The sequence below is a fragment of the Lottia gigantea genome, assembly GCF_000327385.1.
Source record: "Lottia gigantea unplaced genomic scaffold LOTGIsca_147, whole genome shotgun sequence".
In the NCBI taxonomy this organism is placed as follows: domain Eukaryota; kingdom Metazoa; phylum Mollusca; class Gastropoda; family Lottiidae; genus Lottia; species Lottia gigantea.
The window spans coordinates 238,420-305,405 of NW_008707746.1; the positions used below are offsets into that span (position 1 = coordinate 238,420).

The following is a 66,986-nucleotide window of genomic DNA, read 5'->3' on the forward strand; positions in this document are numbered from 1 at the left end:
TTGATTTTTTCCTGAACAACTATTACAGCTTCTTGCCTGTCAATCAGCTTCAAGCTTATTAATATTCATGAGAACGGATTCATTGAGACAATAGTTTTATACCAGTTGTGGAACCAGTACACTGATTTGCGGTGACTTCAATGAGATACACTCATTACACTGACCCCACAACTGGTATAAAAACCTTTGATCTGTTAGAGACTGTAGCAATGAGTGACAATGGCGACAGTCCATCTGAACACTGTCATGCCCGCTCGTAATCTTACATTGAAGCGGACGGGGGTTGTTTGGTATCTGTCGATTTGTACCCACAATTCGCGGGGAACTAGCCAAAATCTTCCTGGGTATTCATTTACACTTGTAAATTCTAGTTTACTTAACAGTGAGTTACTGACTCCTTTTATAATCTTTAGTAATTAACCGGGTAACAAAAGGTTATTGCCGACGATTACCCGGTTAGTAAAATTCACTAACCGTTTCAACACTAGTACTAATGCTAGTCTATATATTCATCTTTGTGAGATAGAGTGGCTCTATTCTGTGTTTATGGTGGTGCTTTACCACAAAGTTATCCAAATGCTTACAAATTTTTTTTTGATTCTTTTAGTTTCCAGTATGGCTAGCTATTAGCTGTGTTCCAATTTGGACTGTATTGACATGTTTAAGTCGGCTGTATCTTGGTGTCCACACAATACTAGTGAGTATTATTTTTATACACCCACACATAAGTATGGGCGTATATTGTAGTTGCCCCTGTCGGACAGTTCGTCGGTCCGTCCGTCCACATTTACCTCGTACTCACTCTACAGGCTACATTTCTCTATGGATTCTTTTGATTGTTTGTATGTGTGTCAATATCATTATAAAGATGTGCACTATTGAATTTGGTGATGATCTGATAATTTTCTTGAGAGATATCGTATAAAACTCTGATATCGCGTTCATTTTTTTTTCACTTTTTGGCTCGTGCTCTTGAGAGATATCGGATAAAACTCTGATATTACGTTCGTTTTTTTTCACCTTTTGGCTCGTGCTCACTCTACGGGCTACGATATAGAGTTTGTTTTACAGTTCACATTTAGCTCTTTTTTAAGCTGCTGGTGGGCGTATTCGCTTGCGAGACTTGCCTCAAGCCTATGTGATACATGAATACGGTATGGTAAATGTTCATAAAAACTTCATGTTCTGACCCCACAAGTATGTCAAAATAATTGTATCCATCTTAGTTTATGTTGTCTTGAGTTATTATGAGATTATGAGTGGTTATAAAATGTGTCCCTTGATTCAGTAGACTGTCATTTATCTCATTTAATTGAGGAGCTAGTTCTCTGCTTAAAGATGGGTTCCCTTATTTTCATTTATATAAATGAATATGCTAATACTTATATGAATAGAAAGTAGAGGTGTTCTAATGACTTGGAAAAATACCAGTTTGTCTCACATGTCCATAATTAATTCATAATTAGCTAAATTAGAAGGGAATTACCAGCAGAATTCCAATGAGTGACCGATAAAGAAAGATCAAAAAGTCTTTTTTTGTTTATCCAGACTGTTCATACATGGACATTTACGATTGGCTAAAACTCTTAATTTTATGCAATAAGAACATAATGATATGATTAAGAATACATGATAATTCATTAGAAACACCCATTAATTAAATAGTTTGCTTAATTTGATACTCAAAAATAAGGAAACCCATCTTTAAGGTTGCAAACTTAAGAATATTAGTAAAAATTAGTAAATTTACTAACCAAACATGTTTGTGAGTAAAAGATGCCAATTTTAAGCATGAAATATAATTTTGGTAGAATCTATTACGTCTAGAATTCAAACAGGGTGCTTTTATTGTACTAAAATCATTTTTTTTTTATGTATTTTTTCAACAGATATAAAAAATGATGTCTTTAATCAACATTAAAGCTAAGATTCCATATACGTGTCATGCGGACATAAATGGCCCTTGCGGATCCGTCATGCGAAAAATTGTTAACTAGCAGTACAAGCTAGTTATTAGAATGAACCTTAAACATTTTGTCACTTGTCACAGCTTGTATCATTGACAATAGCTTGACAAGTTCAATATAGTGTACTGATGTGTAACAAACATTTATTATACTGTGTAAATCATTTATTTTCATTAAAGATGGCTTCCCTTATTTTCATTTATGAAAATGAAAATGCTAATACTTATATGAATAGAAAGTAGAGTTGTTCTAATGACTTAGAAAAATACCAGTTTGTCTCACATGTCCATAATTAATTCATAATTAGCTAAATTAGAAGTTGCTTGCAGAATTCCAATGAGTGACCGATCAAGAAAGGTCAAAAGGCCTTTTTTTGTTTATCCAGACTTGGAAAAATACCAGTTTGTTTTACATGTCCATAATTAATTCATAATTGGCTAAATTAGAAGAGAATTACTAACAGAATTCCAATGACTGACCGATCAAGAAAGGTCAAAACGTCTTTTTTTGTTTATCCAGACTGTACATACATGGACATTTATGATTGGTTAAAACTAAAATTATATGCAATATAAAAATATAATGATGATTAAGAATACATGATAATTCATTAGAAACACCAATTAATCTAATAGTTTGCTTTCCATTCATATAAGTATTAGCATTTTCATTTTCGTAAATGAAAATAAAGGAACCCATCTTTAAAGGGATACTATGTCTTAGAATAAACATGAAATTTAAAAATTTTAAACTTGGCCAATAAGAGTATATATTCATCAGTAGATATACCTGGTGTTATGAATAACATAACAAGATCCTTATATAATCTGATAAATCCAAAAAACTTAGTAATTATCCATAAACATGCAATTAACTATTGAAAAACGCTTAATATTATGATTTTGAAAGCGTTTTTCAATAATTACTTAGTTTTATGAATTTTCCAGATTTTACAGGGATTCTGTTGTAACTTTATGACACCAGGTAAGTTCACTGATGAATATATACTCATATTGACCATTCTTGAGAATTAAATTTTATGTTCATTCTAAGACATAGTATCACTTTAAGAGTAAAAATCAATTTTATTTTATTTATTTTATTTTTCAGGATGTGTTATGTGGTATTGTGTATGCTTTGGTAATCATGGCAGTCACAATGCCTTATTTAAGTGAGGTAGATATTTTTTTCCAGTCTCATCCTTTATCACCATTCGTAGTCTGGATTATCTGTTTAGCTGCTGTCACTGTGTGCTATCCTGCTCAAGGTAAAGATGTTGCGAAAGGCTCAGGTGTTCGTATTGTCGCTATTTATATGGGATTTTCTACTGGAATGTGGATGAATTATCAGTTTGGATTATCGACCATACCCGAAACATCACTACCATACCACATTATGACCCCTTCTTTAAACTGGGTCATTTATAGTCTGCTTCGTTTTGTTTTCGGTGCTGTACTATTAGCTGTTGTTAAACTTGTCCTGCAAAAATTAACAGTACGTTACTTTTCTTATTTGGCAAATTTAGAAACGCCAAACAAGCTTCATCCATCAGTGGAAACAAGTTATATAATTTCTACATATTCTGTTGTTGGCTTTTGCCTTACATCTGTGATTCCTTATATGTTCCAATATATTGGAATTTCCCGATCAGCGCAGTCTGAGATTTTTTAGTGAAAAAATTCTGTATTTAAAGTGATACTACGTCTTAACATTAACATAAAATTGAAGAATTTTAAACTTGGCGAATAAGAGCCAGTAGATATACCTGGTGTCATAAATAACATAACAGGATCCTTATATAATCCGATAAATCCAAAAAACTTAGTAATTATCCATAAATATTCAATTAACTATTGAAAAACACTTAATATCATGATTAAGCGTTTTTCAATAATTACTTAGTTTTATGAATTTTCCAATTTTCCAGATTTTACAGGGATTCTGTTGTAACTTTATGACACCAGGTAAGTTCACTGATGAATATATACTCATATTGACCATTTGGAGAACTTAAATTTTATGTTCATTCTAAAACGTAGTATCCCTTTAAGTTTGATCCAAGCTATTTAAAAAAGATATAGTCATCTACATATTTGCTTTACTAGATGATAGAGCTCAATTTGAGCTGTCTCTGTAACAGTTTTCAGAATTTCACTTTCCAGTTGACCCAGCTGTAAATGGGTTTGAATGATATGGGAAGATCAATTCCACCAGGTTTGGTCACAGATTAGTTTGTAGCCTGGATCCTTCTGATCCGAAGTTTATGTTCTTGTAAGAAATGGTTGTAGATTTTATGGAATCGCAAGAGAACTGGTTGTCTGATTTATATCCTGAAAAGGGATAAGGACAGCACAGCTTTTTTATTTGTTGAAGCAACTTATATCTATTAAAAATATCTTTGCTCCATAAGGGTGAAAATTATGTCATGTGCAGTGTCTTGCAATATTTCTTGTCTTGGATGAACTTTGACCTCTCATCAGGCATTGCCAAATATGAAGTGTGAAAAACAAAAGAAAATATTTTATTTTCTATACCTTAGCTCTCATTAATTGTACAGAGCTTCATTATTTTGATTATTTTTGTACTCTTTGCCTTTATAACTTACCAAAAAAACTTTTGCCAAATGATAACCCCTCCTTTTTTGGCATCCACTTGACTTTTGACTCCTTTTCTTACTGCAGCATCTTGCTCAAACTTTCAGGAACCAATCAACAAATTCCTATATTTTTTAATAACACTGATTTTTGTTATCTTCATTTGATAAGCTTATATTTATCTTCAATGTGAAAAGTGCTACTTGCAATTTTTTGAGCTAAAGATTTCATATTAGGGACAATTCTAGGCTTACTTAGAGATTCAAAAATTACTTGTCAGACCTCCAGTCTAGTTAGCAAGCATCATAACTGGTTGAGCAACTCTCATTGTGTGAATTTAAGCTAACAGTGGATATAATAAGTCCTTGCCTTAAAGATGGGTTTCCTTATTTTTTAGTATCAAATTAAGCAAACTATCTGATTAATTGGTACTTCTAATGAATTACACTGTATTCTTAATCATATCATTATTTTTTTTATATTGTATGTAATTAAGAGTTTTAAACAATCATAAATGTCCATGTATGTACAGTCTGGATAAACAAAAAAGACTTTTTGACCTTTCTTGATATGGTCACTCATTGGAATTCTGCTTCTAATTTAGCTAATTATGAATTAATTTTGGACATGCGAGACAAACTGGTATTTTTCCAAGTCATTAGAACACCTCTACTTTCTATTCATATAAGTATTAGCATTTATATTTTCACTAATGAAAATAAGTGAACCAATCTTTAAGGTTGTAGTAACCTAGTTTCTTTTGTATAAGCTTAAAGTAGTCAGTAAGGATCCAAATTATTTTGAAGATTTGCCTAAGGGAGTTCACATACTCTCCACTTTGATTTGGCTTCAAGGTATTATAACAGTACAATGCAAAGTAATATTATTTAACAATGTGAACTCTCTAAAAGATAAAGACAACCCATAGGGAAGTGTGGTTTCAATTTCTATAGTTAAGCATTCTTTTTCTTGCTGGCGATATCTTTTTCTTGCCATGCATGCATGATCAAAATGGAAGGTTCAAGAAGTTTGGTCTAGGTCTTCATTGGCAGGTGTTGCATGCAAGTTTGGGAATGCTCAAATTCCACTCTTTGTCAATGTTTCTTCCTTTCAGAGAGTCCACTTAGCTGAAATTGTTTATTTGGCCTTAATAATTAATTCAATATGTAGCAGTACCCTGAGAGACTGTCCACTCTTCTCTTCCAAGAATTATTAACCTCTCTGATACAGTTATGACTGATATTGTGATGCCATCAACTGCACTGGAGAAGGTTTTGCCTGAAAGTGACCATTAAGGTAATTGAGAAATTGGAAGTTTGTTTTTGTTTTCAAGGCCTACATAATTTGATAACATTATAGATAACATGATAATTATTGAATCAGATCTGAACTTTAACCCTTTGCTGTCAAATTATCGTTGGATTTTAAGGTTATCAGTTAAGATGTTATCTCATCTGCACTATCCTATCCAGAAATGTCCTATTTCATTTAGTCTTGCCCTATATCAGCACCCATAGCTGCTAAGAAGTCCAGGCAGGGATTTCTACTTTAGCACTTTTTTGCGTCTTATTTTGATTGGTTTGAAAGTTAGCAATTATGAGACTATCTCATATTAACTTGTTATTTCATCAACTAAATTGTTACCTTGTTACGTATGTCACATCTCTTAAAGGGATACTACGTCTTAGAATAAACATAAAATTTAAAAAATTTAAACTTGGCCAATAAGAGTATATATTCATCAGTAGATATACCTGGTGTCATAAATAACATAACAGGATCCTTATATAATCCGATAAATCCAAAAAACTTAATAAAAATGCAATTACCTTTTGAAAAACGCTTAATATTATGATTAAGCGTTTTTTCAATAATTGCTTTGTTTTATGAATTTTCTAGATTTTACAGGGATTCTGTTGAAACTTTATGACACCAGGTAAGTTCACTGATGAATATATACTCATATTGACCATTTCGAGAACTTAAATTTTATGTTCATTCTAAGACGTAGTATCACTTTAACCAATAGCAGAATTTTTATTGGCTCAATATGTCCTTTAACTCATTAACCTGTGGCCTTATTCTCGAAAACTTCATTCCGTCATCTGATTGGTCAATCACTAAAAATGAATTTAAATTTAGTTTTATTGTCCAATCAGATTATTGCTTTTAAAAAATCTTAATTTTATTCAAGATAATAGTAGTTTTTTTTTTAGAATAAGGCCCAAGGATGTCTAACATATGTCAAGATTTATAACCTTGCTTCTTTATTTTTGAAAAACGTAAGACTAACCCTGTGTTTAAACATGGGACAGAGACCTGCTTAGATTTGAACATACCCTTTGCTAAAACCCTTCACACAAAAAAGACCTGCTGAGATTTCAACATACCCTATGCTTACACTATGGGGACCTAAAGTGTCTTAAATTGAGTCTCTGCTTAAGACCTTTTAGAAAAACCCTCTGCTGAGACAATGTGCTTAAGACTGGTTAGACTGGCTCTTTAGGGCAGCCAAAGCTTTGATATTTGTGTAATTTTGTAATCGCTTAGACCTAGTCATCTCTGCTTGCACTCTCTCCTTCAAACAACTCTGCTTAGAAGAGTCTTTACTTAGAAAGACCATTGCTAAGACCGAATCTCTCCTCAGAAAGACCCCTAGAATACCTGCTCTGCTTGAAGATGGGTTTCCTTGTTTTTTAGTGTCAAATTAAGCAAACTATTTAATTAATTGATGTTTCTAATGAATTATCATGTATTCTTAATCATATCATTATGTTCTTATTGCATATAATATAAGTTTTAACCAATCATAAATGTTCATGTTTGTACAGTCTGGATAAACAAAAAAGACTTTTTGACCTTTCTTGATCGGTCACTCATTGGAATTCTGTTAGTAATTCTCTTCTAATGTAGCTAATAATGAATAATTTTTGACATGTGAGACAAACTGGTATTTTTTCAAGTCATTAGAACACCTCTATTTTCTATTCATATAAGTATTAGCATTTTTATTTAGATAAATGAAAATAAGGGAACCCATCTTTAAAATCTTCTTTCATTTTAACAAGAATATTTTGCTGAAAATTTACAGTGGGAAAACAAAAGTTTAAAATATGTGTTATTTTGTAATTAGAAAGTAGATTTTTATATGAGTTAAATTATCCTCATTAAAAGGCTACTCGTTCAGGTGTACTGTGATGCCATTACGTGGTCTGGTAAACCGATCTTGTAGCCTCTATGATCCAGTGATATGACAAGTATTGTGTCGTCCCAGATTTGATACTTTGATCACATGGACTCTATCATCACCCAGTCATAATAATGTATAATATTCTATATTTTATATGTATATCGTGCAATCTTTTAGCGACATCTCAAGATTTCTCATTTGGTGTGTGCACCTTGCAATGACATATTTTCCTCTTGTGTCAAATAAAAGCTGCTTAATTCAACAGAGAGCCTGCATAAACAAAGAATTGTATATCATTCAGGAGAAGTTCAATTGCTGTCAGCGATATGTGTCCTGTAGAGAGAGGATCTGTTATTGCTTTAGGACACGCTTATTGAGAAAGGAAAATTGATTTGATAAAATTTTTTAGGTTTACTACTGAAGCACATGTATACTAAAGTGCTGACCTTAATGTCTTATGACGTTCTTCGAGTGTTAGGGCGCTTAGCGCTTATCTATTGGGCAGTGTGCTTTAGCCCCTCTCTCAACCCAGGAGAGCATTGACAAGTCTGTCATACTTGAAGAACTGAAGGACTGAAATTGAATAAATTTGCTAGTTGAGAGATGTCGCTATTGGGGAATATTATTTATGGTGCCTTTTTATTGGTAGGGCCAAACGACATTTGTAGTGCGTTTATGTCTGGGGTAAAACCCACCACGCAGGCAGCTGGTTGTTCTGAATGTCATAAGCAACTATAAGCGTTGGTTGACCTTAACATTATATTATATTCTAAGATGTATTTTGTATTCTTATTTTATTTAATATGTTAAATCAACTTTTATTGTCAATTCAGAAATTTTTTTTCTTTTCCATATCTTGTTAATAAATTAGTGTTGTTAGTGTTGTCTTGATTTATCTCATGGAGCCGCGGTGGCTCAGTGAGTTGGACGCTTGCTCGCTAACCTGAAGGTCTATGGTTCAATCCCGGCATAGGTCGAGATACTACCTTCGGATTTTTCAACCCGGTTCCCCCTGTCAGTGATGCAGGTAAGAGGGGCTGACATGGAAAAAGCGTCTAGTCGTTCAGATGGGACAATAAACCGAGGCCCCGTGTGCTACAGGCTGTTCACGTTAAAGATCCCTCGACAGTTTGAAATCGAAAAAGAGCAGGCTAATGCCGCTGTCCTGGCAAAATTTCCTTCATTGCTCCCTGCATGGCGTTGCCCGTCTTCATTAGCCCACACGGTGTAGGACGTGAGACTCCTTTCAATTCATTTCATTCCTAGCGGTGTACAAAGAATTAGGCTACTCTTGATATAGTTACAATCCCTACATTATTCTGTCCTATTAAAAGCCCATCGCATGGTTGAGTCAATCTATTTACTAAGATTTATTTACTATGTTGGTGGGCCTACCATTTGAGTACTATATGTAAACCTTTATAAGACGTTGCTAAGTTTATTTTGTATATGTATATGGGCATCACTCAGTTTATGGACACCTCACAGATCAGTTTCGTACCTGTGGCGTTTCAGGGGTTCAAAGCCTGGCCTTCCCAGTTGCAAATATTATCAATGACTTTAAATGCTTGGTGCTGTCGGTGACCCCCTATTGACACTTCAGTGTACCGTAAACTTTTGTGAATCCAGTTTGGATAAATTGAGGTGACTACAAAATACTGACTCATTCTGGCTCATCAATTTACTATTGGGCGAGGAAATGATGCAAGTTGGACATAAACAGCATCCACCTTCAGGTCAAAGTTTAAATTTCAACATTCTGATCATAAACAATTGAGTCATCTCAACTGAAATCCGGGTCATACATGACAAAAACTTGTGAATAAATAAAAGAGGTGTAATATTTAGGCGTAAAAACAATCAAATGGATTTCTTCTTGAATAAAAGAGAACCTAGTTGTTCTTTTTGGGGCTAGGGCCCTGCGCAATTTTGATCGAAGTAGTAAGACTTAGAGATGTGAACTCCAAGGCACCAGTATACACCTTGAAGGGACACGGTTTCTAAATAGTTTGATAAAGCTCTCATTCAACTATCAGTTTACTTATAGCATTTAACTCCTTAAATTTCCTAAATCATATTCATGTGGGCGTATAAAAATCGGCCGACAGTGATAATAAACACCGAAACAGAAATTTAACATATCCTGGTATTAAGCCTAGCCTACTTGTTAAAGTGATACTACATCTTAGAATGAACATATCTCGAAATGGTGAATATGAGTATATATTCATCAGTGAATTAAGTGTCATAAAGTTACAACAGAATCCCTGGAAAATTCATAAAACTAAGTAATTATTGAAAAACGCTAAATCTTGATATTAAGCGTTTTTCAATAGTTAATTGCATATTTATGGATAATTACTAAGTTTTTTGGATTTATCGGATTATATAAGGATCCTGTTATGTTATTTATGACACCAGGTATATATACTGACTCTTATTCGCCAAGTTTAAAATTCTTAAATTTCATGTTAATTCTAAGACGTAGTATCACTTTAAAGCGAAACCCGGATACACCCATGAAGATTAAGTCGAAAAACGTGACGAGCTCCGATATTATAATACCGCTAAAAAAAAGAGGAACTCCCAATTCTGAATATTAAGAGATTAAACCATTTACAATTTAAAAGACACCCGACATTGCGGGATTAATGGTTATATTCCAACTGTACCATTTTCTACTTTGGCAAAATACACATTTTTTCAAAACTAGGATCACTGTTAAAATGATACTACGTCTTGGAATGAACATATCTCGAAATGGTGACTATGAGTATATATTCATCAGTGAACTTACCTGGTGTCATAAAGTTACAACAGAATCCCTTGTAAAATCTGGAAAATTCATAAAACTAAGTAATTATTGAAAAACGCTTAACCTTGATATTAAGTGTTTTTCAATCGTTAATTGCATATTTATGGATAATTACTAAGTTTTTTGGATTTATCGGATTATATAAGGATCCTGTTATGTTATTTATGACACCAGGTATATCTACTGATGAATATATGCTCTTATTGGTGAAGTTTAAAGTTTTTAAATTTTATTCTAAGTCGTAGTATCCCTTTAAGGCTCTGGCCCCTTTTTCAAAAACTGTAAGGGATAACTCGAACCATTCATAATTAGATTCGAAACAATGTTAAAGACAACTCAGGCTACTTTTTCGTAACACTCAGATCAACTTTCAAAGACAATTTAATTTATTTTTTTGTAGAGAATACTGATTACTGGACCACTGTTGGAAAACAACTCCGAAGACTTGTGACTGAAACCACTTCAGTGAAACTTTGGTAAGGTCTATAATGGGGATGGCCCTAAAAAGGGCCGTTTCTTTGGATATTTTGTTATTCAATTGTAGACGAAGGATCTTCGTAACTCTAAACTCTGGACTATATTCCAGAGAGTGGTCCACTGTTGGTTGGTTGGTAGATGACAAGTTAACGATCGCTTCCTCTGTCCACTGTTCTTCTGATGTCTATTTATAGAAACACCAGACATCACCTTGAGTTGAATTCAAGAGGGTGATCCTCGGTTGTGTGCCTGTGCGTTGTTTTTAGGAAAATAAATGTTGATATAGGTCGATTTTCTTGTTGTGATTTTGAAATATTACACTTTCATATCATGATACTATTAGTAGTTTTTAAAACAAAAATCAAACACAAAATTCTCCATATTTCAACAATATATGAAAAGATAGCTTGCCAGGCAAGGTAACATACGCCCACTGACAGCTGTCAGAAATGATAAAACAGTATTTAGTGACTAAAGTATGAATTTTCTCTTATTAAAGAAATTTTACTAGTTTGAATTTAATGATATATATATTTACTACCAGTTATTTATGCTGAGAAATTCCACCAAATTTTTAAAAATCAATATCAATAACCCAAATAGATCAAATTATCGCCTCAATATATATGATCACACCATGTTTCATTAAAATCAGTTGAAAACTGAAGTCTCTATTGTGTTCACAACAAATGTTGACGGTCCGACAGACAGGGGCGACCGCAATATACGTCCAAATTTCCATGTGGGGTTATAAAAATAACCCTTCTCTAAAATAAATGCACAATAATCATTATTTACATACACAATTAAATGCAGAAAAATTACAGTCATGGATAAAAATTCAATAAATTGAGCATTTTCTCAGAATTAAAACATGTAGAATGCGGAGTATTTTAAAAATCTAAATATGAAAAAAAAACAAGCTTTTTAAGCTAAGTGGGGAATAGAATCCGAATTGGCAAATTGAACTAATAAATATACATTACTAAGTATGTGTTAACTTAAAGATGGGTTCCCTTATTTTCATTTATGAAAATGCTAATACTTATATGAATAGAAAGTAGAGGTGTTCTAATAATGACTTGGAAAAATACCAGTTTGTTTTACATGTCCATAATTAATTCATAATTGGCTAAATTAGAAGAGAATTACTAACAGAATTCCAATGACTGACCGATCAAGAAAGGTCAAAACGTCTTTTTTTGTTTATCCAGACTGTACATACATGGACATTTAAGATTGGTTAAAACTCTTAATTATATGCAATAAGAACATAATGATATGATTAAGAATACATGATAATTCACCAGAAACACCAATTAATCAAATAGTTTGCATAATTTGACACTAAAAAATATGGAAAGCCATCTTTAAGTGAATTTTTGTTACCCTTTTAGGGTAAGTGAAGGGAGATAATTCGAAATGGATGGAACCTTAAATAGTAAGTTGAACTAAAGATTTTAAATCAGATTTAACACCCTCTAGTTGGCTATTTATAGGTAATGCTAGATTCACCAAGCCCCATGTCAGACCGTTTGGTGTTGAGGAAGCAAAACTTGAAATCTGTGCTCCAGCTTTAAGAAGTTCCCCTGAAAAAAAGTATGAAGAATTTGAAATTAAACCAAAGAAAATCATAAAAACTGTTCAACAGTCAATTTCACTATAACCCCAAGTCTTCTGTGGCTTTAATTGAAATTTGGATTTGTCAAGCTTCATTTGGAGATTGCAAACAGTTTTTAAAATTATATCTTACAAACCTTGAGTTTTGGCAACACTCAAGTCTTAACCTTGAAATATATTTGGCAGGAGAAAATATGTCTAGTTTTTATCAAGCTGTGTTCGTTTAGTGGTTTCATCATGTAAATAATCGCTAAACCGTTTTCACAATTTTATTCAGTGGTAATAGAAAAAGTACAGTAGTGGAATATAGCTACACTTGGTCTTGGGATGCCGCGATGGCTCAGTGAGTTAGACGCTTGCTCGCTAACTTAAAAGTCCAGGATTCAATCCTGCCATAAGTGAGATAATACCTTTGGATTTTTCAACCCGGTTTCCAAACTGTCAGTGAGGTAGGTAAGAGGGGCTGACATGGAAAAAGTGTCTAGTCGCTGGGATGGAACAATAAACCGAAGCCCGGTGTGCTACAGGCTGTGCACGTTTAAGATCCCTCGACAGTTGGAAATCGAAAAAGAGCAGGCTAATGCCGCTGTCCTGACAAAATTTCCCTCATTGCACCCTGCATGGCGTTGCCCGTCTTCATTAGCCCACATGGTGCAGAAAAGTAGGACGTAAAACTCCATTCATTTCATTTTCATTTCATTTCTCAGTGGTACTGACTCAACAAACTTTTACGGCAGCCTTGAAAGCCCTTTTGAATTAAAAGGAGGTAATTGGCCCTGGAATTCGATTAATGGTCAATTTTACCTTATTAAAGAAACGTTGCCTATCACTTTCCCTTCACATTACAGCTGACCGAGATTATACAATATTGGTCAATTATTCGTCAATTTGGATGGTTAGTTATTTTGGTGGGAATCTTAGGGTCAACAAGTGGACAGGAAAAGTGCATGGGACAGTAAAAGACAACAACCCAACTATTCGCTTAAAGTGATACTACGTCTTAGAATTAACATAAAATTGAAGAATTTTAAACTTGGTGAATAAGAGCCAGTAGATATACCTTGTGTCATAAATAACATAACAGGATCCTTATATAATCCTATAAATCCAAAAAACTTAGTAATTATCCATAAATATGCAATTAACTATTGAAAAACGCTTAATATCAAGATTAAGCGTTTTTCAATAATTATTTTCCAATTTTCCAGCTTTTACAGGGATTCTGTTGTAACTTTATGACACCAGGTAAGTTAACTGATGAATATATACTCATATTGACCATTTCGAGAACTTAAATTTTATGTTCATTCTAAGACGTAGTATCACTTTAAAACGATTCGTTCTGGAAATGCATTAAGGTGTATTAACAATTATACAGTATTTACCTGTAAGTTTGGGAAGAACTTGAGTATTATTGTCAGCACTGTAGAGTAAGATTGGACCTTGTAGAGCTGGGGGTAGAGAGAAACAAGAGTTCTGTATCTGGACAAGTACTGGACTGGTCCCAGACACTGTCCCACTTAACACCAGCGATTGTCCGTCACTTTCCAGTGACACCTTTACTAATTCTTCATCTGACTTCTCAGTTTTAAAATTCACCTGAAAAAACAGACCAATATATGTTTTTCTAAAATGTATTCGTAGAGGACTGAGTTTTTGGGCTAGTCCACAAGATCAATGCAAAAGTGAAAAACAAGCAAGAAAGGATATTTGAGAACATTCTGGAACGATTCAGAACATAAAACTGAAGACTAGTCTAATATATTAAAGATGGGTTCCCTTATTTTCATTTATGAAAATGAAAATGCTAATACTTATATGAATAGAAAGTAGAGGTGTTTTATCGACTTGGAAAAATACCGGTTTGTCTTACATGTCCATAATTAATTCATAATTAGCTAAATTAGAAGAGAATTATTAGAAGAATTCCAATGAGTGACCGATCAAGAAAGGTCAAAAAGACTTTTTTTTGTTCATCCAGACTGTACATACATGGACGTTTATGATTGGTTAAAACTCTTAATTGTATGCAATAAGAACATAATGATATGATTAAGAATACATGATAATTCATTAGAAACACCAATTAATCAAATAGTTTGCTTAATTTGACACTAAAAAATAAGGAAACCCATCTTTAAGATGTCAAAAACCCTTGAGGGCTAAATATGACACTATGTAACAACCACTTAAATACTGACTTGAATCCCCCTTTCTTTAGCTACTACTGGAGAATTGATCAGATTGAAGTTCACTTTGCTATCACCAGCACCAGAAGTCTGAAGAAACCCAGACAGAAAAGCAGCAGGAAGGTATGATCCACCAGATTGTAAGCTTGCACCTAGGAAGGAAAACAAACCGATCTATAGAATAGGCAATTTTCTGGTATAACACTGATAAAAGAATCCATGGCATCAGGAATGTATTTTCATATAATACTCGATATATAATTCATAGTTCAGAAGATATATATGTGCACCTTTCAGGCCAATTCAAAGCATCAACACAAGTAAGTCACTTGTTTTAGGTATCTATTTCGTGTTCGATTACTTGCGCCATGCTGCCACGACAATGTTACTCGAGCATTGTTTGACGTGCGGAGTGCAAGCGCGTAAACGAACGGTTTTGCGCTTACCCGAGCAGGCTGTCACATGGTGGCCGTCAAATACGAAATGAATAAACAAAATAATGAGGTAATTTTGAATAATTGTATCTTAAAAATTTGACAAGATCTAGTAGCCTCAGGTGGTGTGAACATACAAATGGTTTAATAAACTTTTGCACTTACCACTGGCAGTCAGAGTGATCTGTTTGGGTGATGATCCAGTTGAAATAGCCTGTGACAAGCACCCCAGACTTGCAGCTAGTTGCACCCATGGCTGAGTTTCTGGACTTAAAGCATTTGCTAAGGCTGGAGCATTTATCTGCAATCAAGATATTTATTTAGGCAAATGTGTAGGGCAGCTTCAGAATAACACGAGCTATGAAATAATCCTTTCTCCCATTGTTTTCAAATCTACATTTTCTAAAATAATATCAGGAATTTTATATAATGCTATGGCATTTTCTTGACCATACATATCAATAGGTACCTCACAATGAAAAATTAACATTTTATTAGACTTGGTATGCAGGTCAAATAGACAGGGTTTGTTTTTGTTGGATATACTCACTGCACCAAATAATTTGAGACCTTCAGAGAGATCAAGAAACTGTTCTGCTATTTCCACTGCAACTCGACTCTGAGCTTCATAGGTACTAGCACCAAGATGTGGTGTTGCTATGACTTTAGGATGTTTGATAAGTTTAAAGTCTGTAGGTGGTTCCTGGAAGAGAATCAAATAAACAACAGTGTTTAGTCATCTGGAGATATCAAACTAAGAGTAATAGCATATTCAAGATTTTGGGGCAAGGGCAATAACTCTGCTTCTAACGGTCGAAAATAACTCAAATTCAAACTTGATCTTCGTTTTATGAACATGTATACACATACTAAATTTCATTTGATTCCATCAAAAAATCTTGTTTTTAGAGCGTTTACAAGCAAATGTTGGACGGACGGACGGGGGTGCCGACAACATATGTCCACATAGAGAGATATGGGCGTATAAAAACTATGTTAATTGGATATCCACAAACGGTAGTTATGAATATGCAGATGGTAAAATTAAAAATTGAAAGCTGTTAAGAGCGCTTCATACCTGGACAAAAACATCTAACCCAGCTCCTCCACACTGACCAGTCTCTAAATTTCGGAATAAGCCTTCTTCATCTATTATACCACCTCTAGCACAGTTAATCACTTTAACACCTTTCTTACATTTACTGAATACTTCATCATTTATCAAATCTGTAAAATACGGACATCAGAACTGAGGGAGATGCTTAACAGTGGCATCAAAAGCACGTCATGTAAAACTAGTTTCTTGATAAAATGAGGAATTGTGGGACATTGAAAGCTAAAGAGGTTATCATACTTCCCTATTTTAAGTTTGATATCCCACAATTCCTTATTCTATCAAGAAACTGGTTTTATGCTTTGGTAAAAAACCTCTTAGATTACAATGGAGACTTAAAATATCCGAAAGCTGTAATCTAATATTAATTAGCGTGTATCAAAGATTATCTACACCTATTATTACCCAGGACCACAGACATTGATGAAAGCATAAATAACTGGTCCTTGCAAAAGAAGAACAAAAGAAAAGAAAAAAAAATTATTAGCACTTACACGAACTTACTTTTGGTTTGAGGGATCAAAGGAGTATGGACAGTTATATAGTCTGCCAAGGGCCATAACTCTTCTAGTTTCATCCACTCCACATCAAATTCTGAACTGACATCTCCACCAATTATCGGGTCAAATCCAATGGTCTAGAAGAGGGAATTATGAGATTTAAAGCTATATTCCTAATTGGTCATAATATGAAAGAATTTACTGAATTTTGCTATTATGTCAAGAATATTCCGCTGTTGCAAAAATTTCAGTTTCTATTCTATTGCATAGTACAAGTGCTTCACATTTTAGAGTTGGAAAATACTGTTTTCTAATCACTTACGGTCATTCCAAAAGACTGCATCCTTAAGGCCACTTCCTTTCCAATTCTTCCGAGTCCAATGATGGCGAGGGTTTTTCCATTCAATTCATTTCCCATATACTTCTTTCTGTCCCACTTGCCTTCTTTCATAGATTGGGCAGCATTAGGAATTTCTCTAAAAATCAAAGTGATGTTTGTTGTAAGTCATTTAGTTACAAATGGCTTTATAAAGGGCTAGATGCTGTCTAAATGACTTGCAACACTTTATAAAGGGCTTAAAGATGGGTTCCCTCATTTTCATTTATGAAAATCAAAATGCTAATACTTATATGAATAGAAAGTAGAGGTGTTCTAATAACTTGGAAAAAATACCAGTTTGTCTCACATGTCCATAATTAATTCATAATTAGCTAAATTAGAAGAGAATTACCAGCAGAATTCCAATGAGTGACCGATAAAGAAAGGTCAAAAAGTCTTTTTTTGTTTATCCAGATTGTACATACAGGAAAAATTTATGATTGGTTAAAACTTAAATGCAATATAAGAAAATAATGATATGATAAAGAATACATGCTAATTCATTAGAAACACCAATTAATCAAATAGTTTGCTTAATTTGACACTAAAAAATAAGGAAACCCATCTTTAATTTGGTTGTAAAAACGATATTTCAAAAGACTCTTCACAAGTATGATATAAATAATTCCAAATATGCTCTATAAATACAACCACCTTAAAGGAAAAATTCCACCTTCGAAGATATTTTTAGTGCAAATTTGTGAAAACTATACACCAAAATCTGGAGAAACGGTCTATTAAAATTTTTACGTAAACTTTTATGCTTCGTAAGCTGTTAGGAAACTGATTGTAGAGAAATATGTCTCCTACGTATTCTAAAGGTTTCAACTAATAATATCGAGCCATTATAAAGCTAAACACTAAAACTAGGTCAAACTGCTTAATTAACAATTAATACTCTGTTTTTATTTAACCCTTTTAAAACAGTTTGATCAAGTAGATACATAGATATAAATAGCATACTTTTTCAGGAATAATATACAGGGTTTTTGAAAATAATTTTTTTTTTACATAAAAAGCAGAATGCCCCTTTAAATAAGCAAGTCCAAGAATTTATCTTACTCACTCACCCTGGATAATGAAATGGAAAGCTAATGCCTATCCCTTTGAATATATGAAAAATAACCCAAAAATAATGGAGGTAAATAAATAACAAGTATATTGACCTGTATTATCAAGGGTAGGGCCAACTTCACAAAGTCAAGCTATACTATGATACTATGTCTTAAAATGAACATAAAATTTAAGTTCTCAAGAATGGTCAATATGAGTATATATTCATCAGTTAGCTTACCTGGTGTCATAAAGTTACAACAGAATCCCTGTAAAATCTAGAAAATTGGAAAATTCATAAAACTAAGTAATTATTGAAAAACACTTTATCTTGATATTAAGCGTTTTTCAATAGTTAATTGCATATTTATGGATAATTACTAAGTTTTTTGGTTTTATCGGATTATATAAGGATCCTGTTATGTTATTTATGACACCAGGTATATCTACTGATGAATATATTCTCTTATTGGCCAAGTTTAAAATTCTAAAATTTTATGTTAATTCTAAGATGTAGTATCACTTTAAGCTTATACCTTGACTCTAATATCTGCCTTTCTTCAGCGAACAGCTTGACATTGTGAAAATGGGCAGACTTAACCATGTGATTTTCATAAACTAAGTGTTTGATGACACTAATCACAAAATATGCATTATCACATAAGGCCATTCGCAATTAGTGACGTCATCAAATTGAGTTAGTTTTAGTGGAATTGCAGGAACCACAGGACGACGTCTGATTGAAAATTGAAATGGTGCAAATTAATGCTATCAGTACACATAAATAAATCAGAAAATCTATTTACAATCCCTTTAACAACTGTAGAAATCTACAGATCAAAACTAGACAACAGACCAGCTGTCATATTATTGATTATAAAAAATGTTGTATTGCTATAGCAGAAAAGCATGATGAAATATCAATAACAGAAAATCTATATTTACAGCTAATTGTCTATCAGTCTGCTAACATTGCAACTTCACAATGTCAAGCTATCATAAACTGTATATCGTGGGTGACCGCTTAAAACCTCGTATAACAATACATGACGCGAAATTACTTTGAGAAAAACGGAAAAAAACTATTTGTACGCTTATTTTGTTAAAATCTTTTACTAATGACTTGGAAAAATACCAGTTTGTCTCATATGTCCATAATTAATTCATAATTAGCTAAATCAGAAGAGAATTACCAGTAGAATTCCAATGAGTAACCGGTCAAGAAAGGTCAAAAAGTCTTTTTTTTGTTTACCAGACTGTACAAACATGAGCATTTGTTATTGGTTAAAACTCTTAATTATATGCAATAAGAACATAATGATATGATTAAGAATACATGATAATTCATTGACACCAATTTGTCAAATAGTTTGCTTAATATGACACTAAAACATTAAGGAAACCCATCTTTAAGAATTACAGAAATAATCTACCTACCTAGACATGGTGACAATCAAGGCACAGGTGTGTTCTGCTGCACTCAAGGTATTTCCACCTGGAGTACTAAAATAAACATATATAAAAATAAATTCTAAAACCACTACTTTTGAATATGGAGAAAATTTCCACCAATGGTAATATCTTAATGTATTAAAATCTTCCTGATACTGTAAGATTAGAACGACATATAGAAGCGAGGAGTACATATCACAAAACACAAGACAATATCATGGAATATAACACACTTCTTTAATAAGGTTGGGCACGACATGTGTATATTGTGTTGAAACGTTACGTGCCCAACCTTATTAAAGGCTGATTTCCACGGGACACAATTTTCTTTTTGCACGAAGCGATTTTTTTGTACAGGTGCATGCGTATTGATAAGAAGTACTAGAATTTGCAGCGAAAAAAATCATGACGATCGCAAAAGAAATAGGAATAGGTTCTACTTTTACGCGACAAAATTTTTCGCACATTAGCTTATCCAATTAGATGCGAAAATTTTGGCTTACAGCATCAACGTCAAAAGATGGCAGAAAACGGCATAGCCGACTTATCAGTCCCAACAAACTCAAACAAATTTCTTTGGATTCAGAGGAAATAAAACAAAATCTGGAAAATAATTAGAACTAGTTAATATAAACGCTAGTTTAATAGTAGGGCTTTGTTGAATGCCGCCATTTTGTCGCTGATGGGCAAGGACGTTAAAATAGTGATAACATCGATCTTCGATAACAGTGTAACTCAAGATTCGTCGAGTGCTTTTATTTTGCGACGAAAAATTTCGCTTCGCACGAAAAAAATAGTCCCGTGGAAAACCACCTTAAAGAAGTGTGTTATATACCATAATGTTATCTTGTGTTTTGTTCCTAACACTAATGGGGCTAAAGGACATGGGTATAGCTATACAGTTTGGAATGAAGCAATTTTTGCTTACTCTTTTTTGATTACCAACAAGGGATCACAGCTTATGCCAACTATTGCGAATTGGAAACTTTATCATTGAATGATTTGGACTTTCTACCTACTTCATAACAATAATCCCTCTTTGTGTGGCAGCATTACAGTCAATATTATCAACCCCAGTTCCAGCACGACCGATAATCTTCAGATTACTTGCTGCTGAGATGACGTCTGCTGTCACTTTTGTTGCTGAACGAACTATTAAACCATCATATTTCTGGAACGAAAAAAGAACTACAATTATATTTGCATCCTACAGATCAGTAGGTACAAATTGGACTTGGAGTGGAGCTTGACATCCTTGATCAAATGAACACGCTTAAAGGAATACTGCTTAAAGGAATACTACGTCTTAGAATTAACATAAAATTTAAGAATTTTTAACTTGGCCAATAAGAGCCAGTAGATATACCTGGTGTCATAAATAACATAACAGGATCCTTATATAATCCGATTAATCCAAAATACTTAGTAATTATCCATAAATATGTAATTAACTATTGAAAAACGTTTAATATCACGATTAAGCTTTTTTTTTAAATAATTACTTAGTTTTATGAATTTTCCAATTTTCTAGATTTTACAGGGATTCTGTTGTAACTTTATGACACCAGGTAAGTTCACTGATGAATATATACTCATATTGACCATTTCGAGAGCTTAAATTTTATATTCATTCTAAGACGTAGTATCACTTTAAAGATCGATGTCTAATATGTAACTGATTGACTTAGCTAGTTTCTGAGATTAAGGTACGATTGGTCAAAAAAAAAAAAAAAGCTCATCTATCCCTTTAACAACCTAAATATTATTGGAATATTGACATGGAGTTTTACATTCTACTGTTCTGTACATCATTTAGCTAATCGATTGGAATAGAGTTTAATCAGGTGAAAAAAGGAGTTTTACACCCTTCCCTTGCTAATGAAATAGCACTTGGAGTTGTATCTCCTACTAAACTCTATGAAATGTGGGAGCTCTAATAATGTTCTCTTTTTTTACTACTAGTATATGAATAGCTACTTTTGGATTTATGAGTTTACATAGGTCAACATTATTAGCCAGTGGTCACTAACACAAAACAATAGTGACCAATGTCCAGTTATAGGACTAGGCTTAGTCAACTTTATATTAGTAAGACTGTCATATAATATTTGTCCTGTAGCTTGACCATTCTAACAATAGTGACCATTATATATATAGCAACGCTACAAAATAAATTACAGGATATGCCTTTATTACCAAAATGGTCTATATAAGAAGCCAAAAATTATCTGAGAGAAAATTTCAGTCATAGGAAAGGCCTTCATAAGCTTGATTTGAAATTGAAAAAGAATTCTAAGCAACTTTACAGAGCAAAAAATTATTGTCTTAACATTTTTATGTCCCTTGTAAGTCGAACAATATTTTTGCTCTAGTTTTTAGAGCGTTTACAAGCAAATGTTGAAGGACCGACGGACCTTTGTTTCATGAATATGTATACACATACTGAATTTCATTTGATTCCATCAAACACTCTAGTTTTTAAAGCGTTTACAAGCAAATGATGACGGACCGACGGACCTTCGTGTCATGAATATGTATGCACATACCGAATTTCATTTGATTCCTTCAAACACTCTAGTTTTTAGAGTGTTTACGAGCAATTATGTTGATAGAATCACTTGCTATATAGAGGTTAATAAAGGGCGATAACTCCTCAAAACTGTCATAAGAGGCCTAAATCTTGAAAAAGCCTTAAATTTAATCAGAAGTAAACTAAACTTTCTCAAACCTTTCGATTTAGGTCCAATAACATCCATTTTAAGTTTCATCAAAATCGGTTGAAAACTAAGAGAGTAATAGCATATTCAAGATTTTGGGGCAAGGGCTATAACTCTGCTTCTAACGGTCGAAAATAGCTCAAATTCGAACTTGATCTTTGTTTTATGAATATGTATACATATACGGAATTTCATTTGATTCCATCAAAAAATCTAGTTTTTAAGAGCGTTTACAAGCAAATGTTGGCAGACGGACGGACAGGGGTGCTGACATTATACGTCCACGTAAATCGCAACAAAGTTCTTATGCTTTTTGCAAGCTGTTAGAAAACTACTGTATGGATTTGAGTAAAATAACGCCTAATTGTAGAGAAATATGCCTCCTACGTTTTCTAAAGGTTTGAACTAAATATAACAAGCCATCGAAGTAAAACTGCTTAATTAACAATTTTTACTCTCAGTTTTTTTAATTTACTCTTTTAAAATAAAGTCAGTTTTATCATATCATGTAGATACATATAAATAGCACACTTTAGAAATATTTTCAGGTATAATTTATGACATTATTGATAATGGAAATGTTTTACAAAAAAACAGAACACACCCTTAAAGTCATTATGACAAATTCGCATAATATGCAGTCAGGCCAAAAAATCTATCTCTGGCCACATCAAGTTCTAAATCACATTTTGTGAGAGTCTTTGATTGTCTTTGGGTTGATGAAAATGCCAACCATTGAAAACAAAAGGGAGGGAGATTTTCAGTTCAAAATGTGTCATTTTCACATGAAATTTCTTGGAGAGAAATGTGTTCATTTCAAGTGCAAAATTTTCAAAACTTATATATTCATGGACCCAAAGGCATTCTATGACAATAGGTATGCACATGAAAATCATATTTTGAATATTTGTGACATGAGAGAAAAAATTCAATTGAGAACTCAATGTGGCCAGAGATTTCAAGCCTAAACAATAACTTTGCCTATAAATGGAACAGAAAAGAGATAAAAAAGAAAAATTCAAACGAAAAGCCAAATGAATATCAATGTCTACATAAATCCTATTTTTTTTTTTCTTATTCTTTTTTGCTGAAAAATATTTTTTAATTTTAATCAAGGCTACTCACTGGAATTTCAGCTATCAGCTCTTCTTTTGACAATTTGGTATTTTTCACCACTTCAACTCCCTTCTTTTTCAAAATGTTCACACATTTTTCATCGATTTCATCACTAATCAAAACTTTTTTCAGTGATATAACCATTTTGACAAATTTTGTAACTCCCTCTTCTTACTTGACTGACAGTTGTTCAAAACCAAATGAGATCGACAGACGACACTTTCAGTATTTATACCAGTCGCGGAAGGATCAATGTAATCCGTCTTTTGAGCAAAGTTACAAAATTTAGCAAAACCTCTCGATTTATTAAAATAATCGAATATTTCAAAGACAATTTCAAAATTGAGAGAAAAATGGATTAAAACCCCAAAAGTTAAAAAAGTTTGATTGATGGACTATTTTTGTCCAAATAAGGTTCAGTGAACTTTTCACACGGCTGTCACGTGATGGAATATTTCTTACGGTTTATGGACGTTTGTTATTTTCTAAACAAGTTTCATCATTCTTCAACCCAGTTTCATCAGGTTATGACCCAATTGAGATTGAAATTAGCTGAACCGTGATTTTTTTATATAATATATTTTACCGTGTGAATGTCACCTCGTCCTGATGATAGCTTGTCAAATGAAAACTTAATTCGCTGATGTTTGTTGTAAGTGATTTAGCAGACGGTTTCTATCCATTTTGCATTTTGTTATCGTGGTTATAGGTGTTATATAGAAGATACTCTCCTATAGAAGCACTGGCCTAGGTCACAAGTAGAAACTATGGATTTCAACATGAAAACTATTTCAATTCAAACAGAATGTTTTACTGAAGATTATTCATAGATTATTACTTCTGTAAAGATTACAAAAAAAAAAAAAAATTCAACTCAAATTCCAATGCAGGGAGTTGATGAAAGGGGTTCTAATCTACCATGAACTAATACATTACTAAAGTTTTTATTTCTTTTATATGCAGTGTTTAGTAGCCTATAAACGTTTGGAAATTCATCCTGAAGCTCGTGGTGAAATGTCGAATTGGATAATCTACATCAAGTAGACCTACACACTTTTCAATAAATAAGATTAAAATGAAAAACAAAATGCACCCAAACAATGAAGTTGACTTCCGATAATTATTTTGCCATCTCGACTTTCGTAAAAACAATTGCTCAATGTAGAGTAAAAAGAAATGAAATGAATGGAGTTTTACGTCCTACTTTTCTGCACCATGTGGGCTAATGAAGACGGGTGCGATGAGTGAAATTTTGTCAGGACAGCGACATTAGCCTGCTCTTTTTCGACTTCCAACTGTCGAGGGATCTTTAACGTGCACAGCCTGTAGCACACGGGGCCTCGGTTTATTGTCCCATCCGAACGACTAGACGCTTTTTCCACGTCAGCCCCTTTTACCTGCATCACTGACAGGGGGAAACTGGGTTGAAAAATCCGAAGGTATTATCTCGACCTATGCCGGGATTGAACCCTGGACCTTGTAGAGTGAAAAGTAGCACGATATTTCCAAGCGTTGAATTATATGGAAATTGTTGATGGCCTATTAAAATATATGTTGTAAATACTCTTTTGGCCTTGTCATTAGTGGCTGTTTGGAAAATATTTTATATACCAAGGGACGTAACTCTTGACAGACTGTTGATCGGATTGATCAAGAACACCAAATAATGTTATCAACTATACAGACTCACTTTGAAGGAAGGCAGAGTTAAAACCATTCGTAGGCATGGGCGCAGATCACGGGGGGACAGGGGGACCCCCCCCCCCCCCCCCCCTTCGTCAAAAAACCTGGGGGGACATGATATCCTGTGATATCTTGGTTGAGTAGAGTGGCTATAATGGACGTAAAATAGGCACAATTTGGCATCCGAGAACGTCAAAGTGTCGAAATTTTGCGCCTATGGCTCACTATTCGAACAATTTATGGTCGAGAGACAGGACCTCCACTCACAGAAGCGTCATTACGAAGGGGCACACGTAGCGAATTTTATCGTTCGCATATTCGCACTGGATGACTGGAAATTCAGTAACATGACATGCTAGAAGGTGCCTTTCTTTCCATAATATTTCTGAGAGCTATAAAGATACGGTGTCACCAGCTCAACTGAAACGTCCTCATGCCGCTATACTCTGCACCTACGGTCCGACCCTTTTGAATAAATCCTGCGTAGGCCACTGGCCCCCCCCTCCCCCCGAATTAAAAAAGGGATCCGCGCCCCTATTCGTAGAGTGGCAATAAGTGTATATTACCTTTCAACCATTTCGAAATACTCACCTTTGATCTTTCTTTCCTGCAAGAAACTCTACCTATAACTTTCCAAAGTGTATTTAGCTCTATGATAGGGGAAAATGTTTTATTGAACGAACAGTTAAAGATAGGTTCCCTTATTTTCATTTATGAAAATGAAAATGCTAATACTTATATGAATAGAAAGTAGAGATGTTCTAATGACTTGGAAAAATACCAGTTTGTCTCACATGTCCATAATTAATTCATAATTAGCTAAATTAGAAGAGAATGACCAACAGAATTCCAATGAGTGGCCGATCAAGAAAGGTCGGAAACTCTTTTTTTTTTAGTTTATCCAGACTGTAATTACATGAACATTTATGATGGGTTAAAACTCTTAATCATATGCAATAAGAACTAAATGATATGATTAAGAATACACGATAATTCATTAGAAACACCAATTAATCAAATAGTTTGCTTAATTTAACACTAAAAAATAAGGAAACCCATCTTTAACAATAACAAATTACCGAGATAACATTTTGGTGAATTCTCCATAGGGTTTCCAAGTTTTGTAACTTGTCATATGGAATTATATATTGTGTCCACTTAGCTGCAACTGTTACAAGAAAATGAATTTTATGCCAAAGGACTTGGCCTGTCCGGCAAATGGCTGGGAAACTAACTCATGAGTAGCCTGTAGCAGGCCTGTGCAACCTACGGCCCGCGGGACAACTGCGGCCCGCGAGATGATTTCGCGCAGCCCGCGGCGTCATTAAAATTTGAGGGAATGCGGCCCGCGAGCAAATACTTCGTTTGCTCTTGTCACTGTCGGTGTGGCTCACAGATTGTCGCTGCCTATTCTGATATCGAAACCCGTTATATCCGCGCTGTTAGTGTTATATCAAAGTATGACGTCAAAATGAATCTAACCAATCGAGGTTAACGAGGTGTGAAACAGTGATTTTACGTCAAATATGCCTGTTATTTGAAATACACATTGAAATACGTTATTGAATAAATGACTTGAGAAAACTGCATGTTTCTCATTGTTAATCCCATGATTCATTGATGGTTTGTTACGTGGCCCACGGCCTACTCGTATCCCCCAAATGTGGCCCTCCGTTGCGGAAAGGTTGCACAGGCCTGGCCTATAGCCTACATGAAAAAATAACCACATTGTTTACGTATTTTATTTGTGTTTACATTCACGTAATTTCACATAACATAAAAAAAACTTTTAAAAACCCAAGGGGTATAGTCGTCTAAATATTCACTTCCCTTCAATTCGAACTGTCTATATAACTTTCAAAAATGAAAATACAGCGTCTGGTTCGTCTATAACTTCATAAAAACATAACTGACGAACAATCAAACTCTTGTCCTCTCCAACGCTGGGATTATAAAAGGTGTATTCCGAGAATCGTTAGACACTGAATGCATCGTTTGTTTGCATCACAAAATCCCATCGTTGGAGAAGGCAAGAATTCGATTGGCTGAAGGTGTCATCAAACAGAGGAATGGCCAAGAGGGCCGTCGTTAGCCCCTAACTGAATTGGCTATATTAAAAATGGAACAAAAGTTCGGTCCAATTTTAATTAATTTTGATTAGCTATGTGAATATTTAGACCACTATATATGCCTTTAAAATTGTTTAAAGTGATACTACGTCTTAAAAATAAACATAAAATTTAATTCTCAAGAATGGTCAATATGAGTATATATTCATCAGTAAACTTACCTGGTGTCATAAAGTTACAACAGAATCCCTGTAAAATCTAGAAAATTGGAAAATTCATAAAACTAAGTTTATTGCATATTTATTAAGTTTTTTGGATTTATCGGATTTTGTAAGGATCCTGTTATGTTATTTATGACACCAGGTATATCTACTAGCTCTTATTCGCCAAGTTTAAAATTCTTAAATTTTATGTTTATTCTAAGACGTAGTATCACTTTAAGATAAGAACATCCGGACATGGTAGGTTTGGAACAGTAATCAATGGCATTTAATTCATTTCATATAAAAATATTCGCGAAAATATATCTAAAATTCTAAAGCGCAGTTACTCAAGTATACACATGGGATACCATGTAAAGGACAGTAAAGTACCTAGTTTTGTCAGTCAAAGTTTGCAATACCTTGACATTTTGAAGATGGTTGTTGTATGGAAGCCGACTGCGGCCATATTCTCGTGGGCGAGAAGTCGAAAGACGACAAAGAGAGGAAAAAGGCGAGAAAGCGAGGGTAAAAAAAAGGCGAGGAAAAAGGCGAGAAAGCGAGGAAAAGGCGAGGAAAATGGCGAGAAAGCGAGGAAAAAGGCGAGGAAAAAGGCGAGTTTCCTCGCTTTCTCGTGGGCGAGAAGTCGAGAGTAGATATGACCGCAGCCGGCTTCCATATAGTTGCCTTGCTTAAGATTGTTTTCTGAAGAACATGGTTTCGATAACAACCTCGAAATACATAAAACAACATTGTGGGCGGGCTCTGCCCGTGAAAGACAATAATTGGGTCAACAATACTTATGCGCGTGCATCCCAATACAAATGAATCTGATGAACTACCATGTGTTTAAATTTATGACAAATATGAATGGACATGTGCATAAACACGAATATAGACAACAAACCACGTGTCTGATCTTTATTTTGAAAAGTGATATGGATAGACGAAAATGATCTCCAGTTGGTAAAACAAGAAAATCCAAATTTTATGTGGACTAACATTTGTGTCCCGTTTCCCCCAAAAATCTTATATCGAAATTGATCGGAAGTGTTAATGATGAGAGACTAAGGACAAATTTTGATCGCAAATGTGCTGGTATACCATGGTCTGGTCTTGACGCTGACGTTTGTAAATGATCGTACATAAATACAGAAAAGTAATTATTTCACAACCTAATAAACGGCAAGAAATGGACCGGAGTTCACTTTAAGGTGGGCGAAGGTTTACTATCTATTAAAGCATCACATTACATCCGTCGTAGCGAAACGCCAATAGCAAAGAACTGATCGACTATACTAGTCCAAAACATCTGACTCTTTTCCAGCCATTGATAGTTACCAGTTGACTAATAACTATCAGAAGCTGGAAAAGAGGCAGATGTTTCGATCTAGCCAATTGCTAATTTGAAAAGTCAATAAAACATGTGCGACTGCTGCAACTGTGATTTTTCAGTCGCCTGAGCGCAAAGGTCGACTAAATTCAGTGATCGATGCAACAGTTGCTAGTATTTGTTGAAAATTCAGCTTTTCTCAGATTTTGCGGTTCGAAAAATCGACTAGAGCACGCTTTTAAATTATTTACACACGGACATACACCGTAATTTCACTTTAAACATTCTAACACATACACCACTTCAAATGGAACTATCAAATTTCGAAGAATAAGCTCCAAATTTCCAATTACACTTATTCACTTATTGAATCCGTAAATACATTTTCAGCACTTTTAAATGACACTTTTCAACAAATACGCATTCATAATAATCATTTGTTTTTCAAATTACACATTTCCAGAAACGGGTCTTATTTACGAACCACATTTGAAAGTGTATTTTCCGTAACTTTCAGATATTCTTTAACACAAATGCGCACAATAATATTGGTTAAATCGGTGCAAAAAGACCAGGGAATGTATTTTCCATAACATTTCGATTCACACTTAACCAACAATACTTAATAATTGGCCATAATGGTGATCTGGATTGGCGGTGCACATCACAATACTGGAAGGGACGATGATAAAACGGACACGCAGAACGGACATGCTCAAGTCTTTCCGTACGCAGTCGTCAACGGCCAAATGAACAAGAGCAGTAAAGTCAAAATTGTTAAACTGATTCCAACTATACTTACAACCATGGACGCTTTTCCTTTAAATCGAGACGCATTGTATCTGCCCTCTAGATAGTCTCGATTAGATTTGATTGATAGTATAACAGCGATAATCCCAAACGGTGGATTAAAGCAGATTAATCCGACAACGGCCAGGCCGATATGGTTTCCAGGTCGTAATGGAACTGGTTGTTCGAGGTAACGTCCGTCTGTTTGTTTGATTAGAACACTTCCGGTTTCTTTTATGACACTTCCGGTCTCACTGTCTTGTCTATATATGGACTTCCGGTCCGACTGTCTGCGTTTTTCAGTGGTCGCATGGTCGACATCGTATTGTGTCGGTGTTGAATAACACAACATGATTGAGATTACATCAAAACATTTCCGGCACAAGAAAAACTTCTAGAGTTCTATTTTTCAACTAACTGTAACAATATTTATCCACAAGTGCTGGGTCGAGAACTGAAACAGTTTTTTTCTGCTAATGAAATGAAATGGAGTTTCGCATCGCAATCTTCCTGCTCCTGAAATGAAATAAATAAAGTTATACTTCCCATTTTTCTGTCATATGATAAAATCAAGATTTTCAGAAATACAGTAATTTGATTTTAATGCTTAACCTAAAACCTTAAGTTAAGTATTCGAGAATAAAACAACTATAATAATTGAAACTATATAATGACATATAGCAGAGTTTTGCGTCGTTCTCTTTTTTCTATCCAAATATAGAGTTCGATGTTTCCATTTCAATGCCTTGAAGCCATACTTAGCGATGTCTGAGCCATTTTAAGGTCAGGTCTATATAATCACTTTTATCAAAATATTTGAATAAAAAAATCCGAAGAAAATGACGAATAACCAACAGTTATAAGTTCTGGACTTTCAGAATCTTTGATAAATTCCACCCATTAAACCACAATGAACATCTCCCAAATCTCGATCCAAAAATCAGAAGTCAGAATCTCAAAAAGAATACTTATTTATAACTATCTAATTCATTGACATTGAACTTTGTTGTCCTAAGAAGAGGCATATTCTTCATAAATGCAATTTTAGTCTTGAATGTCCTCTTAAAGATGGGTTCCCTTATTTTCTAGTGTCGAATTTGGCAAACTATTAGATTAATTGGTGTTTCTAATGAATTTTCATGTATTCTTAATCATATCATTATGATTAAGAGTTTTAACCAATCATGAATATCCATGAATGTACAATCTGGATAAACAAAAAAAGACTTTTTGACCTTTCTTGATCGGTCACTCAATGAAATTTTGCTGTTATTTCTCTTCTAATTTAGCTAATTATGAATTAATTATGGACATGTGAGACAAACTGGTATTTTTCTAGGTCATTAGAACACCTCTACTTTCTATTCATATAAGTATTAGCATTTTCATTTTCATAAATGAAAATAAGGGAACCCATCTTTAACTAACTAATGAAAGAAAGCTTCAAATGTCGTATTGTTCAAATCATCTGTTCACCGGTGACGAGATAAACTGTCTGATAGTTTATGTGAGTTCGAATCCTTTCAAATATCAACACATAATCAATTATTAGTGTAGGATTTCAAAAAATTGTCTACGTCATCTAATTACAGTTTTATCATCATCTTTCATCACGATTTTTGAATTATCATGTCATATTTCGGTCATAACTAATTTAGAAAGAATTTATTCTGGAAATAATCAATAAGCATTTTCTAATTCATACTGGTTCCTGCAATTTCGCTAAAACTAAGTGTTTGATGACGTCACTAATAGCGGAGGGTCTTATGTGATACAAGCATATTTTGCGATTTGTGACGTCATTAAACATTTATTTTTTTGTGGAATTGCAGGAGCAACAGACGTCTGATTGAAAATTCGAATGGTGCAAATTAATGCTAACAGTGCTATCAATTTTTTATAATAACTAATTTGTAATAAATAATTTGCGGTGATCAGTTTTGTGTAACAACCAAATTGCAATTACGATTTTTAAAGGGATACTACGTCTACGTATTTTTAACTTGGCCAATCAGAGCATATATTCATTGGTAGATATACCTGGTGTCATAAATAACATAACAGGGTCCTTATATAATCTATGGAAGCGTATTAGGGCCATTCAATTTACGGAAGCGCATTAGGGCCATTCAATTTTTTTTTTTTTAATTTTCAAATTAGTATGTTGAATTTTCAAGTTAGTAACTTGAATTTTTAATAATCGGATAATTCCAAAAAACTTAATAAAAATGCAATTTACTATGCTTGATATTATGATTAAGAGTTTTTCAATAATTACTTAGTTTTATCAATTTTCAAATTTTCAAGACTTGACAGGGATTCTGTTGTAACTTTATGACACCAGGTAAGTTCACTGATGAATATATACTCCTATTGACCATTCTTGAGAATTTAATTTTATGTTCATTCTTAGACGTAATATCACTTTAATTTTCAGCTTTAACAATAAATAGTTTGAAAATATAATTTTGCGGATAGGCCCATTTTGGATTTTTTTATTATAAAATTATCATTTTTCCATTACCATTTACAATTATTGAAATAACCTATTTGTTATAACAATTGTTTGAATGGGCCATATTATCTTATATTAACCTATTGCTATTACCGTTTTCCAATTCTCAGTTGCCGGGTAATACATTTGTACGGAAGCCTATAAGGGCCATTAAGTTTTTTTTTTGTTCAAGTTAGTAAAATTTGAAAATTCAAGTTAGTAACTTGAAAATTCAACATACTAACTTAAAAATTCAACATACTAACTTGAAAATTCAATACACTAACTTGAATTTCAACATACTAGCTTGAAAATTCAAGATACTAACTTGAAAATTCAAGATACTAACTTGAAAATTCAATATACTAACTTGAAAATTCAAGTTACTAACTTGAAAATTCAACATACTAACTTGAAAATACTAACTTGAAAATTCAACATATTAGCTTGAAAATTCAACATACTAACTTGAAAAATCAACATACTAACTTGAAATTCAATATACTAACTTGAAAATTCAAAAAAAAAAAATGAATGGCCCTAATACGCTTCCGTACATTTGCAATAGACTAACACAATTTAAAATTTCGATTACGCCTACCTAGTTATTATCAAACCTATAAATAATAGATGATATATCATAGATGATATTTTGTAATAAAAATCTTGCGATAACCCTTTTTTTTTAATTTGTTTTTTTTATTATTTATCAACTTTTCAAATTATGATTCTACCTACTTGGTATCTCTGTGGTTACACTGACGTCATCAACTCGGTAACTTTATAAACATATATACATTTATATATATTATATAATATCTTGTTGTCCACCATGAACATAAATATACCCGTTCATTCTCACCCTTAATTTTTTCTTCTAAGGAATGAACATTTCAGTATTTTGGCTCACGAAAAAGTTGTTGCTTTGCAAAATTCCAAGTCCTCAACACTTTCACGATTCCATTTTTTGTTTGTTTGAACAATCACTTAAGTTTTACATGGATTAGTCGCTGCAAGCATCCATCTATCAAAAAACCAAATTTAAAATTGGTAGCGATGTCGAGTAATCCTAAAGTACTACCTCTTGTACTATCCTGAGTAATCAGCTATACTCATGAAGTTAAAGTTCTGCCGATCTTAGTGCCACCCTAAAAAGAGAAATGATAATTAAGAATAGCTAGGAGAAAACACTGGCCGTGGAATCAGAATTTTCCTTGCCCTTTGGGAAAATTCCCACAGCACCTAAGCATAAGCAAAAAGTGGACGACTGCACCAACTGCAGCTGTAAGCAGCGTTGGCTTATCTGGAGTTGAGCAGTGTAAAGCATGATTTAAACTGGACTAGTCAAGGTTTATTTAGATAGTGTAAAGTGGGCCTGAAAACGAACTGGATATTGAGTAAATTGATCAAGACAGAAACAACTGTTGGAATAATTAGACCCAATCAATCAGGCATCTAGACTACTTAAATCTAATATTACCTTGGGGGGAAAGTAGATGACCTTGATAAGCGAGTCTACGAAGACTTACGTATGCATTTCAGATCAAAGTGACATGATTCCAAGTAATATTTATCACAACTTAAAAAATTATATCGACAGACAAAGATATTGCAATACATTAAGACATCACAAATATACAAAAATACAATGTATATACAAAATATCTCAATATACCAAGACAAAAAACATACATGAAATATATAGTAGATATCAGAATGTCATAACAAAAAACAAAAAAATAAAAATATCACAATATATACAACATCACAATACAGGCCTACACATAGATATTTTACATATCGACGAAGATATTACAATATTTACGCAGATATCACAATATACACAAAGATCCACAAAACAAAGACATCATAGTATATCAAAGATATATACCGGTATGTAAGATACACAAAGAAAATATACACAAATATATCACAATATATACCAAGATATCAGAACAACAGAAGGATGTCACAATATACACAAAGATATCACAATACACACAAAGATCAAAGATATCATATACGAAAAGATGTCAGAACAACAGAAGGATGTCAAAATATATACCATATATGCAAAGATCTCACAATACACAAAGAGCTATCACAATATCCACAAAGATATCACAATTGCACAAAGATGTCGCAATATACATCAATATATTACCAAATACACACCGATATCTTAATATACACACAGATATCTCCAAATACACACTGATATCTTAATATGCATACAGATATCTCCAAATACACGCCGATATCTAAATATACACACAGATATAACAAAATACACACCGATATCTAAATATACACACAGATATCACGAAATACACACAGATATCACGAAATACACACCGAAATCTAAATATACACACCGATATCACGAAATACACACTGATATCTCAATATACACACATATATCACCAAATACACACTGATATCTAAATATACACACTGATATCACCAAATACACACCGATATCTTAATATACACACAGATATCTCCAAATACACACCAATATCTAAATATACACACAGATATCACGAAATACACAACGATATCTAAATATACACACATATATCACCAAATACACACTGATAGCTTAATATACACACAGATATCACCAAATACACACTGATAGCTTAATATACACACAGATATCACGAAATACACACCGATATCTTAATATACACACATATATCACCAAATACACACTGATATCTAAATATACACACAGATATCTCCAAATACACACCGATATCTAAATATACACACAGATATCTCCAAATACACACCGATATCTAAATATACACACAGATATCACCAAATACACACTGATATCTAAATATACACACATATATCACAAAATACACACCGATATCTAAATATACACACTGATATCACAAAATACACACAGATATCTAAATATACACACAGATATCTAAATATACACTGATATCTAAATATACAAACGGATATCACGAAATACACACCGATATCTAAATATACACACAGATATCACCAAATACACACTGATATCTTAATATACACACAGACATCTAAATATACACACAGACATCACCAAATACACACTGATATCTAAATATACAGACATATATCACAAAATACACACAGATATCTTAATATACACACATATATCACCAAATACACACATATATCACAAAATACACACCGATATCTTAATATACACACATATATCACCAAATACACACCGATATCTAAATATACACACAGATATCACGAAATACACACCGATAAATTAATATACACACAGATATCACCAAATGCACACCGATATCTGAATATACACACAGATATCACCAAATACACATTGATATCTTAATATACACACAGATATCACCAAATACACACCGATATCTAAATATACACACATATATCACGAAATACACACCGATATCTTAATATACACACAGATATCACGAAATACACACTGATATCTTAAAATACACACATATATCACCACATACACATCGATATCTAAATATACACACAGATATCACGAAATACATACCGATATCTTAATATACACACAGATATCACCAAATACACACCGATATCTTAATATACACACATATATCATCAAATACACACTGATATCTAAATATACACACAGATATCACCAAATATACACTGATATCTAAATATACACACAGATATTACGAAATACACGCCGATATCTAAATATACACACAGATATCACAAAATGCACATAGATATCACAAAACACAAACAGTTATCACCAAATACACACTGATATCTTAATATACACACAGATATCACCAAATACACACTGATATCTAAATATACACACAGATATTACGAAATACACACCGATATCTAAATATACACACAGATATCACAAAATGCACATAGATATCACAAAACACAAACAGTTATCACCAAATACACACTGATATCTTAATATACACACAGATATCACCAAATACACACCGATATCTAAATATACACACAGATATCACCAAATGCACATAGATATCACATGACAGTTATCACAATATACAGACAGATCTTACATATTTTCGTATGCATGGCTCGTCTATGATAATAATATCACAAACTTTACCATTTTATATTGTACAATCAAACGCTATTTGAACTTTAAAAACCTGATCTGAACACGAACTGTGAGTTATAAAGGGATTTATATAGAATTAGATTGATTTCTTATCATATGTCAAATAATCTGTAGAGTTTGTTATATAAAAGGATAAGAAAATGTTGAAATGAAATAGAAATACACACAGAAGTTGAGTTGACAAACCTCAATACCATAATATATAACATGATTGATATTTTTGGGGGGAGTCGCGGTGGCTCAGTGAGTTAGACGCTTGCTTGCTAACCTGAAGGTCCAGGGTTCGATCCCGGCATAGGTCGAGATAATTCCTTCGGATGTTTCAACCCGGTTTCCCCCTGTCAGTGATGCAGGTACGAGGGGCTGACATGGAAAAAGCGTCTAGTCGTTCGGATGGGACAATCAACCGAGGCCCCGTGTGCTACAGGCTGTGCACGTTAAAGATCTCTCGACAGTTAGAAATCGAAAATGAGCAGGTTAATGCCGCTGTCCTGGCAAAATGTCCCTCATTGCACCCTGCAAGGCGTTGCCCGTCTTCATTAGCCCACATGGTGCAGAAAAGTAGGACGTAAAACTCCATTCATTTCGAAGACTCTCTGGAAGGAATGTCTGGTTGAGAAAAGCAAAATACCAAAATAACAATGTAAACAGTGTGGATTTTTCAAAAGGGATGCTGAGTTAACAAACCAAACCAAATCATCAACTATGCGTATTCTCCAAATTAACGCCATGAGATCATTATTCATTGGAAGCCATGTAAAAAAAAACACAGCCATAATTAGGTCTACCGGAATGATAAACCACAGCAACGATCAAAAGATATTAAGATTCGTGATGGCCTCATACTCCCCTATCAGACTATCAAAAGTCCATGTTTCTCGTCTAATTTCATACATGTGTGAATTTTTCCGAGATTCCTATTAAACATTAATATAAATTCAATAAAATTTCCAACACGTTTATTTAAGTCTAACGTCTTAATTTGTTTTGTCATATATCAACTATGTAAAAACTCTGCAATATCTAACACATTATAATTCTGTACATAGCTTCCCGAACATCTAACGTAGAAGTCATCACCCGTTTACGAACTCCTTATGAGGGCTATGTACAGAGCTTCTCTTACGTCAGATTTTTTCCTGCGTTTGCGACCTCTATAAAAGCACCTTACGAGGACTTTGCAACTCTGTACAGAGCTTCTAAAATTCTGTACAGAGCTTCTAGTACGTCTATAAAGGAGATTTTCCTCATCCGTTTACCATTTTGCTAATAGTTTTCAGGACGCGACACTTAAGTCTATTGTAAAGTACGATCTGTTTTACATTTACCATCTCGCTCTGACTTACAAGGTCTGTTCCCACCAAGAACCTATAAACTGTTTAAGAACACTGTAGAAGCCCTTACTATATTCTGTAAATTTGTTTGCAGAGCGGCAAAGTTTGGATCTGTTCTACCCTACCTTAATCTATTTTAGAACTCTGTTGAAATTCCCCAAACATGAAGACTCTGTAGAAACTCCCAAAAAACAAAGAATGTGTTATACTCTGTACAGAGCGGTACTTACGTCTATTTCAAACTTCCTATATGTTCTACTTTTACCAACAGATCTAACTTTCCACTAAGAACCTATAATCCAGTTAAGAGCTGTGAGAAACTGTGATGTCTAACTAGAAAATTAAACTCTATCACTAGAGGCCTTATATCGACCCGACAGAATTCAACTCCTTCTCTAACAGTATGTTATTGTGATCTAATACATGTCGATTTTTCCTTCTAATAAAACTTTGTTAATTGGTTTTCCAATTTAGAACTCCGAGATCCTTTTGTTCACAAGTGGAAGTGGAGTATTAAGCCCTATAAACACAAGTAAATTTTCGTTGTCAATTTGTACTTTGGACCTGCCCATGTGGACGGATAAATTTGGTCACCTTCGCCAGGTTAGGTGAAACAATCTGCTTCAAAGCTGAGCTTTACGGTTTTTTAAAAATAAATTTTCCACTCTAGCACTGCTTAGTTCGTTTTTTTTAGATATAGATATATATACATATCGTCTCCATTGCAATCTTACATGTTTTCTACGACAATATCTTTATCTTTCTATTGACACTATTTTTAACCAATCAAAATGTGTTATGTAAGACAGGTTTTTTTTTTAAAAACGATGACGAATTAAGAAGTATTTCAGTGAAATTGACAGCCTCCTGATATCTCACAGTTCGTAACTATTAACAAAAAACTGGGTTTTCATGGCACGCTTTGGTTCATGGGCGCATGATATCCTGTGTTTCCCCCACAAATGGTCAAGCTTGGTTGTGTAGAGTGTCTGTAATGGACGCAAAATAGGCACAATTTGGCATCCGAGAACATCAAAGTGCCGAAATTTCGCGCCTGTGGCAAACAATTTATGGTCGAGTGACACCTGGAAGACCATCCGTTCGTTTGGGACTCACAAAAGCGTCGTTACGAAGAGCACACGACCCCTTTTGAATAAATTCTGCGTACGCCACTGCCCCGCAGTGAAAAAGCGATCTTCACACCTGCTTTGGTTGATTAAAAATAACATCATTAGTGTAAACGGGTCTTTAAGACTTAAGTATTGACCGACAATTTCTGTGATGGGTGTTAACCCTATCACCCTCGCTTTCATATCACACGTCTGCTTTGTTCAATGACATACGAGGATGAGCAAAAAGCATGAGCTAAAATAATGGAAAGTAAGCCAGCGAACAACTAGGCGCCTTTTCCATGGCTTGCCCAAAAACGTGCATCATTTAAAGAGGCAACTTGGTGGAAAAATACAAAGTTGCTAACCCTATCGAACTTAACATTGCCAATGTTAAGGTATATGTATTTTTCCCAATCGCCAATCGTTCGTCTAGCTTAAAATGAATTGAAAAAGAGTTTTACGTCAGGATGCTCGTACTCCAGACTTCCAGATTGGTAGCCACCGCCTGATTTCCATCAATTCTTAGCTCAGGAGCAAAGGAGTAGTGGAATCATCCCGTAAAAAATAAGATTAGGACATTCAAAAAATGAAATGAATCAATTAATGAAAAAAAAGCAAATGGTATTTACGACAGTGACGTCATAATCTGACTAAATTATTCTGCTATTTCAATACCAGACATGAGCATGAAAATCTGATGGCGCAATAAAAAGTTGTCCTTTTTCGTTCTCTTTAAGATCAGTAAAGGAAATTCAAAGGTCAGAGAAATCGATAATAGCGGCGTTATTAATTTTGCTTTGATTAAAATCATACCACAACATATCAATCATCTCCTGTTGTAATTACATAGAGCTACTGAGGCTCAGAGAATAAAGAAATGAACAGTCGGTGAAATCTGTGGCTCAGTGAAAGAAAGAAAGAGACAGCCATAATCAACAATCCGTTCTCAGTCGGTGAAATCTGTGGCTCAGTGAAAGAAAGAAAAAAAGAGACAACCATAATCAACAGTCCGTTCTCAGTCGGTAAAATCTGTGGCTCAGTGAATGAGAGAGACAACCATAATCAACAGTCCGTTCTCAGTCGGTGAAATCTGTGGCTCAATGAAAAAAGAAATGAACAGTCGGTGAAATCTGTGGCTCAGTGAAAGAAAGAAAGAGAGAACGATAATCAACAGTCCGTTCTCAGTCGGCGAAATCTGTGGCTCAGTGAAAGAAAGAAAGAGACAGCCATAATCAACAGTCCGTTCTCAGTCGGTAAAATCTGTGGCTCAGTGAATGAGAGAGACAACCATAATCAACAGTCCGTTCTCAGTAGGTGAAATCTGTGGCTCAATGAAAAAAGAAATGAACAGTCGGTGAAATCTGTGGCTCAGTGAAAGAAAGAAAGAGAGAACGATAATCAACAGTCCGTTCTCAGTCGGCGAAATCTGTGGCTCAGTGAAAGAAAGAAAGAGACAGCCATAATCAACAGTCCGTTCTCAGTCGGTAAAATCTGTGGCTCAGTGAATGAGAGAGACAACCATAATCAACAGTCCGTTCTCAGTAGGTGAAATCTGTGGCTCAATGAAAAAAGAAATGAACAGTCGGTGAAATCTGTGGCTCAGTGAAAGAAAGAAAGAGAGAACGATAATCAACAGTCCGTTCTCAGTCGGCGAAATCTGTGGCTCAGTGAAAGAAAGAAAGAGACAGCCATAATCAACAGTCCGTTCTCAGTCGGTAAAATCTGTGGCTCAGTGAATGAGAGAGCCAACCATAATCAACAGTCCGTTCTCAGTCGGTGAAATCTGTGGCTCAATGAAAAAAGAAATGAACAGTCGGTGAAATCTGTGGCTCAGTAAAAGAAAGAAAGAGAGAACGATAATCAATAGTCCGTTCTCAGTCGGCGAAATCTGTGGCTCAGTGAAAGTAAGAAAGAGACAGCCATAATCAACAGTCCGTTCTCAGTCGGTAAAATCTGTGGCTCAGTAAAAGAAAGAAAGAGACAACCATAATCAACAATCCTTTCTCAGTCGGCGAAATCAATGGCTCAGTGAAAGAAAGAGACAACCATAATCAACAGTCCGTTCTCAGTCGGCGAAATCTATGTCTCAGTGAAAGAAAGAAAGAAAGAGACAACCATAATCAACAGTCCGTTCTCAGTCGGTAAAATCTGTGGCTCAGAGAAAGAAAGAAAGAGACAACCATAATCAACAGTCCGTTCTCAGTCGGTAAAATCTGTGACTCAGTGAAAGAAAGAGACAACAGTGAATGTCCGTTTGGCAGTCCGTTATCACTTGAGTCTCTGTTAGATACTTGGTTAGTTTGGTGGCTCAGTGGGCGCAGTGATCCTATGAGGGTAGGCCCACAAGGGCAATTGTTTTAGGAAGCCTATCAATCCTCGGCAGTTGCCGTTAGCTGAATCGATAATGCATGGTGCAACCTCAACCAACTTAGAGATTGCAAAATGCGTATACAGTAATGCAAAAAGAATATATGTATATACAACTGTTGGAATTGAATCCGCCGTGTTGTCAACCAGAATCTGATATTGGTAGCAGGTGTCCTAGGCGAGTAATCATACCTAATCCCACCTTTCAGTCATTAAAATTACACCAACGACAATGACAATTAAAGTGATACTACGTCTTAGAATGAACATAAAATTTAAGTTCAATGGTCAATATGAGTATATATTCATCAGTTAACTTACCTGGTGTCATAAAGTTACAACGGAATCCCTGTAAAATCTAGAAAATTGGAAAATTCATAAAACTAAGTAATTATTGAAAAACGCTTAATCTTAATATTAAGTGTTTTTCAATAGTTAATTGCATATTTATGGATAATTACTAAGTTTTTTGGATTTATCAGATTATATAAGGATTCTGTTATGTTATTTATGACACCAGGTATATCTACTGGCTCTTATTCGCCAAGTTTAAAATTCTTAAATTTTATGTTCATTCTCAGACGTAGTATCACTTTAAATTATCATTTGTAAAAATAGTTAGGATGAGTCTCATTCGGCAATTCGCGGCAATTTCTGTTATGCTGAACATGCAGTATTACACTATATAGCAGAACATTTCCGGTGGCCCTTGGATGAGTAAAATGTAGATTTGGTTCGTTTGTAGGTTTTTGTAAAACCAGCAGAACATTATAATCAAGGTAATTGCTCTGTGGACCGCGGCTTACAAAATTACAAATTAAAATATCAATTATTCACAAAGTAACATATCTATTTTCGTTCCCATTAGTAATATCAGCATGACATTTACAAATAATGGAGAGTTTTACGTCCTAACTGAGCATGTGATGATAAAATCCTTAAGAAAAATATAGATTGGATTTGGTTAGCGCTCTGCAAAATAAAATGTAGCCTAATTAATAGATTCAGTCTCACAAAACCTGTCAAGAATTGCTGAATGCAACTCAACTTTACGGAATCTGCCGAAAGTCACCGAATGCTGAATTGGTTGCATTATGAAGATAGTGGACCACAGCCATATACGCCCACCACGGCATGCGGATGGTAAATATTCAAGATTTTAGGGGAAAGGGCAATAACTCTGCTTCTAACTGTCGAAAATAGCTCAAATCGAACTTGATCTTCCTTTTATGAATTTGTCTACACATACCGAATTTCATTTGATTCCATCAAAAAATCTAGTTTTTAGAGCGTTATTAGGACGGACGGACGGACGGACGGACGGACAGGGGTACCGACAATATACGTCCACATAGAGAGATGTGGGCGTATAATAAAACACTAAGATATATGGATATACTACTTCTGCATTTATTACATACTACGTTTCGGAACACATACATTATACTAGTTTGGACTAAGCTCACGTAACTCTCGTTTAAAATGATTTTATTCAAAAATTAACTTGTAATCCCCACTATTTTAAACTTGTTCAATTAACTGGCATGTTACTGACAATTATCCAACATTTCACATTTTCATCGTTCAAGTAAAACTGACAAAAGAAATTGGAGGAATTAGATGCACAAGAACATGGATGAAGGGATATAGGCAACCAGTTGTCAATTTACAAGTTGAAAGATTGCGACCACTCTCTAACGTTTCCGTAAAGTTGTTTTGAACTATAGCGGAACTTCAACGGTTGACCATTCTGATTCAAAATGAAGAAAAGACCAAAGAAAGTCAAAACAAAATTCACACAAGCTAAACAATTTCAGACAATAGTCCTAAAATGATCAGTCTAATTAAAATTATAGACCAAACTATCGTTATGTATTTTTATAAGCTTTTTTTTTTAATTTTGCCATTTCAGTTAGGATCTAAAGACGGGTCCTTTGAACATTCATCCGTTTGATAAGATGGTTGGTTGGTAGATGACAAGTTAACGTTCGCTTCCAGCGGATGCTGATTTCAAAAACTAAGTAGTTGTTGGTAGTCGTAGTAGTTGGTAGTTGGATTTAACAGTGCCAGCCAAGTAAATGCTTCCCCTCAACGCTAGGGCCGGGATTTTGTGACGCGAATAAAAGAATTATTCCGAAAAGCACGAACACCGAATGCACCCTTTGTTCGCGTGACAAGATCCCAACGACGGAGAGGGGAAAAATTTGATTGGCTGGCGGTGTTAGCAAACGGATGAATGTTCAAGAGGCTCGTCTTTACACTGCCAAAATGATTTAAAGGTGGGATTTATGAAAATGAAAATGATAATACTTATATGAATAGAAAGTAGAGGTATTCTAATGACTTGGAAAAATACCAGTTTGTCTCACATGTCCATAATTTATTCATTATTAGCTAAATTAAAGGAGAATTACCAGCAGAAATCTAATGAGTGACCGATCAAAAACGGTCAAAAAGTCTTTTTTTTTGTTTATCCGGACTGCACATACATGGATATTTATGATTGGTTAAAATGCTTAATTATATGCAATAAGAACATAATGATATGATTAAGAATACATGATAATTCATTAGAAACACCAATTAATCAAATAGTTTGCTTAATTTGACACTAAAAAATAAGGAAACCCATCTTTAAGTCAGAAGCGTAATATTTTGTTTGACATACATCGTAAAATAGATGACGTTATCCCTTTAAACCACTTAAAATTTTCTGAAAGTCTTCAAGTAGAATCAACTGATTATTTCCTTATTCCTACAATAAAATCTCCGTAATTGCTTGAAACACTTTCAGAACTATTAAAATAAGGTTAGCTGGCAGAGATGCTACTTGAATTAGCCTTTGTTATTTGACGTGCCCTTTGGCAAGGTTATTTTTTTTTTATTTGAAAGTGATTTGAAGAGGAATAAAGTGTACGTCATTAGCTCTTTGTATTAAAAAGGGGAAAATGTAACAATTGGATATACCGAGTTGACAAACCCAGTTGCAGAATGGCATCGGTGGTTTCGGATGGGTGAGCATTCCCTGCATCGCCAAAGGGGGGGGGGGGGAGAAGCCGGTCCGGCTTTGCCCTACCCCTCCCCCGCTATTTTTGCATAGTGAAAGTAGGGCCTGTGCCCTCCTACCGCCACAACCTCCCCCCGCCCCCCCATCCTGGAAAAATTTGGTGGCCTCTGCTAGGCCTCATCACCTTATGCTTCCTAGCAACGCCAATGTACAGTAATTGGATCTCTAATAGAGTACTATATTGAATTCAAGACTTCAAAAACTCGTAGCAAAAGGCAATTTTTTATGGGGACATTCTGCGCCGTACGCGTCTGTATCAGATCAGTGTCTGTATCAATTTGAAATTGTCGATGGATATTTGACCTTTGACATATATGACTGAGAAGGTCAATTACCGACCAAATTCACAAGAATGCGGAATAAAAAAACCATAAATCTAATTGGGATTTAAAAGAGTAAGAGCATGTTTCCATGCAGAGGCCTATAATGTGTAAAATTTAATTTCCTATCCAGGTCCATTAGGGAGATTAGTCCTAGATTTACAATCACGCAATCAATCGGAATTTGATGGATTGGATACTTTTTCTCCGGAATGAAAATTGAAATATTTCCACGATAAAATAAATGCCGTGAAATCATGAAATGAAGCGAAATGAATTGAAAGGTTTTAAAAAGTAGTGTTCAATAGTTAATGACAATGAAATGAAATCTAGAATTAATATGTCCTACTGTGCTGTATTTATTGGGCAAATGAAATGAAATGAAGTTTTATGCTCTACTGTTCTGTATCTTATTGGACTAATGAAATGAAATGAAGTTTTATGCTCTACTGTTCTGTATCTTATTGGGCAAATGAAATTAAATGAAGTTTTATGCTCTACTGTTCTGTACCTTATTGGGTAAATGAAATGAAATGAAGTTTTATGCCCTACTGTTCTGTATCTTATTGGGCAAATGAAATGAAATGAAGTTTTATGCTCTACTGTGCTGTATTTATTGGACTAATGAAATGAAATGAAGTTTTATGCTCTACTGTTCTGTACCTTATTGGGCAAATGAAATGAAATGAAGTTTTATGCTCTACTGTTCTGTACCTTATTGGGCAAATGAAATGAAATGAAGTTTTATGCTCTACTGTTCTGTACCTTATTGGGTAAATGAAATGAAATGAAGTTTTATGCTGTACTGTTCTGTACCTTATTGGGCAAATGAAATGAAATGAAGTTTTATGCTGTACTGTTCTGTACCTTATTGGGCAAATGAAATGAAATGAAGTTTTATGCCCTACTGTTCCGTATCTTATTGGGCAAATGAAATGAAATGAAGTTTTATGTTCTACTGTTCTGTACCTTATTGGGCAAATGAAATGAAATGAAGTTTTATGCTCTACTGTTCTGTATCTTATTGGGCAAATAAAATGAAATGAAGTTTTATGCTCTACTGTTCTGTACCTTATTGGGCAAATGAAATGAAATGAAGTTTTATGCTGTACTGTTCTGTACCTTATTGGGCAAATGAAATGAAATGAAGTTTTATGCCCTACTGTTCCGTATCTTATTGGGCAAATGAAATGAAATGAAGTTTTATGTTCTACTGTTCTGTACCTTATTGGGCAAATGAAATGAAATGAAGTTTTATGCTCTACTGTTCTGTATCTTATTGGGCAAATAAAATGAAATGAAGTTTTATGCTGTACTGTTCTGTATCTTATTGGGCAAATGAAATGAAATGAAGTTTTACGCTATACTGTGCTGTATCTTATTGGGCAAATGAAATGAAATGAAGTTTTATGCTCTACTGTTTTGTACCTTATTGGGCAAATGAAATTAAATGAAGTTTTATGCTCTACTGTTCTGTACCTTATTGGGCAAATGAAATGAAATGAAGTTTTATGCTGTACTGTTCTGTACCTTATTGGGCAAATGAAATGAAATGAAGTTTTATGCCCTACTGTTCCGTATCTTATTGGGCAAATGAAATGAAATTAAGTTTTATGCTCTACTGTGCTGTATTTATTGGGCAAATGAAATGAAATGAAGTTTTATGCTCTACTGTTCTGTATCTTATTGGACTAATGAAATGAAATTAAGTTTTATGATCTACTGTTCTGTATCTTATTGGGCAAATGAAATGAAATGAAGTTTTATGCTCTACTGTCGGTACCTTATTGGGCAAATGAAATGAAATGAAGTTTTATGCTCTACTGTTCTGTATCTTATTGGTCAAATGAAATGAAATTGAAATGAAGTTTTACGCTATACTGTGCTGTATCTTATTGGGCAAATGAAATGAAATGAAGTTTTATGCCCTACTGTTCTGTACCTTATTGGGCAAATGAAATGAAATGAAGTTTTATGCCCTACTGTTCTGTATCTTATTGGGCGAATGAAATGAAATGAAGTTTTATGCCCTACTGTTCTGTACCTTATTGGGCAAATGAAATGAAATTTTATGCTCTACTGTTCTGTACCTTATTGGGCAAATGAAATGAAATGAAGTTTTATGCTGTACTGTTCTGTACCTTATTGGGCAAATTAAATTAAATGAGGTTTTATGCCCTACTGTTCTGTACCTTATTGGGCAAATGAAATGAAATGAAGTTCTATGCTCTACAGTTCTGTATCTTATTGGTCAAATGAAATGAAATGAAGTTTTATGCTCCTACTGTTCTGTACCTTATTGGGCAAATGAAATGAAATGAAGTTTTATGCTGTACTGTTCTGTACCTTATTGGGCAAATGAAATGAAATGAAGTTTTATGCCCTACTGTTCTGTACCTTATTGGGCAAATGAAATGAAATGAAGTTTTATGCCCTACTGTTCTGTATCTTATTGGGCAAATGAAATGAAATGAAGTTTTATGCCCTACTGTTCTGTACCTTATTGGGCAAATGAAATGAAATGAAGTTTAATGCTATACTGTTTTGTACCTTAATGGACCATTGCAATAAATTATACTTCATACCTTATTGGCCTGAAATGAAATTGGGTTATACCTCATACCTTACCGGCTGAAACGATTTGGGGCTTAACTTCCTACTGGCTGTTACAGCTATCTTGAGATTTACATCCTACTGTTCTATTCTGATTCGGCATATGACACGAGATTAACTTCCTACTGTTCTGTATTTTAATGGACTAATGAAAATCGGGATTCACACCTCTCTGTAATGAAATTCCTGATTGGAATAAAAAATAGTTAAAGTTAAAAACTGGGATGAAAATACTTAAGGTTTTTCTGGAAATCGGAGAAAAGGAGTAAGTTAATGTCTCACCTTGCCTTAAAGTGTCTTTCCATTGAACAAATCGGCATAAACAGGGCGTAAAAAAATCATATCATTTCAATAGAGTTTAAGGATAAAACGAATATTGCCTCTAAGGTCTTCCGTACAACAGAATATCAATACCAGTGATAACAGAACCAAGACTGGAAAATGAGACAAAACGAGAAATTAATTAGCGTTCTGTAAGATATTGGGAGGGTAATATAGACAAATTACAGTCATGTAGACAACTTTTATCCGATTTCTTAAGTGTCGTACTCGATGACCATGCCATTCATACAATTTCAATGTTAACTCATTATGTCTGTGTTCTTTTGGGCCGAGATAGGGCGTACAACGCCATGAGGAAAATGCATCCAGGAAAATGTAAATTTCGAGAGATCTTCGCCTAAACATGAACTTTTAAATGCTCTCTGTTTACTCCAATTACTCGTTTTATTTTCATTCCAATTGCCATTTCATGTTAATTCCAATTACTCACTATTGACCCCACTTTCTGTTCATTTCAATTACTATTTCCTTATTCCAATTACCAAGTCTTCATTTCAATTACTCTCTATTCATTTCGATTACTCTCTATTCATTTCAATTACTCCCTGTTCATTTCAATTACTCTTTATTCATTTCGATTACTCTCTATTCATTTCAATTACTCCCTGTTCATTTCAATTACTCTTTATTCATTTCAATTACTCTCTATTCATTTCAATTACTCTCTGTTCATTTTAATTACTCTCTGTTCAATTCAATTACTCTCTATTTATTTCAATTACCCTCTATTTATTTCAGTAACCATTCTATTCGCATTCCATTTACTCACAGAATAATCCAATTACCTACTTAACATTTCAATTACTACCTGTTCACATCACTCTATATTTTTTCTGTTTCCTTTCTATACATTCCAATTACCATCTGTTTATTCGAATCAATCTAGGATTCATTTCAATTACTCTAGGGTTCATTCCTGTTACTCTGTTAATTCCAATTACTATCTAGTTCTTTCAGTGACCTTTATATACAATAAATAAGACAATTTTATGGATAGATACTTCTAGAATATTTATTACTTCAACGTTTCAATGTGGTTCTCACACCGTCATCAGGAATATAATAATGGGTACCAACAATAAGTAACATTAAGAAGCAACAGTTTTTATAGATAGACATACAGGTAACGTTATCAAGTGTATTTATTATTGAACACAATATTTCATTACACATACAGGTAACGTTATCAAGTGTATTTATTATTGAACACAACGTTTCATTACACATACAGGTAACGTTATCAAGTGTATTTATTATTGAACACAACGTTTCATTACACATACAGGTAACGTTATCAAGTGTATTTATTATTGAACACAACGTTTCATTACACATACAGGTAACGTTATCAAGTGTATTTATTATTGAACACAACGTTTCATTGCACATACAGGTAACGTTATCAAGTGGTTACAATCACTTGATAACGTTACCTGTATGTGTAATGAAACGTTGTGTTTCAATAATAAATAGAAGTCTATATCCATAAAAACTGTTGTTTCTTAATGTGCTGTGATACTTCTAAATGTCTAACAAGGATTGATAAGTAACAAGTATATATGTAGGTATACAATGTTTTCCATTTCCTTAATTTTAATTCCTCTCCAATTACTCAAAGACTTCCCACTACTTCAATTACATATTCTCAATTATTCCCATGTTCATTCCGATTACCCTTACCAGATCGGTTCATTGCTGTTAATTCCAATAACTATCTATTTCTTTCAGTAACCTTTGCATATTTTGTTTTCCGTTTCCTTAATTTTAATTTCTCTCCAATTACTCAAAGACTTCCCACTACTTCAATTACATAGTCTCAATTATTCCCATGTCCATTCCAATTACCCTAACCAGATCGGTAGCAAAAGACACAGTCATTAGAATTACCTGGTGGGCAATTAAAACATTTATAATTTCTATTTCATGTTCAATTTATTTTCAATTTTCAAATTCTCAAGTGATAGCACTCCGTGGCCTACTTAAGGAATGAACAATGCGTTTTTAATTCTCCTGCAAGAGGGAAAATGTAACAGTGTTAGTAATTTACGAGACGGTAATCGATCAAGTGGTCTGTGGGGCGTTATAACTAGATTAATCCACGATTTAGAACATTTTTATAGAGAGGCAACGTCTTCAACTCATCACAGGGTCAGTCAGCCGAAGTTAAGGTATCATCCTTTTCTTTTGTGTGTCTGGAGTATATAGTATACTTTCGATCTTGATTTAACAAGTAGTCGTCAGTATACAACCATTGATCAACAATGAATTATCTTACAGTTCATGTTAAGCTAAGATCCCATATACGCGTCATGCGGATGCGTCATGCGGACATAAATGGCCCTTGCGGATCCGTCATGCGTCAAATATGATTCCATATGTGCGTTAAACGTATGCGTTATCTTTCTTTTGACCCACGGACTTCTAGACAGATGGATGCTTGGTGCATAAAAAAAGACAGGGAATCCCCACAAAATACGTCACATTTGGGAGATCTCCGCGCGGAAAAGCGTCCGGGTGCGTTTAACGCATGACGGAGACCATGTGACAACCATTTCGATTTTTAACGGATGACGCATGATGGATCCGCATGAAGCGTATATGGAATCTTAGCTTTATTGTGAAGAGATTGTTCGTAGTCAAACTTTTACATTGAAATATCGTTAAAAGTCTTGCTAATGACTGGAAAGGTCGACACTTGCGGCTACTATCAGAATTTCGTTTCCCATATAGATAAAATAATAACTTTCAGAAAGGAGACAAAATATGTTATTCCTCCTTATTCTTCCTTATGTCATACAGTTCTTCTTATAAAAGCGGCTCGGATCGATCTTTACCTTGGTATTTTAGAAATGAGTTAGGATGGAGTTTTACGTTCTTCTTTTCTGCACCATGTGGGCTAATGAAGACGGGCAACGCCATGCAGGGTGCCATGAGGGAAATTTTGCCAGGACAGCGGCAAGAGCCTGCTCTTTTTCGATTTCCAACTGTCGAGGGATCTTTAACATGCACAGCCTGTAGCACACGGGGCCTCGGTTTATTGTCCCATCCGAACGACTAGACGCTTTTTCCATGTCAGCCCCTCTTACCTGCATCACTGACAGGGGGAACTCGGTTGAAAAATCCGAAAGGTATTATCTCGACCTATGCCGGGATTGTACCCTGGACCTTCAGGTTACTAACTCACTGAGCCACCGCGGCCCCCCTTGGTTTCTTAGAGTACAGATAACTGCGAAATGGCTGTTGCCATAAGTTGCTAGATACATGAATAAGTAGTTCATGCTTTATATTCTATCAAAAAAGCTTTTCTTGTTTGAATAAGATATGGCCATCCTAGCCTCGCCATGTTGCCAATATTTGCGATCATACAGTTAGTTGGTCGCAGTTGTGAGTAGTTGATCTTGATATCAGCGTTTCACGTCATCGATATCATGTCGAATACGATGAATGCGAGGAAACGAATTGAATCGCCAGTCGACCTCGATATAAGCGTTTCACTCACGTCGACTGCGATGGATCTAATGAAATGATTTGAATTGCCAGTCGACCTCAATATAGGCGTTTCACTCACGCCAGCTGCGATGAATCGTATGTGATGATAACATTCGCCAGTCGACCTCGATAATATGAGTGCTTCATTCACGTCAGCTGCGATGAATCCGATGTAATGATTAGATTCGCCAGTCGACCTCAAGCCCACCTTTATCCACCATCTGTGTTTATTTTTTGTCTACAAGCTACAAGACGTAATTTATTAACTGAACTGGAGTTTATCATTAAGTATTATTGAACCCCGACTGGCCTAGACACATAAATCTTTCTCTTCATTATGTTTTTATTTTAAAGAAAAATCCATCTGATTTCCAATAAGTCTCGTCAAAAACATTACTTTAGTTGAAAGAATTTTTTTTTTCTTGAAAGCGATTCATAAAACTATCTTGATTTACCCAGGGTATACGAGTCTAATAATAAAACTGATTAGGTGATATTCAGAATATTTAGTTTTTCTACTAATTAGACTATCATTTTCATTTTGAAAAGAACTACGGAAAATTGTCGTGCATGTGTATAAAGGCCTAATCATACTGAGCGCGACCGCGACTGCGAACGCGACCATTGCGACTTTTCGCGCGACCTTCCGCACGGATCATCGTTTGTATTGAAAGCGGCGTTATGCGCGTAAATTCGCTGTTGAAACGAACTCAGAGTTAACTGGCAGACAGGTATGAACTTTGGCCTCACACTCTGATTGGCTAATGTAAATAGTTCGCGCGATCTTTTCCCAAAAATTCGCTCTAGAGGCAATCTCCACGGTTTTCCGCGCGAACAGAAATTCGGCCGCATTCGCCCCTAGAATAAACGACCTCATACAAAATCAGGTTAAGCAATCCAATGCAAACGCCGCGTTCGCGTTCGTGGTCGCGGTCGTAGTCGCGCTCAGTATAAACGGACCTTAACTTATTCCGTGCGTTTTGTACGATTGAACAGTATCAGCTGGTAAAACGATTTATAGGAAGTAACATAGACAGCTGAAATTGAACTCTATCAGCTCGTAAAACTAATTTTGACAAATGAAAGTCTTGAACAGCTGGTGAAGCAATATAATATAGGCGACCACATCCCTTTAAAACACCATTTCTGGCTTTTTTCCCTATTTGGCGAGACTGTCGTGTTGAATAAGATGATTTGAAATGGACTAAAGTCGGATATAATCGCAGTATGTTTCAGACTGGCTAATTCTCTCTCATTTTAAAACACGATTTACTGATTTCAAAAACAAACAAAAATCTAATAACATCTTTTATCAAATCTTTTCTATTGAAATGTTGACATTACTGAAGTCTTGTCTGCATCTTATCAAAACAGATTAAATCAGTTGTAAGTTTTAAAGGGATACTACAATTTTAATTTTGCTCAAATTTGGCCAATAACAGAGTATATCCATCAATGGACAGGCTGGTAATTTTTTTGAACTGTTGTTTATCAGAGCATCTAGTCAGACATTTTGCGATCTTTTAATTCCAACAAAAACTAAGCGCTCTACGACGTCACTATCGCACAACACTGCATCTAAAATCCAAAGGTCTTTGCGAATGTGACGTCATAAAACGTTTTTTTTTTTAATTAAAGATGGGTATCCTTATTTTTTAGTGTCAAATTAAGCAAGCTATTTGATTAATTTAGCTAAGTATGAATTAATTATGGATATGTGAGACAAACTGGTATTTTTCCAAGCCATTAGAACACCTCTACTTTCTATTCATATAAGTATTAAGCATTTTGATTTTAATAAATAAAAATGAGAGAACCCATCTTTAAAGAGACCTACGGAATTTTGGCTGCAAATTGAAATTTTGAAAATCGACGCTATAAATGTCCCCAATTCACTTTAAATGTTTAGAATTTAGAAAACCTCATTAGAATCCATAAAGGCTTTATATATATTCCCAGATCGGCGTTGGTTGCTGTAATTTAAACTAAACGCGATTTTAGCGTAGGTTTACCCATCAGTAACACATAATATAACTATTTGACTACAATGGTATTCGCGATAGTGACGTCATAATATGCACAAGATTTGCTGAAATAACAAACATTTGAGGTTCCTGTTAATCCAGAAAAACCTGGACAAATTTAGTCAATATTCCAATGATCATTTGACTAAAATGGGATAGTGTCAAGTTTTGCTGAAACGACAAACATCTGTGGTTATATACTGTCGTTGGAAATGAAATGAAATGGATGGAGTTTTACGTCCTACTTTTCTGCACCATATGGGCTAATGAAGACGGGCAACGCCATGCAGGGTGCCTTGAGGGAAAATTTGCCAGGACAGCGGCATTAGCCTGCTCTTTTTCGATTTCCAACTGTCAAGGGATCTTTAACGTGCACAGCCTGTAGCACACGGGGCCTCGGTTTATTGTCCCATCCGAACGACCAGACGCTTTTTCCATGTCAGTCCCTCTTACCTGCATCACTGACAGGGGAAAACCGGGTTGAAAAATCCGAAGGTATTATCTCGACCTTTGCCGGGATTGAACCCTGGAACTTCAGGTTAGCGAGCATGCCTCTAACCCACTGAGCCAGCACGGCTCCTATACTGTCGTTGGAGGCAAACAGGACCAAATTTAGTCCACATCTGCCTCTATTTCAGCCTCTGGTAGCTACTTTGAAAGATAAAGGTTGAATTACCAGTTGACAACTGTCAAAATAGCTATAAGAGCCTGGAAAAGAGGCAGATGTTTCGACCAAGACCAGAATTTGACTGAAGTGGTATTTGTCATTAACTTGTCACGATTTTCTGACATCTAAGGAACCACGAATGTTGGACGTGAAGTAAATATTTGGGGGGAGTGTCCCTTTAAGCCTGTTTTGAAAGAAATGAAAGCTTTTTGTTAACAGATGAATATAAAATGTTTTCTTAAGAGTAAAATCAATCAAAATGCGGGATACTTGAAATAATTACAACACAGCAATCGAGAAGGTTAGTCGTTTTTTTTAACTCGAATATTTCTAATTGACAGGCACTTAACCTGGTTTGGAACTAAAAAAAAACACAAACCCAAAAACCATCATACATTTAAACTATTAGGCGATTGGCCAATCCCAAATCACAGAGTGGTACCATGGCGGTTTACCACCTAGGGTAGGCTAAGCTGAAGTGCAAAGTGCAAAGTCATTCGAGTTCATTTTCGTAACAATGTTTCAAGAAATTCAAGAAATAATTTTCTTACATTCGTTGTTCTTTACCAGGCAAATTAAAAACAACGACTTGGAATTGCATATTATTCTATTTCTAGCCATTCCAATTAAAACTAGCTTACAATTTCGCTTCATTTGTTTCTAATATTTTTCGTGTGATACGTGATATGTAGCAGAAATGAAATGAAATGAATGGAGTTTTACGTCCTACTTTTCTGCACCATGTGGGCTAATGAAGACGGATAACGCCATACAGGGTGCAATGAGGGAAATTTTGCCAGGACAGTGGCATTAGCCTGCTCTTTTACGATTTTCAACTATCGAGGGATCTTTAACGTGCACAGCCTGTAGCACTCGGAGCCTCGCTTTATTGTCCCATCCGAACGACTAGACTCTTTTTCCATGTTATCCCCTCTTACCTGCATCACTGACAGGGGGGAAAACCGGGTTGCAAAATCCGAAGGTATTATCTCGACCTATGCCGGGATTGAACCCTGGACCTTCAGGTTAGCAAGCAAGCGTCTAACTTACTGAGCCACCGCGGCTCCCTGATATGTAGCAGAGCAACCAAAACGGTATTAATGTTCTTAATTTGTTCACATTTATGAAAATACGGTTGTTTCTTTCTTCTTTTCTTTCCAAAGCCCCATTTCCGCCACATTGAAAAGAAAAATCATCTTCATTGTTTCTTTCAAATCCTAGGTTTAATTCAGTTCCATTATTCCTGAAGGTAAATTGTCAGGAAGCAATAACAGTCATTACCAGAATCGGACTGACAATACAGAGATTAGCACTTCTTATAAAACTTTGTATTGTCCGAAAATTAGGTGCGAATATTTTTAACTGTGCGTTATTATCATTACAGTAGAAAAACACAATGGGCGAGTTATAATGAGGTACAGTGCCTGATGTGGTGTTACCTACACGAAACAAATAAACTACATATACTACGGGTCTGAAAACGATATGGACTCGAGGTTGGTTGGTAGATGACAAGTTAACGTTCGCTTCCAGCGGATGCTGATATCGCAAACTAGGTAGTTGTTGGTAGTCGTAGTAGTTGGTAGTTAGATTGGTTCAAATTGGATGATTCTGTGTTGTTGGTTTGGTTGTTGATAATTCGTTAGATCTGGTCGGGTCGAATGACATGGCGGTGAAACTCGGCCCTTGCATCGATGGTGTAGCGTGAATTACTCGATCTCCTTCATTCTTCCAAACTCGTTCTGATCATGGTATTTCTTGTTGATTGGTAGTCGAATGGTAGTCGTTGGTTTGGTTTGGTTTGGATAGATTATCTTATAACTGTTGGACTCGATTCCCTTCTTCACATTTCTACTACGATAGCTCACCGTTAACCATCTGGCTTCAGAAGCTTGACTTTCAACAATTCTAGATAAGACCGATGTCAACAATAGCTATCAGGGGTTAGATGATACAACTGTCATTGTAGTTATCAGGATCGGGACCAGAACACTTTCAACACTAGCCATTATAGGCTAGCATAGACATCTGTACAAAAATAAGCATCAGACGACAGATGTAAATAATTACCATCGGCTTGATTGTGAGCATAGCTTTCAACATAGCTATCAGAGGCATAGGATAGACATCTGTACAGAAATAGGCATCAGAGACCAGACAGATGTAAAAAATCACCAACGGCTTGATTGTAAGCATAGCTTTCAACATAGCTATCAGAGGCATAGGATAGACATCTGTACAAAAATAAGCACCAGAGACAAGACAGATGTAAATAATCACCTTCGGCTTGATTGTGAGCACAAGCTAGACACCTTTCAACCATCAGAATCTGGATAATGTTCAACAAAAGGCTAAAGCCATTGGTTTCGAAACAAATGCCAACAATAACCATCAGATACGTGGAAACTGTCAACACTAGCCATCAGATATAACTCAACAATAGCTATCAGAAGCTTGACAACTTACTGTCAAAAATGACAAGATATTACATGACAACTGTCAAGAATAACAACCAGAGGCAAAAAATAGGTAATAGCCATCAAAGGCTTGACAACTGTCAACAGTCGACATTAATGATTACACTACTGTCGAAAAATAGTCATCAAATGTCACTGGACAACTATTAACAATAGCCATCAGAAGCTTGACAACTATCAAAAATAGCCATCAGATATTACTAGAAGCAATCGCAGAATAAATAAGTCAATAAGCTTCGGACTAGTTATTATACTATTACAGATTAGCCTACTATGTGAAAGTAGCTTTCAGGCCTTCAGATGACTTGTATGTCTCGAGCTTTAGGCTACAACTTGTTTACAGACTAGAAATGCCAATTATAGTCTCGAGCATCACATCCTTTCTTCTCGTAGTCGTGATTTCCGACAAGAAAATAAAAACATATATTTTCAAATTGGCCGCCGGGTTTTGATCTCGATCTTAAAGATTCCATCAAGAATTTATAAAAATATAATCCTCAACACGGTCGAGTGACGAGCACACCTAGGTGTAAATTCAAGGTTTTTAATTATTTATTCCTTGAATTATCACCTAGGTGAAAATTAACACCACCAGCTCAACTGAAACGTTCTCATGGCGCTATACTCTGCAATCGAATTCGCACCTACGGTCCGACCCCTTTTGAATAAATTCGGCTTACTTCACTGGGTCCCCCCCCCCCCCCCCCCCGCATTGAAAAAGCGATCTGCGCCCCTGGTATAGATTGCATTGTGTGACATGGACAAAATGCCATCCTCAATCCATACCAAGAAATTAATAAAAAGTTCTGAAATTATCGACCATGCCAGATAGAGCCACATTTTGTTGAAGAATTAAAAAGAAATAAGAAAGCTTCACCTACCTGGCGCCGTTGACACCCATTTCACCTGCAGTTAGATGGGCGTCACGTCAGCATGCTGCTGTCAACTGGTAGATTTTGTTTTAAAATATTCCAAACCTAAATCATAAATCTAAATTATATTTCCATTTATCCCTCCAAGCATTCAACAAAACCGATAATCAAAGGAAACTGCGAATTATTGAAATATAAGTGTTATTAAAGATGACGTCATGAGTATTGTCGTCTGCTATTCTCGTGCTTGTAGTCCGAAACATGCCGACATGAAAATCTGAATGATCTGTTCTTTGACAAAGTCGACTAATCCGAAACTCGTGGACACTTTGCTTCTGATATGAATATGGTCGTTGGATGAAAATATTATAATAGTTTGGACGAAGGCCTAAGTATTGAAGAAATGAAACGGAATGGTGTTAAATTCAGCCCATAGTCCATAGATGGATCCCCGTCGATCCCCGATTTGGCTTATGAGGACTATGCTCACGTTAAAGATCCATCGGCAAATGGTAATGTGCCATTGTTTTGGCAAATTTTCCTCACTGCACACTGTAGGCCTATGACTTTCTTCGTCTTCATTTTGACCTCTGATAGGCCCTAACTGTCACGATATCTCGCATCCAAGACCCTGAAAGTAGCACGGGTACTTTAAATTCTATTTTATTTCTTGTTATCCGGCCTGCTAATAGGATTTAAAAAATAAGCTAAACCGGAAGGTCTGTGCTAGCTTGGAAATGGAAAGTCACGAATACGACTTTGTATAGTTCTATCACTTACTTCAGTACATACATACTCGATTCCGGCATTCCCCAACATTCATCAAAGCCCATGCAGGAATTGTAAGCAATTATTGCTCTAAGCGAATGATTAAAAAACAAAGTTTCATTTTTCGGGCATAAGTTTTGCCTCTATCAATCAGTCCCACTTTGTCTGCTAAAGAAAATGAAAATGAAATGAATAGAGTTTTACGTCCTACTTTTCTGCACCATGTGGGCTAATGAAGACGGGCAACGCCTTGCAGGGTTGAATGAGGGATATATTGTTAGGACAGCCGTATTAGCCTGCTCTTTTTCCATTTCCAACTGTCGAGGGATCTTTAACGTGTACAGCCTGTAGCACACAGGGCCTCGGTTTATTGTCCCATCCGAACGACTAGACGCTTTTTCCATGTCAGTCCCTCTTACCTGTATAACTGACAGGTTGAAACTTCCGAAGGTATTATCTCGACCTATGCCGAGATTGATTGTCTGCTCAAAGAAGTGTCAGATCAGGGTGGAAGTTCAGTGCTTCAGACGTTAAAACTTGCCATAATCATGCAAATATCCACTTAGAATTAATGAAGTTGATAAATCCAGTGGGTGGATCAGGTCTGGAGAGTTCACAAAGTAAAAAATCAGTGAGTAGGTCAAATATTTCCATTATGATATTAATCTGGATGCCATCTACAGACAGGCCGACTAATATCCCGGGGGAGGGTCACACAACAATGAGTATATAGTTCCTTATTATAAAGAAATTCAGATATAATGAAGTTTTACGTTCTTCTTTGATTCTGATTATGGAGAAATGAAATGAAATGAATGGAGTTTTACGTCCTACTTTTCTGCACCATGTGGGTTAATGAAGACGGGCAACGCCATGCAGGGTGCCATGAGGGAAATTTTGCCAGGACAGCGGCATTAGCCTGTTCTTTTTCGATTTCCTACTGTTGAGGGATCTTTAACTTGCACAGCCTGTAGCACACAGGACTTCGGTTTATTGTCCCATCCGAACGACTAGACGCTTTTTCCATGTCAGCCCCTCTTACCTTCTGGTTATGGAGACGAGAATTTTGAAAAGAATTTACATTTTTGAGAGAAATTATTTCTGCTCACTCAGTCACACTGTAAATTTGGGGACATTTTTAGTAGCAAGGCACTTTAGCGTTCAACTGTTTGCTTCCACGACCCGACTAGTAACCTGCTTTGGAAGACTATTATGTCACTATGCAATTTATCTGAACAGCGATCTCTTTACAATTGGAGTAATAATTTTTTGGAAGAAATCTAATCGGGAGAAAAGTAAATCCTCGAACAATCAAAATCAAAAACGAGAATATCGGGTCGTGGAAGCAATGTGCGAGATGTGATAAATCTCATACAACGTCAGAGTAGCAATTTTAGGGAGCACCACAGCCCCCCAAAAAAAACACCCCTTATCCAAAAACATCCCCGCGCCGCTCGTTTCATGGGTATATTACGGAGCCCCTTAGGCGCAATTTTCCGTACTTTTACGTTATTCGCTATTACGAAAAATTAATTCGTTTAAACGAAATAACGTCATATATTTCGTTTAAACTAAATATTTCGTTAACGAAATAATTATTTCGTTTAAACGAAATAAAAATATGTATTTCGTTAAAACGAAATATTTTATAAAAGTACGGAAAATTGCGCCTAAGGGGCTCGGTAGTATATAGCCTCGAACTCGATATTAGATCTTTCATGCTGGACAGGTGCTACGTGAATACATTTTTCATTTTCTTTTCGTTTCAGTGATGTCACCTATCTATATTGAACTATTCTAGTAATTATTTCATGACTGCCACTTTTTGTCAATTTTCTCATTTCCCCTTCTGTTTATTGCTGAGTTTTTACCTTTCGAAATCTATTAGCTGTTTCCGGGAAACGCTCGTATTTTTGCTGTAAATTATTTTCTCTCGTAAAATATTTTCAGTTAGAATTGCCTTTCAATCGGAGAATATTCCGTAGAATAAATCTTTCCTGTTTTTTTATCACTAGTTATATTAGTCTTAAATTTGTGGAGTTAGGCCTACGCGTTTTCTTCTGTATGTTTTTCTGAAACTACACGGTAGTTTCACTGTTCTGCCATAATTGGAAAAGCAACTCAAATGTTCTACTGTTCTGTAAGCTACCTGGTTGGACTAAATAAATAAAAAAAGATAGTGGACCACAGCCATATACGCCCACCACGGAATGCGGATGGTAAATATTCAAAGATTTTGGGGCAAGGGCAATAACTCTGCTTCTAATGGTCGAAAATAGCTCAAATTCGAACTTGATCTTCGTTTTTATGTATACACATACCGCATTTCATTTGATTCTAGTTTTTACAGCGTTTACATGCAAATGTTGACGGACGGACGGACGGACCGACGGACAGGGGTGCCGACAATATACGTCCACATAGAGAGATGTGGGCGTATTTTAATACAAATTTTATAAAGTAATGACATAAAGTGCAGCTCCACAACCTACATTTCTTCAACTTTACGCGATCGTGCTTTAATTACGTCAAATAGATGAATTTACACAAAGAGTTTGGACTGCTGCAGAGATACTGATCCATAATTATCTTTAAAGATGGGTTACCTTATTTTTTAGTGTCAAATTAAGCAAACCATTTGATTAATTGGTGTTTCTAATGAATTATCATGTATTCTTAATCATATCATTATGTTCTTATTGCATACAATTATGAATTTTAACCAATCATAAATGTCCATGTATGTACAGTCTGGATAAATGAGAAAATATTTTTTGACCTTTCTTGATCGGTCACTCATTAGAATTCTGCTTGTAATTCTCTTCTAATTTAGCTAATTATGAATTAATTATTGACATGTGAGACAAACTGGTACTTTTTCTCAGTAACAAGGGCTGTAACTAAGGAAATATTTGTTGAATCCTACCCATATTCAAACATACTGTATAATAAAGTGATACTATGTCTTGGAATTAACATAAAATTGAAGAATTTTAAACTTGGTGAATAAGAGCCAGTAGATATACCTGGTGTCATAAATAACATAACAGGATCCTTATATAATCCGATAAATCCAAAAAACTTAGTAATTATCCATAAATATGCAATTAACTATTGAAAAACGCTTAATATCAAGATTAAGCGTTTTACAATAATTACTTAGTTTTATGAATTTTCCAATTTTCTAGATTTTACAGGGATTCTTTTGTAACTTTATGACACCTGATGAATATATACTCATATTGACCATTTCAAGAACTTAAATTTTATGTTCATTCTAAGATGTAGTATCACTTTAAGAGCATGTAACGTTCTACAATGTGGGCGTATAAACACAGTGAGCAAATACGTTAAAAACAAACAAAAGTTTAATATATTGGAATACAAACAATTAAAAAATAAAATGTAAAAAGTGGACATGGATTATTTTTTTGTCTAAAAACATTAGAAAATATCACAGCTAGTTAATGTAAAATAACAGAGAAAACTGATATTAAAAAAATATATGATCTATAAATATACAACAGGAGAGAGAGACATTTTTTGTTATTCATTACAAAGAAATTGATGAGGCACAAGTTGAGAATATTTCTATCCTCTCATTGTTGTTTTTTCCTGTTCAATAAGTTGCTTACTTAGCACATATTTTGAGGCTCTTCTATGTCATCCAATCTTTTTGCCCCTGACTGACAACACCATGTAGTGTGTAATAAGGGAAAATCTGGCAGGACACATCTACTTGCAGATAAGTGTACATAAACTGGCTTTGATTTAAAAAAATAACCTTTTAAGACCAATAATAAGGGTATGTACGGTAGCTGAAAATATGAACAATGAAATAATAGTAATGCATACAACGGAATTGTCTTTTATTATTGTCTGATTATTAGAAAGGTACCGTCTGTAGAATGTGGGTCACTGAGCTATAAATAGTAACATGTGGCACATGTTAAAAAATGTCGAAACTCTGAGTGCTCCGACACTCTCGCTAATCCGACATTTTGTTGCGGTCCCAGTGTATGTTGGATTATGCAGAGTTAACTGGATTAACATTATATGGAATGGTTGAAATATTTTCTCAAAATACAAATGAAAGAACAAAAGATAGTGGACCATAGCCATATACGCCCACCACGGCGTGCGGATGGTAAATATTCAAGATTTTGGGGCAAGGGCAATAACTCTGCTTCTAACGGTCGAAAATAGCTCAAATTCGAACTTGATCTTCGTTTTATGAATATGTATACACATACCGAATTTCATTTGATTCCATCAAAAAATCTAGTTTTTAGAGCGTTTACAAGCAAATGTTGACGGACGGACGGACCTTCGTTTCATGAATATGTATGCACATACCGAATTTCATTTGATTCCTTCAAACACTCTAGTTTTTAGAGTGTTTACGAGCAATTGATGTTGATAGAAGCACTCACTGTATAGAGGTTAAAGGGCAATAACTCCTCAAAACTGAAGTAAGAGGCCTAAATCTTGAAAAAGCCTTATATTTATTCAGAAGTAAACTAAACTTTCTCAAACCTTTCGATTTAGGTCCAATAACATCCATTTTAAGTTTCATCAAAATCGGTTGAAAACTAAGAGTAATAGCATATTCAAGATTTTGGGGCAAGGGCAATAACTCTGCTTCTAACGATCGAAAATAGCTCAAATTCGAACTTGATCTTCATTTTATGAATATGTATACACATACGAAATTCATTTGATTCCATCACAAAATCTAGATTTTAGAGCGTTTACATGCAAATGTTGATGGACGGACTGACGGATGGACAGGGGTGCCGACAATATACGTCCACATAGAGAGATGTGGGCGTATAAAAATGAGCAATAATATCTTGAGTATCAAAATAATAATAGTACAAATTGAAAATTTCTATCATAAAGTCACTATTTATAAAAACAAAATCACAGAGTTGCAATCAAATTGTGAAAGCTTTGCTTTCGGGGATTTTCGGGGAGGTCTTAAAATGTTTAAGCCACATATCTATTATAGAACCTCCCACCAATTAAATCAAGAATTAAAAAATGAAGTACTAAATTCGAAAAATTATTTGCCTTCACAGCTGAATTTCAGCCAACAGTGTCACTATTCAGAATGAAAATTCAGGTTTGCCAGTAATTAAAGCAAATTAAGTACTTACACTGTTGGAATGAACAGATTTACACTGTTGGAATGAACAGTCTAAGAGTTATATCGTGGGTGACCGCTTGAAACCTGGTATAACGATATATGACGCGGAATTAATTTTCGAGAAAACACAAAAAACTATTTGTACGCGTATTTTGTTAAAATCTTTTTTACCATTTCTTTTAATGCTATACGTGGTTTCATTCTTTGAAAATATAAACCTTGTATAACAATTTGAGATCTCCGGCCTATTGAACCAAAAACTCGTATAATAATACAGTATACAAGGTTTTTCATTTTCATCCTCAGAAAAGAAACATTGAATCTCGTATAATAATATATTTTACAAGGTTTTAAATCTGACTGTTTATATACGTGTTATTTAATTAGTGCTTTTTGAGTTATTTACAATCAAGCTAAGAATACGAGGCTTTGATCATAAGATCTGCGCTTTTACCAGCTTTCGTATCAAATAGTCAAAATGACCGAATATGGCATATACGAGGTTTCAAGCGGTCACCCACAATATTCATGTGTTATTATTCTTCCATATTGGCATCGTTATTTGAATAAAATTTATCCTTCCATTTTCAGTCTTCTCACCTAATAAAAGTTTCCATTGCATTCAAGATGTCTAATACTTCTTTTTTACACCCGCAAAAAAGATTTCTTTTGGCGTTCGTGTTTTCTTATGTTGATCTGGAACACTGATTTTTCTTCTATCTTGATCATAAATAAATGTTCGATCCTATTAAAACAAAACAAGATAGCTTGCCAGGCAAGGTAACATATGCCCACTACCAGCTGTCAGAAATGATAACAAAATCTATAGTGGCTTAATAATGAATTTTCAAATAATCTTAAAATCATCTGTAAGTCAAGGCAAAAACCTGAAACAATTCATCAAGTTATCATCAAATTCAAACATGAATAATGTCTTATCACTGTACACACAAGGGCAATAACTCTGAAACTGTTCATCATCCGATTATTACCAATTTCTAACTTGACCAAGATCTCATCATGCATATCTAGTTTCATCAAGATTGGATAAAAACTGTAGTCTCTATCGTGCCTAAAATCCTTGAATTTGACAAGTTTTTACTAAGTCAAGGGCAATAACTCTGAAACCCTTCATCCGATTGTTACCAATTACCAACTCGAGTGAGACCTCATCAATATATACATGCATACCAAGTTTCATCAAGATCGGATAAAAACTGTAGTCTCTATCGTGCCTGCAAGCCGAATTTAACAAGTTTTTACTACGTCAAGGGCAATAACTCTGAAACAAACCATCCGATTGTTATTAATTATGAACTTGACTGAGATCTCATCAATATATACATGCATACCAAGTTTCATCAAGATCAGATAAAACTGTAGTCTCTATCGTGCCTACAAGAAATGTGAAGGGACGGACCGACAGACGGGCTGACCGACGGACAGGGGAGACAGCAATATACGTCCACATTTCCATGTGGGCGTATAAAAATGGACATAAAACATACTGTTTTTTCATATAAAAATATTTCTGTCAATAAATGAAAGGGATTGGGAAACAGGTTTATCGTAGCCTATGTTATCTCTCTCCTAAAAAAAACAAATATTTACTGAAAAATAGAAAGTTACCAATTATTTTAAATGAATTGGAAAATTCTTTTCAAAAATGCACAGAAAATTGACTTTGAGCAGGTTTCCTTTAGTTTAGACCAGTTCAATTCTTACCGTTCTAGGCTCAATATCCCATTCGTTACGAAATCTTCTTTCTTTTTTCCTGTCCTATAAAAAAAATTAACAAATTAAATAAATAAAAAATCAAAATATAAATAAATTAAATGAATTAAAAAATTAAATAAATAATAAATTAATATAATAAAATAAAATAGATAATTAATAATAAAATAAAATAGAATAAATAAATAAATAAATAAAAAAAATAGAATGAAATTAAATAAATAAAATAAAATAAATAATAATTTAATAAAATAAAATAAAATAAAATAAAATAAAATAAAATAAAATAAATAAATAAATAAATAAATAAATAAATAAATAAATAAATAAATAAAATAAATAAACTTTGAACACAGAGTTTGAAGAAAATCAATAGTATAAACTCCAAGTATATGAAGTAAATGCTATGTGGGTCGCTAAATTAGACTGTAAAGGAAATATTTAGACAGCTATACATAGCTGAAAATGAGTTATATCAGCTAGTAAAGAAAATATTTAGACAACTGTATCCCTTTTAAACCCAGATCAAAATTAAAATGTTACACACTTACATAATAGGAAACAAAACAAGAAACTGGTATCCAGATTATAAGACTAAACACCAAGATAACACCCACTATATTATCTTTAAAAAATATCACTGAAATAGACACAATATAGTTTGTCATATACCCTGAACTTCAAGAAAAAATACATATACCACTAAAATAATATATAAACAATATTTAAAGATAGCTTGCCAGGCAAGGTAATATACGCCCACTGGCAGCTTTGATTTTAAATAAAAATATTTAGCAGTACCATAACAATTACCAGTATGAAATATTCAACCTGCAGACATACACTTCTTTTGAACTCTTTAGAGCGATACTGAATAATATTACCAAGTCTCATCAAAATCTGTCAAGAATTGGGCCTTCTAGAGTGTTTACAGGCTAAAACTTGAACGCATTTTTAAGAACATAGGCAATAACATTTTTGCGATTTTTCTGATTTTCAATAGGGTTCATCCTTGGGTGATCACAAACACTCACACCAAGTTTTATCAAAATCCATCAAGAATTGTGCCTTCTAGTGTGTTATGTGCTACAAATTGAACCCATTTTCAAGAACAAGGGCAATAACTCATACCAATTATTTTTCGATTTTTCTGATTTTTCAATAGGGTTCATCTTTGGGTGATAACAAATACTCACACCAAGTTTCATCAAAATCCGTCAAGAATTGCGCCTTCTAGAGTGTTTACGAGCGTTTTAAGAACAAGGGCAATAACTCATACTAAATATTTTTCGATTTTTCTGATTTTCAATAGGGTTCATCCTTGGGTGATTACAAACAACCATACCAAGTTTCGTCGAAATCAATCAAGAATTGTGTCTTGTAGAGTGTTTAGTAGAACGGACAGACGGACAGGGTGACGACACATGAAATGGGGGGCGTATAGAAATAATTCAAAGCATATGACGATATAATTTCACTTTGTAACAACCTTTTCACCAGCTTCCAGGGTATCAAGTAACTTTATGGACAGTAGAGTAGCTGCTAATACGCAAATATTTCCACTCTCACTGTATTTGTCACAGTGAACCCTTTGACAAGAAATGCATTCAAATTCGCGTAAACTGCAGTGGGTCACATGGTCACATTCCTGAGCAATATGGCTGCTGTTGAGGCCTTATTTTTGTAACGGCAATCTTTTTGAAATATAATTTATCAATCGGAAACTTCATGAAAAGAATACATTAGACAGTGGTAATATAAGCAATGAAAGATGGACCCACTACAGTTACGGTGATATAAATACATTGGTCAAGGTGCCAAATTGAATGAGCTGCCGAAGACAGTCATGATAAATTTGGCACCTTGCCCAATGTATTCATATCACCGTAACTGCAGTGGGTCCATTGTTCATTGCTTAAATATTTACATTTCTACTATCACTCCCTTCAATAAACCAGTTAGCCAAACTGGCGTTTACTTTCCAATAACTGTAGTTTGTCACGTGACAATACATCGAAAACGAAAACAAGGATTGACCCAAGTTTTTTTACCTAGAGTTGGAAAGCGATTTTGAAAGGGTTTCTAACAAGTATTTCTAATAATGGAATGATAAATATTTGATAATTCTATCATTCAAATAAGACTGTTGATTTATATTGTTAGGGGCGGGGCGATGAACTTGATTGACAGATATCGGTGAATTAAGCAAAAACGGTTTCGGGTATTTTTACAACAGGTTGTATAGCTTACTTAAGGAATGAATGTGGATCTTGTTATCGTTATGGGGAAATAAACGCTGGTTTATCATGTGACAAGACAAATGACCCG

The 66,986-nt window shown here is 34.6% G+C and overlaps 5 protein-coding genes across 5 annotated transcripts in view; 1 reads left to right on the top strand and 4 right to left on the bottom strand.

Moving 5' to 3' along the window:
- The window catches only part of LOTGIDRAFT_140415 (hypothetical protein), a gene marked incomplete at both ends in the record, with an annotated part of 4,370 nt that extends 732 nt beyond the window's left edge, over nucleotides 1-3,638 (top strand). Inside the window, 2 exons of the mRNA XM_009050218.1 lie at nucleotides 608-697; nucleotides 3,078-3,638. Of these exons, the coding sequence (XP_009048466.1) occupies nucleotides 608-697; nucleotides 3,078-3,638 (651 nt within the window). The remainder of the gene's footprint in view (nucleotides 1-607; nucleotides 698-3,077) is intronic.
- A 7,293-nt stretch (nucleotides 3,639-10,931) lies between these two features.
- Nucleotides 10,932-23,806, bottom strand: LOTGIDRAFT_200644 (hypothetical protein). Its single transcript, XM_009050219.1, has 11 exons — nucleotides 23,627-23,806; nucleotides 20,804-20,955; nucleotides 19,770-19,835; nucleotides 17,224-17,376; nucleotides 16,905-17,038; nucleotides 16,365-16,513; nucleotides 15,837-15,989; nucleotides 15,452-15,587; nucleotides 14,865-15,004; nucleotides 14,049-14,262; nucleotides 10,932-12,632 (listed from the first exon to the last, which is right to left on the bottom strand). The coding sequence occupies exons 1-11, from the start codon at nucleotides 23,759-23,761 to the stop codon at nucleotides 12,478-12,480; spliced, it is 1,587 nt and encodes a 528-aa protein (XP_009048467.1). The 5' UTR covers nucleotides 23,762-23,806; the 3' UTR covers nucleotides 10,932-12,477.
- Nucleotides 23,807-34,345: 10,539 nt separating this feature from the next.
- On the bottom strand, nucleotides 34,346-35,843 carry LOTGIDRAFT_140429 (hypothetical protein; the record flags this gene model as incomplete). Its single annotated transcript, XM_009050220.1, has 4 exons — nucleotides 34,346-34,486; nucleotides 34,839-34,946; nucleotides 35,057-35,184; nucleotides 35,735-35,843. Coding segments are annotated over 4 exons (486 nt in total), but the record flags the coding sequence as incomplete, so codon positions are not given.
- A 15,712-nt stretch (nucleotides 35,844-51,555) lies between these two features.
- On the bottom strand, nucleotides 51,556-57,036 carry LOTGIDRAFT_173032 (hypothetical protein; the record flags this gene model as incomplete). Its single annotated transcript, XM_009050221.1, has 3 exons — nucleotides 51,556-51,825; nucleotides 54,709-54,901; nucleotides 57,017-57,036. 3 exons carry the CDS (start codon nucleotides 57,034-57,036, stop codon nucleotides 51,556-51,558), a joined length of 483 nt encoding a protein of 160 aa, XP_009048469.1.
- Nucleotides 57,037-65,197: 8,161 nt separating this feature from the next.
- Nucleotides 65,198-66,986, bottom strand: part of LOTGIDRAFT_140416 (hypothetical protein) — a gene marked incomplete at both ends in the record, with an annotated part of 14,685 nt that continues 12,896 nt past the window's right edge. Inside the window, one exon of the mRNA XM_009050222.1 lies at nucleotides 65,198-65,298. Within this exon, the coding sequence (XP_009048470.1) occupies nucleotides 65,198-65,298 (101 nt within the window). The remainder of the gene's footprint in view (nucleotides 65,299-66,986) is intronic.

What these genes read in the sequence shown, in the direction of transcription:
- LOTGIDRAFT_200644 (XM_009050219.1), bottom strand. Translation starts at nt 23,761, where the DNA reads ATGGTTATATCACTGAAAAAAGTTTTGATTAGTGATGAAATCGATGAA. An exon ending in AGCTGATAGCTGAAATTCCA is followed by an intron (nt 20,956 to 23,626) that starts GTGAGTAGCCTT and finishes TTTTCGTTCCAG; the next exon opens with AAATATGATGGTTTAATAGT. An exon ending in CTAAAGAAAGGGGGATTCAA is followed by an intron (nt 14,263 to 14,864) that starts GTCAGTATTTAA and finishes CTGTTTTTTCAG; the next exon opens with GTGAATTTTAAAACTGAGAA.